Source organism: Humulus lupulus, chromosome 7 (genome assembly GCF_963169125.1).
Source record: "Humulus lupulus chromosome 7, drHumLupu1.1, whole genome shotgun sequence".
NCBI lineage: Eukaryota > Viridiplantae > Streptophyta > Magnoliopsida > Rosales > Cannabaceae > Humulus > Humulus lupulus.
The window spans coordinates 168,392,329-168,464,417 of record NC_084799.1 but is presented as its reverse complement, the minus strand read 5'-3'; the positions used below and the strand labels follow the sequence as shown (position 1 = coordinate 168,464,417).

General features: G+C 38.4%; 1 long non-coding RNA gene across 1 annotated transcript; it reads left to right on the top strand.

Moving 5' to 3' along the window:
- Nucleotides 1-39,086: 39,086 nt before the first annotated feature.
- LOC133789996 (uncharacterized) lies at nucleotides 39,087-63,722 on the top strand. The gene is made up of 3 exons (XR_009873837.1): nucleotides 39,087-39,293; nucleotides 63,203-63,256; nucleotides 63,443-63,722. It is a non-coding gene; the product is annotated as an uncharacterized LOC133789996 (long non-coding RNA).
- The last annotated feature ends 8,367 nt before the right edge of the window (nucleotides 63,723-72,089 follow it).

Sequence of the window (72,089 nt, the reverse complement as noted above, 5' to 3'; positions counted from 1 at the left end):
TTCAAAAGGATCATGCTAGTAAAATCTTGTACGGGGTACGACCTTTAAAACCCCGTATGCCTGATCCAAGCACTCATGCTAGACAAGTAGTGGAACACTAAGAGAGAGGACATGGCCTGCATACTCCCAACCAGATGTCAGAGTCGACACCACTACCACCTGCACCACTCCTCTGATATTCGTACGGTCAAGTAGTGGAGACATCCTCATGGTACCTAGCCATGTACTAGTATCAACACCACTACCTCTGAAACCACTCTCCTGACAGTGTACCTGTGTACCGCTTGGTCCCCTGGACCACCATGTATCCAGGGCCATTAGAGCCTACTATAAAATGAATCCCAATTCCACATGGAAGAGGGTTGGAAAAATTATTGTAGCATTGCACCATAATCAATACAAGCTAATTTCACCATTTTTCTTCTGCAATTGTTCTTGGAGTTTCTACTTAGATTTCTAGAGCTTTTCTTTTGATAATCTCTGCGTTGCAATTTTTCTAACTTAACTTAGTTGAAGAGTTCTCACCGTCAACAATAACATAACATATAATCACCAAAGTCATACAAACACAAACATCTAGATCATATCATATCTTAAGTCATAATTCTAAATCATAAATCTAAGTCATAGATCATAGGTCATACTGTAAGTCATAAGTCATAGGTCATAGGTCATAGATCGTAAATCATAGGTCATAAATCATAACTATAGGTCATATATCATAATCATAACTAAAAATTACAAATCAGATATAATAAAAAGATATGTGCTTATACAGGGGTGGCAACTAAGCCCCGGGCAAAAGTGCGTCATACACCAGACATAGGTCCGTCATAAAGTTTTGGCAACTGAGCCTACTAGACATAGTCTGTCATACATCATTGGACACCTTAGGTCCAGACACACTTACCCCTTTATTGTAACAGAAATGTTAGGCCATACAAACAAAATCTAGATCATACATTACATAAACTAGATCATAATACTAAACTATCTAATTTTCCTTACCAACACCGGGATAATTGAGAACAAATGCAGGACTTGGAACACTCCTAAAACCAGCAATGAAAATGGTGAGTATTTCTAAAGAAAAGAGATGAAAGGAATAGAACTAAACTACCAAGAGGAAACTTACCTAAAAGACACCTTAAGTTCAAAGAACTTAAAAACCTAACAACAAAACCATAACAAAAGTTAGAACCTAAATGAAAACTAAAGGAACTAAGGAATCAAACAGAATTGAACTTAAGAATAAGGGCACCTCAGTTGACCTTATGGATTGGTCTAACTCCAATACCGAAACACTCTAATCCTCACTTCCCAAGTGTTTGATAAAGCTTAAGAAGGGCAAAGCTTTTTCCAAACCCAAGTATTTAACACTCTTATGGTCTCACTAGCACCTTGGAGTCTGATCACAGCTGAAGAGTAAGTTGAAGGGTTAGGTTCTAAGTTCTATTTATAGAGTTCTAGGAATAAAATCTTCTTTTTGGCTTTGAATAAAAATAATGAATTTAATTGAAAATATTGAATATTCGTCAATCAGAGGCTGAAGACTCGGTCAAAACTATCCAGGGCAGGTCTAAGGAGTCAAAGTTGGTTTTTAAAAATAAAAAAAATGATTAATATAGGCAATATATCGCCCCTATGTGGCGATATATCGGCTGCCCTCTAATCCTGAGTCTCCGTTCGTACGATCGTGCAACGTCAACATGTTTTCCGTATTCATCGTCAAGTGATATATTGGCTCCTATCTGTGATATATCGGCATACGTGAATATTTTAAACACGTAATTACACTTTTTCAGCATAATTAAGGTTGGATAACTACTTTGACTGAGTCAAACTACGACCCTAACAGTTTCTGGTGACGACTAAGTCTTATATTTCCTTGTTTTATCATTAAAATAATAATTCCTTAATAATTATGCTTATGACAAGTGTCATATTCTTATTGGCTCCAGCTAAACCTTAGGTTATAATAAAAAATATATTTAGGACCAGCAATATTAATCAAACCTTATGTTATAATTAATATTCTTAAACTATAAGTTAAACTTATAAAATCCATAACTATTGCTAGGAGTTTCTAACTAAGTCTCGGTTTGAACCAAAATCCACGAAATCTAAAATGCTACAACTACTACTATCTAGCTAACTAAGTAAAATTCTGTGACGCTACAATTCTCTCCTACTTAAAATAATTTCTTCCTTGAAATTTACTTACCAAACATCTCGGGATACCTCTCCCTTATACATTCCTGCAATTCCCATGTGGCCTATCTTTCTATGCTATTTCTCCACAAGATTTTAACCATAGGAACACTTTTGGACCTTAACTCCTTAGTTCCCTGTTATAGAACGCGTACTGGCCGTTCTTGATAACTGAAATCTTGTTTTAACTCTAGAGCCTGGTAACGAGCACATGGGATGGATTTGATATGTATTTTCTCAACATCGATACATGAAAAACGTTATGCGTTTCAGCTAATGATGGTAGTAAAGCCAACCGATATGCTACATGCCCTACTTTTTCCAATATCTCAAAAGGACCTATAAACCCCGGGCTTAACTTTCCTTTCTTCCTGAAATGCATATTCCACTTCATCAGAGAAATTTTGAGAAAGACCTTGTCGCCTACTAAAAACTCAACATTTCGTGTCTTCGTGTCGGGATAGCTTTTCTGGCAACTTTGAGTGGCAACCATTCGTTGTCTTATATTTTCTACTGCCTCTGTTGCTTTTCTTACAGCCTCAGGTCCTAAGTATCATCTTTTACCAACCTCATCCCAATGAAGTGGTGATTGGCATTTCCGTCCATATAGCATCTCATAAGGCGCCATGCCTATTGTCGCTTGATAACTATTGTTGTAAGAGAATTCTATTAATGGAAGATACTTGCTCCATGATCCTGAGAAGTCTAAAGCACACGCTCTCAACATATCTTCTAATATTTGTATGGTGCATTCTGACTGATCATCAGTTTGAGGGTGAAATGTCGAACTTAGTTTTAACTTAGTGCCCATTGCACGATGTAAACCTTCCCAGAAATTTGATGTGAAAATCGATCCTAAATCAGAGACTATCGTCTTTGGAACCCCATGTAGTCTCACTATCTCCACCACGTAAAGCTCTACGTACTGCTCAGCATTATAAACTGTTGTTACTGGTAAGAAGTGAGCATATTTTGTGAGTCTATCTACTATCACCCAAACAGAGTCATGCTGCTTGGTGGTCCTTGGTAATCCTGTCACGAAGTCCATCGCTATATCTTCCCATTTCCATTCAGGAATCTCTAATGGTTGCAAAGTTCCAGTGGGTCTTTGATGTTCGGCTTTAACTTATTGACATGTAAGGCATTTCGCTACAAATTCGGCTATGTCTTTCTTCATCCCTGGCCACTAGTACATTGTCTTGACATCGTTGTACAGCTTGGTCGATCTCGGGTGAAGTGAATACGGAGTAGTGTGCGCTTCCTTCGTAATACTTTCTCTTAATCCTCCACTTTCTGGCACACATACTCGATTTCTATATCGTAGCATGCCTTCTTTTGTCAAGGATAAATCGACCTTCTCTGAACTTTGTAATGCTGCCTTCATCTTAAGAAGAAACTTGTCCTCTTGTTGTTTCTCCTTTATTTCCTCCATTAGAGTTGACTTGATTGTGAGGTCAGCTAGTTGTCTAGTTATTAGCTCAATTCCGAACCTCTTAATATCATCTTGTAAGTGTTGAGCTATCCCCTTAAGTGTGGACAAGCTTCCGTAACTCTGCCTAATAAGTGCGTTTGCCACGACGTTAGCTTTTCCCGGATGATACAAGATCTCACAATCATAGTCTTTTACTAACTCCAGCCACCTTCATTGCCTCATATTAAGCTCCTTCTGCGTAAAGAAGTACTTTAGACTTTTGTGATCCGTATAGATTTTGCACTTTTCTCAATACAGATAGTGCCTCCAAATATTTAGAGAAAAAACCACCACTGCCAATTCTAAGTCATGGGTCGGATACCGCTGTTCGTACTCCTTTAGCTGTCTCGAGACATGGGCGACCACTCTTTCTTCTTACATCAAAACGCATCCAAGTCCCTGCTTCGACGCATCGCAATACACTACAAACTTGCCCTTATCATTTGGAACGCACATAACTGGGGCTGATATAAGCTTGTCCTTTAACATTTGGAAGCTTTCTTCGCAGTTCTCCGTCCATTCAAATTTCGGTTGCTTACACGTCAAATTTGTTAATGGTGTAGCTATTCTGGAGAACCCTTCAACGAATCGTCTATAATATCCTACCAATCCTAGAAATCTTCTCACCTCTGTGGCAGTCTTGGGTTTGGGCCAGTCCTTAACTACTTCGATCTTGGCTGGATCTAGATCCACACCATCTTTAGACACAATGTGTCCTAGAAATGCCACCTTTTCTAACTAGAATTCACATTTCTTAAACTTAGCGTATAATTGATGACCTCTGAGTCGTTCCAACGTCAGTCGCAAGTGCTCTTCATGCTCGGCTTTCCTTTTTGAGTAGATCAATATGTCGTCTATAAACACCACAACAAACTTATCCAGGTAGTCCTTAAATACATGGTTCATAAGATCCATGACGCTACTGGTGCGTTTGTTAAGCCAAAAGACATTACCAGAAACTCGTAGTGTCCATATCTAGTCCGAAAAGTCGTCTTTGGGATATCTTCTTCTCGTACTCTTAGCTGATGATACCCCGACCTCAAATCTATCTTCGAGAATACTGTAGATCCTTGTAGTTGATCAAAAAGATCGTCTATTCGAGGTAAAGGGTATTTGTTCTTGATCGTCACTTTATTAAGTTCTCGATAGTTGATGCACATCCTCATACTCCTATACTTCTTTTTGACAAAAAGCATTGGTGCTCCCCAAGGCGAATAGCTCGGTCGGATGAAACCCTTGTCTAAAAGATCCTGCATTTGTATCTTTAACTCCTTTAACTCAGTAGGCGCCATTCTATAGGGAGCTTTCGAGATTGGTGTCGTCTCTGGTGCCAATTCTATTTCAAACTTGATTTCCCTACTCGGAGGTAATCCCGGTAGATCTTCTGGAAACACCTCGGGAAATTCGCATACAATAGGTACATCCTTTGGTTCGAGCTGCGTCTCTCGTGACTTGTCCACCACACTAGCTAGAAATTCCTGGCAACCACAATTGATTAATCGCTGAGCTTTGAGAGCTGAGACTATCGGTATGTGAGTTCGAGAAACTTCTCCTTTGAAAGTGAACTGCTCTCCGCCTTCTGGTTGAAAGTTGATTGTCTTACCCTTACAGTCTATTGTTGCCCTATGTTTTTCTAACCAATCCATGCCTAAAATTACATCATAATCCTTAAGGTCTAACTCGGTCAAATCTACTGGCAATTCTTTTCCTTCGATTATAACTACAACGTTACGGATCCCTCTACTAGATAGCATTCTTTCCCCCGAGGGTAACTCCGTGACAAACTTATCTCTAAAAAGTTCGCATGGTCTATCTAAACTATCAATCATATTTATAGAGACAAAAGAATGCGTGGCTCCTGAATCGAATAATACATTGCATAGTTTACCAGAGATAGTGACCTGACCTGTTACCACAGTATTACTAGTTTCTGCTTCACCTCTAGTAAGAGCAAAAACTCTAGCTGGCACGAGCTTGTCATATTTCTTTTGATCCTTCAACTTTGGGCAATACTTTTTAATGTGTCCTTCTTCTCCACAGTTGAAACAACCTTTTGTCTTAAATCTGCATTCTCCTGAATGCTTCCTCTTGCAGATAGGACACTGAGGATATTCCACGTATGGCTTCTTATTCCCATTACTTTCCAACGTAGTCTTATTCTTTTTATCGGCCTTTTGATTTTGACCACCGTCATGTTTTTGTTTGTGGTCGTTCTGGTCATTGTTATTCCTTTTGGCGTCCCTTCTGGTCGTACCTTCTTTCCAGATTCTTTCTTCAGCCTACTCAGCTTCCAAGGCTACCTCTAATGTTTCCACATAAGTGGCTATCCCCCGAATCAACTTCACGTCACGGGCTATCATAGGTGTCAGTCCCTTCACGAATCTTTGAATTCTTAGTGTCTCAGTGGGTACCATGTCTGCCGTGAACTTAGCCAGCCTATCGAACTTCCTGGCATACTCTGTCACAGTCGAATTCCCTTAAGTAAGCGCAATGAATTCGTCCACCCTTGTGGCTAGAATCATAGGACTGTAGTACTTCTTATTGAACGCTTGGATAAACTCATCCCAAGTCATAACGTTCACATCTCTAGTCTGCTTCACTATATCCCACCAGATGATGGCGTCCTTCTTTAGAAAGCTTGAACCACATGAGACTCGATCTTCGTTTCCCAGCCACATGTGTTCTAGAATGGACTCCACTGACCGAAGCCATTCTTCTGCTTCTATTGGGTCTGACCCGCCATCGAAGTTCGGTGGTTGCTGCTTCCTAAAGCGTTCATATACTGCTTCATAGAGAGGTTCTGCCAACTGTAGCAATTGCACTAGAGGAAGGAATTGCTACGCCACTTGTTGTTGTCGCCCTGAGTTTATTTGGAACTCTTCTTCCCTTCTCCTTAGCTCTGCCCTAAGACGGGCATTCTCCCTTTCCAAATTTTCTCGAGTAGCAGCAGCTACCGGATCTTCCACTACATTGGGTGCCTCTGGCACTCCTGGGGCTGCTGGAAATTCTTCATAGGTAGGGGTGGCGGCTACTCTTCTTCCTCGCCCCCTTCCTCGACCTCAGCCCTTGCCTTGGCCTTTACCTTGGCCATTTAGTCTTTCAGATCTTCTTGCTTCCTGCTCCACGTGTCTTCTCTGTTTCCCCAAAAAAGAAAAGAATTGAAAAACTAAGAAAAACAAAACAAAAGAGGGTACAACTTAGCCTATTGCACTACTGTCTATTAGGTCCATCTATCTATAAAAACTACCCTATTACAATTAAGTCCGACTCGGGTAAATGGGCCTTAACAATTGAATCTTCCATGGAGGATGGCTGGGTTCAGTTTATCATACCCACTACTAAGGCCCCCTAACTTCTACTTCGACCCAAAAGACAGGAATTTGAACCCTTGCTTTGTTAATTGTTATTTATTTGAAATTGGATCCAATCTAATAATTGTAAATGCCAAAAATTGACCAGAGCCATAGTCAACACTCAAGAGAAAAATTGAGGGTTACCCTCACTAGCCTCGGGCAAACAAAGCAGCCCAATATCTTGCCCCACACGAGTCCCATGTCTCATAGGAGGCCTTAGTGAAAATGCCCAGAGGGACACAAGGGCCTCGCTATGCGAGGCTGCCCTTCCCCCGCGCGCGCCTGCCAAGGCCACAAGGGCCACGCTATGCGAGGCTGTCCTTCCCCCGCGTGCGCCTGCCAAGGCCACAAGGGCCTCGATATGTGAGGCTACCCTTCCCCCGCGCGTGCCTGCCAGGCCACAAGGGCATCGCTATGCGAGGTTGTCCTTCCCACGCGTGCGCCTCCCAAGGCCACAAGGGCCTCGCTATGCGAGGCTGCCCTTCCCCCGCGCGCACCTACCAAGGCCACAAGGGCCTCGCTATGTGAGGCTGCCCTTCCCTCACGCTATGAAAGGCTTCCCTCACCCGCGCACCTCGCAACCTACATGCGCACCAACGCCCTGCACAGCGAGACAGACCTCACCACGCCCATGTGCGTCTCACGAGGTACGACCACGCTAAGGAGCCTCACGCCACCACCGTCTCGTGGCCCTCATGCAACCCCATCATGCCTTGTGAGACCCATCCCCGAACCTCGTGAATGCCCAGGTCATGCATGGGTACTCACTTGGGCACCAAGGGTCTCGCCTTATGAGACCCATCCCCGAGCCTCGTGAATGCCCAGGTCACACATGGGTACTCACTTAGGCACCAAGGGTCTCACCTTGTGTGACCCATCCCCAAGCCTCATGAATGCCCAAGTCAAGCCTGGATACTCGCTTAGGCACCAAGGGTCTCGCCTTGTGAGACCCATCCCCAAGCCTCGTACATGCTTATTTCCAGGCCTCGTACCTGGAGGTAAGGACGGGATAAAAGAAGTATGGATCGACACTTACTAAAATATAAAGAAACCTAGAGAAGATATTTAGGTAAGGGGGACCACTAGGCATGAAATAAATGTACAAGCACGGGATGTACAACCCTGAAAAAGGGCAAAGGCATGACTCTGACATCTGTGTCGTACAAGTAGTGGAGGTACGAATTTGTACAGAGAGTGCAAGCACTACATGCATACCTCTGACTATGTACCAGGCCGACACCATAACCTTCTGCTCCACCACGACCTGTGCCACTACCCTGACAATGTACCTATGTACAATCTTGTCCCCTGGGACCACAATGTATGGGGAGTCATTAGAGCTCCAGTATAAATAGATCATCACCCCTCTAGAAAAGGGGTTGGAAAATTCATTGTATGCTGAGGTTGTTAAGCAATATACGAATTTTACTCCATTGTAGTTCTGCATATTTACTCTTTCAAGTTCTCTCAATATTCTTCTAAGATATCTTTGGCAATACAATCTCAGTTTTCTAACCTTATATCGTTGACGAGATTTCACCATCAACAGTTTGGTGCCGTCTGTGGGAAGAACAAGCATCAAGCCAACGTTCCTTCATCACTTCCAGAAAAGAAAGATGCAAAGGCGTTCACAACGCTTGCGCCAACTACAAGACATTGAGGTTCACCTTAATGGAGAGCAAATGAGGGATTCCAGGAAAGACCCACCTCTACCTGGGCATGGAGATATGCCGGAGGAATGTCCTCCCCCAGGGGAGGAGAAGGAAGAATCATCCCTGGCTGTCCTGCCCGACAAAGGTCACTCAGAACCGCCAGTGTATCCATATCACCGGTCCCCGATGGCACCATGCTCAGGCTACCAAGACACGAGTCCCTCGACGCACAGGCTAGGCAAGAGTCCCCGAGTACACTCGGTAAGTCCCAGCTCAAGGACTCGCATCTACAAGGATGAGATTCGCGAGTTGCATAAAAAGACTCAAAGGTTGGAAACCACGATAGAGAACATGCAGGAAGTCTTAAATGACCTCCTGCAAGGAAATTCGAGCATCCCCCTTCCTAAGCGTAAAGAGAAGGAGCGTAAAAAAGGGAAAATACTGTCCCCGTAGACGATGGATGAATCCAACTTTCCACCAGTAAAACTCCCCAGACAAAGTACCATGGGGGACCTAGGCCGACAAAATGTCCCCAGGAGCAAAGGCGGAGGGAAGATGATGGTCGTAAGAATGAGGCAGAAGTCACCTCAAAAGAGGCGCCCCCTAGCCTAAGAAAAGAGCTCCATGGGAAGAGGTCAGAAGTAAGAAACGCACCCCCCGCAGCTCCCCCGAGGAACACAACCAAGGCAAGGGATCAGCCTAAGAACCCGCAAGACTCCTTATGCAAAAAGAGGAGGGGACTAGACATCAAAATGCAGCACCCTCACGACAAGATTATCACCGCACTTGGGGGGCATAGAGATGACGAAGAATTTGACCATGACTCGCCCTTCACAAGGGAGATCCAGGCTGAGCGAATCTCCACCAACCTCAGAGAGCCTCGTATGAATCCATACGAGGGTACTACGGACCCAAAGTATCACTTAGACTATTTCAACAACTTGATGAGGTTAAGAGGGGTCAACTGCAGAGCAAAATGTCATTTCTTTGTTGTTACACTTAAAGGTGTTGCATACAAGTGGTTCAAGAGGAAAATGTCAGGAACAATCAAATCATGACAGCAATTCTCTGGCGAATTTCTTCAGCAGCACCGTGCCGTCTGTGATTACATTATGCCAATTACTAGCTTCGCTAACATAAAGCAAGGCAAAAATGAAAGCCTGAAGAACTATATCCATAGGTTTAATACGGAGGCAGCAAAGGTGGGAAGTTTAACTAAAGCGGAGCTCAAGATGGCTATTCAGCCGGAGTTCGTCCAGGAAGCAAGTTATGAGGTAGCATGCTCAAAAGAGTAGTTTCGAATTTAGATGATTTCTTCGAAAGAGCACAGAAGTACATGCGTGTGGAAGAGGGTCATAAGAACTTGCATGTTGAAGAAAGCGAGCCTTCCTCCAGTCGCACTACTACCAATACGTCTAAAGATTCCATATAGAAGGGGACGTCGTGCTAGAGGGGTCACTGACCAAGGTTAAAATTGGACGAGGACCATCCAGCCATAAAAGTCCCGACCCGAGGGTGGATCACCTAAAAAAATCGTAAAAAGGTCTCAAGGTAGACACTTGCAAAAAGGGTCTCAAAGTAGACACTTGCAAAAAGGGTCTCAAAGAAGACGCTTGTGAAAAGGGTCTCAAAGAAGACACTTGCAAAAAGGGTCTCAAAGAAGATGCTTATGAAAAGGGTCTCACAGAAGACGCTTGCAAAAAGGGTCTCACAGAAGATGCTTGCAAAAAGAGTCTCGAAGAAGATGCTTGCAAAAATAGTACTATGCCTAATAACGAGAAGGACGCTTCTCGCAAGAAATAATAAGCGCGTGCAAAAATACATAAAAGGATAGCAAGAACCCAAGGGGTCAACATATCCTTACAAGTAATCAAAGTGCACCAACGGTCACGAATCACCCAGTAGTACCACCAGAGCATAGTGAGTGTAGCATTATTATGAGTCTACCAGGAAGCCTAAAGTCTTCCTAATAGACTAGGGGGCAAGTGTGAATGCCAAAAATTGACCAGAGCCATAGTCAACACTCAAGAGAAAAATTGAGGGTTACCCTCATTAGCCTCGGGCAAACAAAGCATCCCAATATCTTGCCCCACGTGAGACCCATGTCTCATAGGAGGCCTTACCAAAAATGCCCAGAATGACACAAGGGCCTCGCTATGCAAGGCTTCCCTTCCCCCGCACGCGCCTTCCAAGGCCATAAGGGCCTTGTTATTCGAGGCTGCCCTTCCCTCGTGCACGCCTGCCAAGGCCACAAGGGCCTCGCTATCCGAGGCTGCCCTTCCCTCGCGCGCGCCTGCCAGGCCACAAGGGCCTCGCTATGCGAGGCTTCCCTTACGCCGCATGTGCTTGCCAAGGCCACAAGGGCCTCGCTATGTGAGGCTTCCCTCGCCCGCGCGCCTTGCGACCCAGATGCGCGCCAATGCCTCGCCCAGCGAGAAAGACCTCACCACGCCCATGTGCGTCTCGCGAGGTATGACCATGCTAAGGAGCCTCGCGCCATTACCATCTCATGTCCCTCATGCAACCCCATCACGCCTTGTGAGACCCATCCCCGAGTCCCATGAATGCCTGAGTCACACATGGGTACTCACTTGGGCACCAATGGTCTCGCATTGTGAGACCCATCCCCGAGCCTCGTGAATGCCCGGGTCACACATGGGTACTCACTGAGGCACCAAGGGTCTCACCTTGTGTGACCCGTCCCTGAGCCTCGTGAATGCCCAAGTCACACCTGGATACTCGCTTGGGCACCAAGGGTCTCGCCTTGTGAGACTCATCCCCAAGCCTCATACATGCCTATTTCCAGGCCTCGTACCTGGAGGTAAGGACGGGATAAAAGAAGTATGGATCGACACTTACTAAAATATAAAGAAACCTAGAGAAGATATTTAGGTAAGGGGGACCACTAGGCATGAGATAAATGTACAAGCATGGGATGTACAACCCTGAAAAAGGGCAAAGGCATGACTCTAACATCTGTGTCGTACAAGTAGTGGAGGTACGGATTTGTACAGAGAGTGGAAGCACTACATGCATACCTCTGACTCTGTACCAGGCTGACACCATAACCTTCTGCTCCACCACGACCTGTGCCACTATCCTGACAATGTACCTATGTACAATCTTGTCCCCTGGGACCACAATGTATGAGGAGTCATTAGAGCTCCAGTATAAATAGATCATCACCCCTCCAGAAAAGGGGTTGGAAAATTCATTGTATGTTGGGGCTATTAAGAAATATACAAATTTTACTCCATTATAGTTCTGCATATTTACTCTTTCAAGTTCTCTCAATCTTCTTCTAAGATATCTTTGGCAATACAGTCTCAATTTTCTAACCTTATATCGTTGACGAGATTTCACCGTCAACAATAATTCATAGCAAATGGGCCTTCACAAATGGGCTAACCCATAAGAGAGGAATTTAAACTTTACACTTTTAATTGAATCTAAAAATTTCTTAACACCTACTAAACAATGAAACAATAATAAAAGCAAATAACAGGTTTCATAAAAAAAAAAATTATTACAAACTAGTGAAAAAAATTCTAAAACATCATAAAATTTAACGATGTGTTCTTATATGCGTCTAATCCTCCACATCAGATTCATTGTCATACTCAGGGTCTGGTATTATTCTTATAGTCCTAACCTTTTTGGGCTATTTTCTGCAAAAATCACAAGAAAACATTACAAATATATTTGGAAAACAATGTGTATACTTACTTTGTAACGAGTAGGTCCTTTGTAGCTATCGCGTGTATTTCATGGGAACGTTCAGGACCAATAAAGCCATGGGCTCTGTACCACCTATAATGTCCTAATTTCCCATAGATTACCGAGAACACAATGTTGGGTCATAATCGTAAATATTGCTCTTTTATTTGATAAAAACTTAAAAATAAATACATGGATTCATGGTTTTATAAAAATAAAATACTTGTCTTTAACGTAAAAATGAGCAACATATAAATAAAACTTTAAAATAAATTTTTAAAAATTAAATAAATAATTTGGCCCGCTTGATCATGCTCGACTATATGGTCCCCAACGAATACACCACGAAGCTCTTAGGTCCCACTCACCACCCGCCTTTCTATCCTTAATTTCCTAAAATAACAACATCATAAGGAGTGAGCTTCTAAGCCCAGTAAGGAAAATACAGACAAGGGTTAGTCATATAATCAAACATAACATATATTCACCAAAGTCATAGTAATAGGTCATATATCATAATCATAACTAAAAATAACAAGTCAGATATAATAAAAAGATAAGTGCTTATACAGGGGTGCCAATTAAGCCCCAAACAAAAGTCGTCATACACCGGACATAGGTCCGTCATAAAGTTTTGGCAACCGAGCCTACCGGATATAGTCCATCATACATCATTGGATACCTTAGGTCCAGACACACTAACCCCTTTATTGTACCTGAAATGTTAGGTCATACAAACATAAACTATATCATATATTACATAAACTATATAATTTTCTTTACCAACACCAGGATAATTGAGAACAAATGCGGGACATGGAACACTCCTAAAACCAGCAATAAAACTGGTGAGTATTTCTAAAGGAAAGAGATGAAAGGAGTAGAACTAAACCACCAAGAGGAAACTTACCAAAAAGGCACCTTAAGTTCAAAGAACTTAAAAACCTAACCACAAAACCATAACAAAAGTTTGAACCTGAATGAAAACTAAAGAAACTAAGGAATCAAACAGAATTGAACTTAAGAATAAGGGTACCTCAGTTGACCTTATGGATTGGTCTAACTCCAATACCGAAACAATCTCATCCTCACTTCCCAAGTGTTTGATAAAGCTTATGAATGGCAAAGCTTTTTCCCAACTCAAGTATTTAATACTCTTATGGTCTCACTAGCACCTTAGAGTCTGATCACAGTTGAAGAGTAACTGGAAGGGCTGGGTTCTAAGTCTTATTTATAGAGTTCTAGGAATAAAAATCTTCTTTTTGGCTTTGAATAAAAATAATGAATTTAATTGAAAATATTGAATATTCGTCAACCAAACGCTGAAGACTCGGTCAAAACTATCCAGGGTAGGTTTAAGGAGTCAAAGTTGGTTTTTAAAAAATAAAAAAAATGATTAATATAGGCGATATATCGCCCCTATGTGGCAATATATCGGCCGCCCTCTAATCCTGAGTCTTCGTTCGTACGATCGTGCAACGTCAACGTGTTTTCCATATTCATCGTTAGGCTATATATCGGCTCATATCTGCGATATATTAGCATACATGAATATTTTAAACATGTAATTGCACTTTTTCAGCATAATTAAGGTTGGATAACTACTTTGACTGAGTCAAACTATGACCCTAACAGTTTCTGGTGAAGACTAAGTCTTATATTTCCTTATTTTATCATTAAAATAATAATTCATTAATAATCATGCTTATGACAAGTGTCATATTTCTATTGGCTCCAACTAAACCTTAGGTTATAATAAGAAATATATTTAGGACCAACAATATTAATCAAACCTTATGTTATAATTAATATTCTTAAACTATAGGTTAAACTTATAAAATCCATAACTATTGCTAGGAGTTTACAACTAAGTCCCGGTTTGAACCAAAATCCACAAAATCTTAAATACTACAACTACTACTATCTCTAGCCACACAACTGAAACTGAATCTGTTCTCAGCTTCATGTACAGAAACATCAACATTGATCTTCACCATTCCAACGTTAGGTTTAGTCCAGCGCTCCTTGCACTCCGCTTCCCACCGAGCAATATGAGAAGGAGGCATGTGCTTCTGAGCAGCCAACCACTAATGAAGACAAGACTTGCTCATAGATAAAACTTGGTCAACCGAAGCTTTGTATGCTTCCAAATCAAGTCATTTCTAGCTTTCCAGATCGCCCAACAAGTCATAGTAATAGTGGCCACATCTGGATTAGATTTGTGAGTAAAAGCTGTACACAACCAGCTAGTAAAACTTATACTATGGGTTGATAGATTATCTAAATGCAGCCTTTTCCAGCAAGCTTTGGCAAAACAACAATCAATTAAAACATGAAATTTAGTTTCAGGAACCAACTTACACATAGGACACTTGATGTCCATAGCAACATGTTTCAAACGTAAATCAACACGCATGGGGAGACACCTAGCAACAGCTCGCCATATGAAATTTCGAACCTTAGGTGGTATTTTGAGCTGCCATAACTTACACCAGAACCCAGAATTATTATCAGTGTACCACTATCCATGCAAATATTTCAGAAGATTATAAGCACTCTTGACTGTAAACAACCCCAAAACTTCTTTGGACCAATGCCAGGTATCCTGCTTAGCGTGCACACTTAATGGGATATTAGTAATCAACTCTCTATCCCTATCATTAAACAAGTCAGTAAGGATATCCACATCCCAAGCCTTCACACCAAAAATCAGTAGACTAGAAACTGATTTACCTTCAAAAGCAAGGTGATGAGATGAAACAAATGGGTTATGATCTTCAGAGAGCCAAGGATCATGCATGATTGTCACTTGGGAACCCTACCTTTAACGCCTTACTTCCTTAGAGCCGTTACTAAGTGAGTATAGAATGTGCAAATAACTCGCTAATTGAGGTTTTAATACAAAAGTGTAGAAAAACCATAAACAAAAGTCACATACTTTGAAAATATATCCATTCATTGAAAATTATCAAGCGTTTAACATTTGGGATCCAAAAATACTGTTTATAAATATTTACAACTCAAAATATAATTAAAGTCGACTAAACGACAAAATTAGGTTTACTACAATCATCTTCCAAAAAAAGTACCCCTGGCCATGGCAGCCAGGCAGGCCAAACATGTACGTGTCGCTTCATGCTCTTCGTACTCATGGTTGATCAATTTTCCCCTTGCCCTTACTTGCACCATAGAGCACCCGTGAGCTAACGCCCAGCAAGAAAACTCCACACAAGCAAATAACATACGCATAACCATCAATCATCACAAAACAAAACCGCCAACAGGCTAAACACATACGGCCATGCTGTCCCAGGCGCTTTACTAGGCCATGGGTTCACGATCTACACCGTGAGGATATCCTAGGTATCCTATAGTGTTTCACCCTGGCAAGTCGCACTCCACATGCTTAACACTGCTCCCAGCCCCATGCCGTACTTGGCCTTTGCCATTCCCAGCCCTCGCCATTCTTAGCCTTCACCATTCTCGACTCTTGTCGTTCATTCACACATATATGCACACATATAATAATTAAACAAATACTTAAAGACGTATACACATAATCAATGGGGGCTATGCTCTGCAACATAATCATATAGGGTTGTGCCCTGCAACACAAACTATAGGGCCTCGCCCTGCTCTATGGGTACAACAGTTTTCTTACCTGTGTCCCGAGCTTTCTAAGCACCGATGTCCCGAGCACAATCCCCTAGTCTGAGCCTCGCTGAAAACCTAGTCACAACATATCAACAACATCCATCCATCAAGTTCTAATCCATTAAATAACTTTAGGTCATAATTCTAGTCTTCGGGACCTTGAATTCTATCAATCTGGGTGATAAAATCCTTCTCGGGCCTTAACTTTTGGATTCCCGAGCAAAAAACCTACTTGAAGCCCAAAAAACACACTAAGTGTCGCGACCCCATGAACCCATGTCACAGCCCACCTCAACCAGAAACCCCAACCCCCAAAACAGGGCATGCGCGCACAGCCCAAGCCAAGGTGTGTCGCGGTCCACCATTCTTCCTAGCCACCAAAATGTTCTAGAGGGCCTCGGCTCAACAAGAACAATGTTGTGCCCTGACCCTTCGAACCCAGAAAAATCCTCCATTTTCTCCACCAAAACCAAGCCAATTTACCCCAAAATAAACCCAACAATTCAAGCTAATCATCACAGAAGTTCTACTATTGCATTGGCAACAAAACCTAACAAGAATTAACCCCAAACCTCATCTAAAACTAAAGAATGATTCTTCACCTAGCTTACATGCATAACTCTGAAACACCAGCAGAAATTCAACATAATTCATCAAGTTTAAAAGCTTACCTTTGTGCTTAATTAAATCTCCGAATTAATCCCCTAAGTTCCAAGCTTCTAGCCCCCAAAGTTCTAGCTTGAATTCTTAGTCTCTGGTTAGTTTTTCACCAAAATTTCCAAGCTTCTAAGAGAGAAGAGAGATAGAGAGAGAGAGAGGGTCGGTTTCCTAGTTTCTGAATACTTCCTCAATTGTGTTTTATTTAACTTAAGTCTCTAAGGTTACCTCAAAGACTCGGGGTACCAAAAATGTCTCTGAGGGCAAAATGGTAAATTTCCCCAATATTCCCTCCTAAACATTCTAACTTCAAATATATCTCCAAATATTTATTTTTATAACCCGATAACCCAATAAAATATCTAATACCTAAAATACCCATCGACTCGCCCCGAGTCAGGTATACGACCACGCTGTGACTTTCTAGCTAAACCGCTCCATAGGACTTTCTCGGATCGTGCAACACAGATATATCCCAAATATATCATAATAATCACATTTATTCCCTCACTGGGCTAAAATTACAAACATGCCCCTAATAACCAAACGGGGCCCATATGCATATTTAATTCACCTAAACATGCATTTCTAATCACATACTCATTAAATTCACATATTAAAATAATAAATCACTTATTGCCCTCCAGACACGCTAATCAATGCCCTAAGCCTTATTAGAAAATTTGGGATGCTACACGACCCAACTCTCTTCCTAGCTCCCTTACGCACAAAATCCCGAGCCTCAAAAATGCTCCTCCAAACAAAACTAGGATTTCTACCCAGACCAGCCTCCAAAAAAGAGCTATTAGGAAAGTAACGGGCCTTAAAAATTCTACTCGCCAAACTGTCAGGATTATTTAGAAACCTCCAGCCTTGCTTACTAAGGAGGGTAGGATTGAAATCTCGGAGGCTACGAAAACCCATTCCTCCAACTGTTTTTGGCTGAGTAAGCCTATCCCAACACATCCAATGAATGCCTTTCCTCTTCTTAGAAGAGTTAGCCCACCAAAACCTATTCATCATGGCCTCAATGTCATTGCAAAGCTCTAAAGGCATAGGAAAACATTCATAGCATAGGAGGGAAAAGCTTGAGCCACTGGTTTTATAAGAATTTCCTTACCCGCCCAAGACAGTAATTTTCCTTCCCATCCTTCTATTATCTTCTGAATTTTCTCCTTTAAATAACCTAGCATCGTCATTTTGTTTTTGCTCAACAAACTAGGAAGACCCAAGTAAAAACTCACAGGACCCGTTTCCAAAATACCTAGCTTCTAGCAAACCTTCTTTCTTGTGTCAGCAAGAGTGTTTGAACTAAAAAAAAATAACTGAAGACTTTGAGAAATTAACTTGCTGACCCGAGCCCTTTTCAAACCACTTAAGAAGGAGGTTAACCTTGGTAGCTTCCTCCTCCAACGTACGACAGTACAAGTAGCTATCATCAACAAAAAATAAATGAGAAACCACATGAGCCCCCTAGCTACCCGACAACCATGAAGCAAACTGCGACAGCCAAAATGATTGATAATCTTTGAGAAACCTTCATCACATAGTATAAAGAGGTAAGGTGAGAGAGGGTCACCTTGCCGCAGTTCCAGAGATGGAATGATAGGACCTAAATCTTTGTCACCCGAAACCACCAAATAACGGACTGAAAATAAGCATTACATAATCAGATGAGTCCAATGAGCGCAAAAACCCAGTCGATCCATCATATCTCTAAGATAGAACCACTCCACTCTCTCATAAGCTTTGCTCATGTCCAACTTGATAGCCATGTAGCCATCCTTTCCTTGAGTTTTTTGCTTCAAGTAATGAAGAACCTCGAAAGAAATTAATATATTGTCAGTGATCAATCTATTAGGGATGAAAGCACTTTGATTAGTAGAAATCAAAGTAGATAATAATGGTTTAAGTCTGTTATCCATCACCTTAGAAATGACTTTGTAAAGGACATTACAAAGTGAAATGGGGTGTAAGTCTCCTATAACTTCAACCTGCTTCTTTTTCAGAATTAAAACAACATTGGTGTCATTCAAAGAGGTAGGCAGAACACCACTACGAAAGAAATCACGGACCACCTCAACCTCATCATTGCCTACTATACTCCAATATTGTTGATAAAAGGTCGGGTTAAAACCATCAAGACCAGGAGCCTTATCCGGATGCATTTGGAAGACTGCCAGTTTCACCTCCTCTTTGGAACCTCCTTAATAAACTCAATATTTTGGGAGGCAGTGATACTCGGAGGAATGAGCTCCAAAATCTCAGACCACTCTGAATCTAAAGCTTTGAATATGCTATCAAAATACTCAAGAATCAATCTGTCTAACCCAATTCCCAGTCCACCAAAACACCCTCCGCATTCTTCAAACTCAGCAGCTGATTGTGCCGACGCCTACTACTAGCCATTGCTTGGAAATACTTGTTGTTGTGGTCCCCAAATTGAAGACAATATTACTTGGCCCTCTGTTGCCAATAGACTTCCTAGTGATGGAGAGTATGAAATAAATTTTAATAGGCTACACTGTACCAGTTCAGACCAGCACTATCAGATTTGTGCTTGAATCCGGTGAGGTCCATTTTGTATTCTTCCTGCTTACTTTTAAACTTTCCATTAGTATCACGGCCCCATGAAGATAAAGCATAAGTACAAATCTGCAACTTGCAAAAAATATCCATCCTAGAGCCTTTCTTCCAGCTCTCCTGAACTATGTGACGACACATAACCTCCGAAAGCCAAGTATTTTCAAATCTGAATTTAAACTTAGGACATGACTTGTACCGTTTAATAGGCTCCAAAAAAGGAGGGCTATGATTAGAGGAGAAGCCTAAAAGAGGCCTACCGTTTAGTCAACCGAGCTTCCGAGAAGAGATCAATCCAATCTTGAGAAACCAAAGCCCTATCAAGTCGAACTTCCATCCAACCAATAGTTCCATGACCTCTCTCTCCCAAGTAAACGGGTGACCACAGAGATCCAAATCCAGTAAGCCATATTCATTAACCACCTGATGGAAGCCTTGAATCAACCAATCCGGATAATTATCTCCACCCTTCTTATCATTTTGGTTAAGAACATTGTTGAAGTCCCCAATGATGTACCAAGGCTCATTACGTGCCCCATGAAGCTTTTGAAGAAGATCCCAAGTAACTCTCCTCTTATTGCAATTAGGCTCTCCATAAAAACTAGTTAACAGAGAAGGCTGATACCCTGGCAAGCACACCAAGGAATCAATATGATGATGTGAGAAACTGAGAATAGCCAGATCATCCTTGTCTTTCCATAACATAGCTAACCCACCACTTCTACCTTGAGCCTCAACACAAAAATCACCTTCATAATCCAACAAGTGAGCAAGGCTATCAATTTTAGTCCTAGAACACAGTGTTTCACAAAGAAAGATGAAATTAGGCCGCTTTTGAGAAATAAACTCCTTAAAGAACCGAATGGCCCGTGGGTTCCCAAGCCCACGGTAGTTCCAACTTAAGGTAGTCATGGTTGATGGTGAGCCCCTAAGTCAAGGCCCACCCCAGATTGAATTATCACCCTCCCACCTTCACTGTGTTCACCCTCATCAATATAATTTGCCTTTGTATCACATCCCATGTCTTCTTTTCTTCTTCGTTTAGTCTCTGTCACACATAACTTATGAATTCTCAACTGATAATGTTGAAGTTCTTTACCTGGTCTATGAGAACTTTGGCATCCCTCCCTTAAATCTCGAGTTGAAGTCATGTCTATTCTTGCCTGGCATTCACTTCATAAGCCCTCATCCTCCTCCATGAGCGACTCAACCTCTTTTAGGTACCCATGGTTCTTGCCAATTGGCTGAAGTCGTTGTTCCTCCAATGGATTGCTGCTATCTTCATTGGATTGAAAGATATTGCTAGAGCATAACCACTTGGCCCCTATGAATTGATTATGACGTCGGGGAGGATCTCTCATCCAAGCCCCATAGGGTTTGTCTATCTTCTCCAGAGATTGATCAAACAAGTGGTCACAAAATCTTTCAGAATGCCCTATCAAACCGCAAATGAAACAAAAGGTTGGAACCTTTTCACACTTGAAAGTATCCCAGAATTCTAGAGAACCTGATTTGGTGATCTTCGTCTTCCATCTAAGAGGCTTCTCGATATCAATGGTGACTCTAATTCAGAAAAAATCCCTCCATACTCCTATAAAATTAGAAGCATCAGACTCCAAAAAAGTTCCAATAGCATTACCAATATCCTTGGCCACACGTTCAGACATGAACCCAGGCTGAAGATCATGAATTTGTACCCAAAGATCCAATTTGTTCAAGGTGAACTCTTTTGGGTTTTTCCCTCTGGTTGTAATCTTGAAAATACTAGCTGCATCCTATTAAACATCCAAGGACTGCCATCTATAACCCTTTGGATGTTGACTTCATGGTAGAACTGAAACAAGTAGAGATTGTGGTTTATTTCTTTAACATACATACCTTTTCCTGGCCTCCAGATAGATGCAAGAATATGCTGCATAATATCAAAATCAATTACCCTATCTGTCAAGAACCGTCCAACCAAGCACCACTGGGTATCGACCCCATCTTGCTCTGGAATCGTCTCATGCTCGAGCCCTTCTGCTGCTTCCTCCTTAAGCGTAAACTGGGCACATTTCTCTTCCAATTCCGTAATAGAACCAGAGCTAGTAGCCATAGCAACTCAACCAGATAGAAACCACTGAACAATACCGACAAATACCCTCAGACTTTCCAAGTTATGGAAACCATATTAATAGACAAGACAAAGGGAAGGAGGGTTTCTTGGAAAGACTAAGCTTCTTGGAGAGATATTGAAAAATCAGAACCACATACTTAGTTTTTTCTTTTTTTGTAAATTATCAATTAACAATTTAATTGGAAATAAAATAATTAACTAAAAAAATTTAATTAATATAGTTAAATTTTTTAAAATTGAATTTAATTAATAAGATAATTAATTAATTTAAATTTGAATTTGAATTTGAATTTGGTAAACATCACTAATTTTCCTATTTTTAAGGAGGAGAATATTCTCTTTCTGTTTAAAGAACAAAAAGATTAGTCATTAAACTAACAACTCAATTATTCCAATAAATATTTTAACATCAAATATTAATATATATATTTAAATTTTAAATTAAATACTAATCTTATTAATTAATTAAGATAAAACAAACAAACAAAAACTACTTTATGTGCACAAAAAATGCACCTGCGCAAGTATCACTTAATGACAAAAAAAAATGTCATTTAATTAGTTGCATTAAACATGCATCACGGCAGGACCAAATTTTTTTGAATAATTGATCAATATATGCCTTTTGGCATATATGAACCTTATCGCATAAAAAAAAACATGGTTATCTTCAATCCTATTGAATAACATCTCATTAAAGAACATAACTTAATTTCTAAAAACAATAAATTTAAAGAATTACATAGACACTATACCAACAAAACAATATGAGTGTGCATTAAATCTAATTTAAAAATTAAGAATAAACCAAAAACAAGAACCATATAGTTAACAATCAATTTCATTCATCACACCCATAAAACATATTAAAAATGTATAAGAAATAAGAACAACCCTTAAGCCCACTCATAAAACATGTATTCTACGTGTTCATACATTCAAAATAAACACATATCAGATTCATGACACATGATCTCAACTATGGCTCTGACATCAATTGTTGGTTTTTGATCATGTGATTGACATTGCAGCGGATGCATGAGATAATATTTCAATGCAATAATAATAATTATTAAAGCATAAGAACGAATCACTCTAGAAATTATAACTAGAATAAGATCTTTCTCCTGCAACGTGAATCTGAATAAAATGAAAATTACAAATAAATTTTCTAGATGTAGAACGCTTGTAGATCAAATAGCATGTTAGACTCTTAACCCACCATCTTTCATACTATGACTTGTATAAATAGGAGACATGTGGATGTCTATGCTATTTGCTAGGATATACAATAACACACTTTTGAAATTACATGTGATGTCTTTTTTCCACGATGTTATGTTTAATTAATATAACACTCAAAAGAAGACCTAGCCCTAATCTTATTGGGCCTATGCGTGGGCCACAATCAATTTGGATTGTGGTTGGCGCCAACTATAGGGCTTTGGGCCCTGTGGTATTTTATCTCTATAAAACGCTATTTATTTGGCTTTTATCATATTATTTTATGTAGTATACAATTATACAATAAAAGTTAATATATGATTAAATAAATTTTCAATAAAAAACATAATTTCACAAAATTATTAATATAATTTTATTTGCCATTAAATATTATTTCATAAATAATATATTAAATATTATTTCACAAATAATATTAATTTGTGAGATTAAAAATAATACTTTATTATTTTTAATTATTTCCTTTTAATAGCAAAATCATACCTCTATGTTATCGAGCTAGTATGGGGACAATATGGACCCGTAATTCTAAGCTCCAATAATTTAATTAATTTCACTAACTCTTAGTTTCATTAATTAATTTATTAACTATGAATTATTCTACTAGAAATTCAAAGTTGAACTCTCAAAACTATAGTCTTATTTTATTTGAAGTTATAACTATAAAGTCGCTTATTGATTTAGTCATTTGCATGAGTTATGACCATCTGCTAGTTATTCATAATTAGAGCTAGGTCTTAATGTACATTATCCTCTCTAATTATGTCTTTAACAATTAGTTCCATTGATCATCTAACGAGCATTATTCTATAAATTTTATTATAGAATGAAATTTCTGTTCTCTAACAGAAATTGAGTGCTCTATGTTGAAGCCCCAAATCAACACTAAAATGAACAACTAATCTGCTTTCATTTAAGTAAGGAGCAGATTCCATATCGGTTAAGTATGTTCCGAGCCACTTGTAGTTCTATGACTCCAAAATATGAGGAATTCGGTCGTAGGAATATTGAACCTTGCCCGATAAGTCAAAAGTTATAAAAGCACAAATAGGAGTTCATTACTCACTTCAAGATTGATGTCATGTCTCAAATGAACATCGATTGATGAATGTTGAACTTCTATATTTTAACAGAGATTATCAGAAGTTCTTTCTTTCATCGTGTCACAGTCTAATACAATCTATATTGTTTACGACACCTCTATCTTTTTGTGTCGCTACACTTAACAGTCTAGATAGTTTTTTTTGTCTTAAATAGAAGATAGACCATACTCATAATCTTTATTAAATAAAGCTCCCACTTTATTTAGCAATTACAGAAAAATTTTATATTATTATCTTGAATTAAATCATCTTGTATATACATCATTATACATATACTTAATTCAAGACCACGTCAATAATATTAAATATTCATGATAAATGGCATGTATAATTAAATACAAATATCAGTGCAAAATATTAACTTTATTTAATTAACAGTAATTGTTCATACAGAACTACACTTTAAGGGCACAAATCCCAACATATCCTTCCCAACATCATTTTACATATGCATTTTTTTACAATATATATGCATATAAATATACACATATCCAAACGAGCTACTAATAGCTGTATCTTTTTCTTCTTATGTGTGTAGGCGTGTGGTGTTTAGTATTATGGCAGCGGTGGCGCGTGTTGGTGCTTTGGTGCGAGGTAATTTGGTAGAGACACTAGTGAGTAGGTATTTTGGTGCAAGGTACTTAGGTAGCGACGGTCGTGAGCATCCCTAGTGATCACGAGCTTCTGACAGTGGTCCCTTATCTACTCGAGGTATTCCCTTATTATGTCCTTTAGCATTTTATGCTAAGTAGGCTTAAGGTAGTATTTTGGGGTGGTGTTGTTTTGGCCTTGGTACACCCTCATGTGGATCTTCGAGCTAGTTCTTATAGATACACATATAGGTATACACGCGCACACTATTGCACCTCATATTTGTTTCTCCTAGTATGTGTGTGTGTGTCTAGAGGTTTTAGCCCGTTCTTTTGTATCTTGTAGCACACCATATTTTACATACACATTTGTACCCGTGTTCTTTGCAAGAATCTTTTTCATGGCATTCGACAAGTCATCTAGTATACCTCTTGATGTCGAACCCATAGAGCTATCCTCATTAGATTCAAAGCCATCTGTAGATAACCCATATCTCATGTATGATACTTTAAGGAAGGCCCGTATGTTTCACCTCGAGCGATTAGTTGACCTTAGGCAAAAGCTACAGGTCGTTGAAATTGAGATAGACTCCATCTTGAGGGGTGAAGGGAATGCTTTCTCCTTTGACCCCGATGATTATGTAGCCAGTCTTAGAGTGAGCCTCCTTGATTTACAAATGGAGCTAGCGTTTATGGAGGAAAATCTTCCACTTGAGCCTTCACCCCCAGGTCCCCCTCCTAATGAGGAGGCATCACATAGCGGTTTTGATGAAAACCTTGGTTCTCCTCAACCATTGTCTATAGTGCACCCATACTTGATGCTTCCATCTTCAACATCTAGGCGGAAAAATCTCGTGGCCAGAAAGCAACATGGACACAAATGGAAGATAAAATATCTTATATTGATGTCACCCTTTTCTTTTGGTCTTGCAGATATGTCGAAGAGAGGTCGTCGAAATGTGGTGCCTGAGAAGCGGGATCCCAGTCCTTTGTTAGTAGCCTCCCTTGCTTCCCACGTGTTGGAGAATAAGTTGATTGAACTAATATAAAAATACAATATCGATAGCGAGTTCCATTGTTATGTTCCCACTAATAAGTTCCATGCTCATGAGCCACCCCCTGGCTCTATGACGTTCAGTGAGCACATCTTCAAGGCGGGAGGCATTATTCCTCTCCATCTATTTTTCATCCTAATAATCCAGTACTTTGGTCTCGCTCTGCTTCAGTTGGCACCAAATAGTTGGCTGACCCTCAGTTTCCTATACATGGCATTTATGAAATGTGTGGGTCATGCCCCCTTTGCAAAGGAAGTGCATTTCATGCACAACCTCATGTCGACTCCCAGGTCGAAGGGTTTTTATTTTCTGCAGAAGGCCAATGCTCAAGTCCCATTGATTGAGGGTCTCCAATTCTAGGTCATGGAAACACGGCTTCTTCTTCTTCAAAGACCTTCCTTCAGTTCGCGAGTGTTATCATACTTCCCTGAGTAAGCATCATCTTCTTTCTTCTCTCTTATTTTCTTTTTGCTATTATTATCATTGTTGTTGGGCTAATGATTGAATTGGTGGTTCAGGAGACCTTGACTCTCCCAAAATATATGCTAAGTAGCTTAGTTGTTTTGAGACCTTGGTTAATGTAGACGCTACGGAGAAGATGGCTGCCTACCTGTTATCTGCAGCAAATATCAATGCCTATGGTCTTTCTAACGTTTATGATCCCGATTTTTTTTGGCATATTATATAACAAAAGAAAAAATCATTTTGACGAGCCCAGATTCCTCTAATGAAGATGATGACTGGGTCTAGGACGAGCCCTCTCTTGAGTCAAAGTGACAGACTCAAGTGTCTCTTGCTTCTGCGGACCCATATATGGCCTCTCATTCACGAGCTCTACCTTCCAACCCAGAACACTTTGTCTTGCGCTCTTATGATGAGTTTTATGTCACTACCAGTAACCTCCCTAGTCATGGCACTTCTGGAGGCCCTCCACCTTGCACCTTAGCACCTCTGCCCCGTTTGGCCAGTGGTTCATCTATTCACACGTTTCCGGATATCCTAGGAACAAAAGATGTGTCATGGGTAAGTTATGGGGTAGCTACTTTTGTGGACGGATATGCTTGATCCACCGAGGACATTGCAAAGGCATAATGGAGGGCTCTTCAGAGCTTAAATATGATGGACCTTGGAGACACACTCTTGCACTTGAGTACCTAGCTAAGTTTCACGGGGGTTTGTCGCGCATGAGTCCTTACATTCTGACCTCTTATCCTTTTGTCCCTTCAGTGTTTTTGCATACTCCTCTTGTGGCCCAACACCTACCTCGACAAAAGAATTATCCTCGGCCAGGGCAGAGCAAGACCAACTCGCTGCTAGGATTCAGGAGCTTGAGAGCCATCTTGCTGAGACCACACTCAAGATGGAGGCGGCCTTAGCAAAGGTGTCCTCTTCATTCAATGGTACGAAGAAGTCGAAGGTGAAGGTTATGATGCTGCAAGAGAAGATTATTTTTCTTGAGTCGAAATTAGCAGTGGCTAAATACAAGTTGGTGGAGCTCACTCTGTACTGTGTGTGGAAGCAGAATCCAGGGTTCGACTTTTCCTCTTTTGGCAATCATGATGTTGCTAAGGGTACCGAGTGGAATGCTCAGGGAGGGAGACCGTGAAGTTCAAACCCTGTCTCATCCTTTGATCCCTTATATGGGAGGCTTCTATTTGCTACTTGATATTTCGATTTGGTTGTAATGCCACTTATTTTATTTTCCTTGAGAGGTTTCTTCAAGTCTTTTGCTTTTTGTGAGGAACTTTAGAAAGTCCTTCTATGTTTTATGCTCATTTTCTGAAGGAACATTCTTATGTCTTTTTATCTGTATGGACTTCTTTTAAGCACCCCTTTATTCCATATGGACTTTGTTTGGGTCCTCTTATTGTATGTGGTTTGTGGCTATTGGTGCATCTTGACTGCTTCTATAAGACATGTTAACACTTTGGGTTTGTCATCCTTTTATAATTTTTTTTTTGTGCACGCTTGTTATTTTTGTTCGAGAAGCGTCCTTCTCGTTTTTAGGCATAATACTATTTTTTCAAGCATGTCTTTTGAGAACCTCTTTGGCTAGGTAGCTTTGTAGCGTCCCAGATTTGCTAGTAAGGCTTAGGGCCTTGATTAGTATGCTAGGAGGGCAATAATTGATTTAATTACGCTAATATATGAATTTAATGATTATGTGATTAGAAAAGCATGTTTAGGTGAATTAAATATGCATGTGGGCCCCATTTGGCTATTAGGGACATATTTGTAATTTTAGCCCGTTGAGGGCATAAATGTGATATATGTGTATATTATGATTGATACCATGACTGAGTGGTGATATATCTTTGATGCAGGATCGGAGAGGGTCCCAAGGAGCAGTTTAGTTAAATAGTCACAACGGGGTCGAGTACCCGGCTTAGGAGGAGCCTATGGGTATTTTGGGAATGTACTATGTGTGTGGGAATTACTGGGTAATCGGTAGTCATTTATAAATTATTTGGTTATATCACGATTAAATGGGGATTTATAGGAATACTCGAGGATTTAGCGGGATGTGGCATATGACGAAATTGCCCTTGGTGGCACTAGAGGTTTAAGATAGGCTTAATGGGTATTTTGGACTTTTTGGTTGAGGGTAGGCTTAATTGATTAGGAAAAAAAGACACCCTTCTAGAATTAAAAAAAAAACAGCTCTCTCTCTCTCAATATCTCTCTCGATTCTCTCTCTCCCCCTCCTTGGAACTTAGAGGATGATGAAGCTTTGAGAGCTTTGGGCTAAGGAATTGATGAGTTATACTTGATGTGCTTGGGGGAAACAGTTCAAGGGAGGAGATATCACAAAGGTAAGGGATAAATTTGATTTGTTTTTATTGAATTCTGTTTTGGATTGAGAGTTACATGAGAGTTAAGCTATAAGTTTGATTTTGAGTGTTGGTGAGGATTAGAGAATTGTTTTCAAATGGTTATGATGCCTAGGCTACATGGATATGGAATCTAAGCTTACTTCTGGGTTTAATTGGTGTTTGGGGTGAGAATTTATGGTTTAGGCTAAAGGAAAAATGCAAAAAAGAGCATGAATTTATGGGTTTGGGGTCTTGGGCCGCAGCCCGTGTGCTCGAAAAGGTTGGAGAAGCCTCTGGTTTGCCCAAGTGTTGTGGCCCTAGGGGGGTATGCCGCGGCCCGCATCCCTCAGCAGAGAGAGCTCTGGTCTCTGACTTATAGGTGCGTCGTAGCTCTAGAGGGCATGCCGCAGCTCAAAATGGAAAGAACAGGGAAATTAAGGTTTTAAGCTCAGGAATTTGAATGTTAAGGCTCAGGAAGGATTGTACTACTCAGTTTAGTGGAATTGAAGGTCTGGGAGGCTAGATTAATATTTCGAAGTTATTTATTGGTTTAAGGCTTGATGGGTGGTTATTATGAATGTGTTGTGACTAGGTTTTCAACGAGGCTCGGATTAGGGGACTGTGCTCGGGATCACATTGGTTTATCAGCTTGGGACACGGGTAAGAAAACGGTTGTACCCGTAGAGCAGGGCACGAATCTATTGATTGTATTTCAGGGCATGACCCTATTGTTTATGCTTAATATATTTGTGGATATTTGTGATTGTTATGCTATGTTATGCATGTTTGTGAGTGAACGATGAAGGCCGAGAACGGCGAAGGCCAAGAACAGCAAGAAGTCGAGTACGACAAGGGGCTGGGATCAGTGTTGAGCATGCTGAATGCATGTCGTTAGGGAGAGACCCTCCTAGGGTGCTGTATCCACTCTCTCGGTGAGGACCCCGAACCCGGGGCCTAGTATAGCGCCTGGGACGGCATAGGCCTCTCTACGTTTTGCCTATTTGTTGTATACTGTGGATTGTTATATGTTATATGTTGAGTTTTCTGCTGGGCTTCGGCTCATGGGTGCTCTATGGTGCAGGTAAGGGCAAAGGGAAGGTCAGCCAACCATGAGTACGGAGAGTATGGAGCGATGGTACATGTTCAGCCTACCTAGCTACCACGACCAGGGATATTTTTGGAAAAGTACTTTAGTGAACCATGTTGTTGCTTAGGTCGACCTTAATTGTATTTTTGAGTTGTAATATATTTTCTAAACAGTATTTTGGGATCCCAACTGTACAACTTTTTAAGATTTCAATGAATGTCCAAATTTTTATAATTAATATTATTAAACGAGTTTTATTTCAACTTAGTCACACTTTTAATCTAAAACCTCAATTAGCGAGCTAATGGTACATTTTTAACTCACATGGTAACGGCTCTAAGGAAATGGGGCATTACAACTTGGTATAAGAGCGTGCCAAGGTTTATGGTTCCTGAAGATTGATCAAACATGTACGCTCGCTGCTAGTGACAAGCTCGACTCGAAGTTGGTTAGTAATTAATGAGTTATATGCTTAATTGTTTGTTTAAGTTTCCATATTTGCCTGAATATCTAGATAGAGCATGATGAATGTGTTACTATATGCATGTTATTAGGGCATGGCCCCTTGATTGTTTTATGTTGTGTGTGACTTGTGGACTTGCTTGGTGTGGTTGATTGATGAGTTTGGGAGGTGGTTCTTGATGTTGTTATCATGCCTGATATGCAGCGTCAATGATTGCAGGCATATTGCTATAATGCCTCGGCATTCAATCAAACTCTGTGACAATAGGGCCAAGGATGACAACCAGGTTCAGGACCCTCCACCTGCCCCACCGAATTGACAGCAGTTATTTGCCGGCATGGAAGCTAGACTTCATCGAACAGAAGAAGGGCTTTGACAGTTAAGGCAGCAGGCCCCTCCTCAGGGCATTAGGTTATAGGTTCCACAGGCTGTGGCACCAGTGCCAGCCCAGCCTGCTGTGGAAAATAGGTTGGAACCTTTGTATGAGAGGTTCAGGAAGCAACATCCTCCCACTTTCGAGGGTGGCCCAGACCCACTACGAGCAGAGCAGTGGATGAAAATGATTTCTTCCATCCTGGATTTCATGAGGGTGGAAGGGAATGAAAGAGTAGCTAGAGCCATCTACATGTTAAGAAAAGATGCCCACATCTTGTGGGATGTTGTGTCTTAGAGAAGGAATGTTGTCATCATGACTTGGGAAGAATTCATAAACATGTTCAATGAGAAGTATTACAATGTCGCAGTCCGAGCTGCGAAGGTTCATGAGTTTACTAATTTGACTCAGAACCAGATGATAGTCACGAAATATACCTTGAAGTTTAATCGGTTAGCAAAGTTTGCACCGAATTTGGTGCCCACTGACATGGCACAGAGAGATCGATTTGTGCGGGGATTGAATGTTATGATCGTCCGTGACATTAAGATAACCTTGGATCCGGGAACTACCACCTATGCACAGGTAGTGGAGAAGGCCCTTACAACTGAGGGGGTCGAGGATCAGATATGGAGAAAGGGCGCTGCTAGGCGTGATGCGGGGAGGACGGTGCCTCCTTTTATTGGATCTAGATGGGGTAATGGCCCCAGTGAGCATAAGAGAAAAACCCCAGACTCTTTTTGTAACGCCATGGATAGCCAAGACCGTTACACTGTGTGTTTATAAAGTGTTAGACTCGCTAATCAAGTCATTTAATTAAAAACGTGTTACTGAAACTATAAAAGTACTAGGGTTAAAATGTTTTGGTCTTAAAAGTCACATTCATCATAAAGAAACTTTTCTTGATTACACGGGATCCCAAAAAATGTTAAGATTGAACCGTTTACAAAAGATTCAAGAACTAAATACAATATAAAGCCATATTAAGGCAAAACAGACAGTTAGGCAATCCCTGTCCTGATCCACTCCTCGACCATGGCGATCGAACAGCTGGCTATGTACATTCAACCCCGCAGCTCTCCATCTCAGGGTTGGTCCAGCTTGCCTTTGCCTTTACCTGCACCACGTAGCACCCGTGAGCCAAGGCCCAGCAAGAAAACATAACAACAGAGCAATAGCAATCAACAGACAAATCAATATCTCATATTGCATCACATATTCTCAACCATATAACCATTCAGTATAATCAAGTATTCCACATACTAAACATATCAGTTTATAGCATACACCAATTCACATATGATAACTAGGGTTAGCGCCCTCAGCTTGCACCCTCCGTTATCCCACTTACTCTGACCCGCTTAAACCGAGCTCAGTGAATATTAAGCTGTCCTCGGCTACCAGTGGCCAAGCCGCACCCTGTGCGCAAATATTGTGTACGGCACCCTTAGGCCGCTATCACATGTCCCATGGAATAATACCATCATTGACATAATACAAATATCGGGAGCACTTAGTCCCATCACAAACATATAACCGGGTGCAGTTTTCTTACCTTTCGATTCGCTAGCTTTGATCACTTGACTCCTTGAGCACGATCCCTCTCGAGCCCTAGCGCTCACCTAAACACAACCATAGGTTAAAGTCATCACCAAACCTCAAGTCCAAAACCTAGCCTCGGGACCAATCTCGAGCCCCCAGGAAGTCCTAGTTCCACCAAATAAGGTGGTGAAATCGAGCCCTAAACCCTAGGTCAAAAACCCTTGCAAATAACCCTAAAATCCCTTTCTGGAAAGAGGGCAGCGCTACAGCGCTCTTAGGAGGGCGCTACAGCGCTATACCAAAATCCCCCAGAAAGCTTGGCCTAGCGCTACAGCGCCCAAAGGCTAGCGCTGTAGCGCTAGTCACAGACAGGCAACACCTCAGTTTTCCCTCCTGCGATTTCCTCGAGCCAAACTCAACCAAAACCTCTCCAAACCTTCACCAAACTCAAAAACAACCTTATTAACACACTCCACTCATCCAAAGCATCCCAAATACTCAAAACCCAATCACATGCATCCCTAATCCCAAAATTCACCATAGCTGACCCTAAACTCAAAACTCAGCAGAAACCAGTCAAAACATCAAAGTTAAAGCTCAGAACTTCATACCTTTAATGGGGATTCGATTTCAAGACAACCTCTACACTTCCTTAGCTTGCTCTTCCTCACCCTTTGGCCTGAATTCCCTAAAGTTCCCATCAAACTCAGCTTATACACATAGTTCAAAAACCAAAACCAGCAACTGAAGAAACTACAAAGCCTTACCTCAAGTGTTAGGGTGTTCTTGCTAAACCTCTGGCAATTCTCCAAGCCTAGCTTAGGATTCTTGATGCTCAGCCTAACTTAGCTCCTCCCTGAGCTTTGCCCCAGAAATACTCAAGAAACTGATGAAGAAAGCATAAACCGACCTTAGGAAACTCTCTGTTTTCTCCCTTTTCCTTCTTTTCTTTCTTTCCTCAGCCTTCTACCCTTTTCTACAATTCCCACTAAGTATAAAGCCTCAGAATACTTAACTCCTGCAAACCAAATGACCATTATGCCCTCCCTTTTAATTCTAACCCTTTAGTCCACTTAGGGGCATTTTAGTCATTTTACCCAATTCCCGCTAACTCCTCGAGTGTCTCTAATATTTTTCCCGCTTGCTTCCCAATACCTAGTTAATCACCAATAACATTCCTCGATGTCAAAATAGACCCCAATATGCTCACTAAATTCTCATTTATACCCCTAGGCTCACCCCGAGCCAGATATAAATCCCCGCCATGACTTTTTCGCTATTTTGCTTACTGGGATCATCTTGAGTCACAGATCACAGATATATCCACATAATAATGTGGTCTCAACAATTATCACATATATATATACAGTTATGCCCATAATGGCCAAAATTTACGATTATGCCCTTCTAACCTAGTCAGGGTCTACATGTATACTAATACACATAGTCATGCATCTCAAATATTCAAACAGTCATATAACATGCTTTAAATCATTAATCGTGCATTTTACTCATTAAAGTCACACATAATTCCCATTATGCCCTCCAGGCACACTAATCAAGGCCCTTAAGCCTTATTAGCGAATTTGGGTCGTTACACTTTTGTACCTCCTGGCCTGGATAGGAGGGCATGGGGTGCTTTCAATGGCTGTCAGGGCAGGGGAGACAACTGGAGGAGTTTCCCAGTGTGTCCTTGGTGCAGACGATGACATCAGGGAGAGTGCAGGATCAAGGCCTGCTTTACTTGTGGGAGTATTAGTCACCTAAGAAAGGACTGCCCATAAGCCAGGAAGAAAGAGCCAAAACAAAGTGACAGCCTCATTCCTGCCAAAGTATTTACCTTGACCTAGACTAAGCCTGAGGCTAGTCCCTCGGCCGTGACAGGTCAGATTTCTAGTGCTGGTTCATCTTTTACAGCATTGATTGACTTAGGGGCTACTCATTCTTTTGTATCTGCTGGAGGGATAGATCAGCTGTGTAGACCTAGTGATTTGTATGCTAGGGGATTTCAGACTTTGTTGTCAACTGGGGAACAAGTAGTCTCTAAGAGATGTGTTAGAGCATTGCCAGCAGAGATAGACAGTAGGGAGTTGTCTGTGGACCCGATTGAGTTAGAAATTGATGAATTTGATACAATCCTAGGGATGGATTGGTTATCAAAGTACGGGGCAACGATTGACTGCAAGAGCAGGATGGTGACCGTTGAACAGGAAGGGGAGATAGACTTTGTATGCGTGGGGACAACGAGTGGACCGCGAGTACCTATGATTTCGACAATGAAGGCTAGAGACCTAATGCAAGAAGTGCTGGTATTAAATGATCAAATCAAAGGTCCGCAGCGAAATATATGGACCCATTTTAGTAAATATTAATACCAGCCAAGATCATATACATATACAAATAGGTCAAGGATTATCACTTGTAGCCTATCAAGTATCCTTGAGTCTTTTTGTATAAATCAACAATCTTCCTATCTAGTGTTCTGAGATCTCACACCTCGATATTCCAGACCAATCCTCAAACACACAAGGACGTGTGTGGGCACATAGGATTCAACACATGAGATCTAGAGAATTTTGACAAAGAGAATGTTTTGAAAAGTTTTTCAGGTTTGGAGAAACCTATCACTTTAGAAAGAGAGTCTGATTATCCATACTTTTCTGACTATCACGTATATCAGATTTATGAAGATATTTAATCTAATTAAATAATCTTTTTTTAATTAAAATATAATTCAAATTAAAACTGATTAGATATTTTCATTTAATTATATATTTAAATCATGTTTAAAAATAATAATTAAATAATTGATTAAACAAATTTATTTGAAATTCAAAATTCAAATCCCGGGGATAAAATCCCTGATGTTAGGCGCCACATACTGTACTATACAGTGTGTGTCACCCAGCCTATTAGGGTTGCCCTAATTTCCTCATTTGTTTATTTAATGAACTTTAAAGACAAAATATTTATTCTAACATAAATATCAGTTAATTCAAAATTAACTTTATCTTAAAATATCAGCTTTAAATTAAATAAATAAATAAATATCATATTATAAATAAGATATTTATTATTTTCTCTCTTTATATTAATCCAAACAAGATTAATATTAGTTTTAACCTATAGTTTTTCAAAATAAAAATTATATAGTTAAATAATTAATTAATTCACAATTAATCAGCTACACATAATTATCAAATAATTATTTCTTTGTCTTGGAAAATTAATTCCTTGGCAATTTAGTCATTTCTCTTAACAAATATTTCTTTTGACATCCTTACCCTTGACAGTGTAGGAAAGAGGTAATCTGGGGACCATGGACCTATAATACAAAGCCCCAATAAACATGATTATTAATTAAACTTTTTAATCTAATAATTTAATTTATTAATTTCATGATTACTCCACTATAAATATGGAATTTCACTCTAAGTATTTATAGAATTATATTTACAGAGTTTTCTCAAGTAGTCCACTGATATAATCAATATATGTAGTTCTGTCCTCCATTATTGATTCGTTAATTAGAGCTGGTCAAAAGTACCATTTTACCCTTCTAATTACCTCTTGATCCTTAAGTACCATTAATTCACTAGCGAACAATTAATCTATAATCTGATTATAGATTTGAGCTCAATAACTATTCAGTTCCATAATCAACCCTTAAGGGAAACAATATTCGATCCGTTAGGAAAGCATGGAATCCAATATTGTAATTCATGTTCCCATCCATCTATGATATTGAATCTTCAAAACAAAAGTCATTAGACTCATTATTGTAAGAGACCTTAACGAGTGAATCAAAAGATCCAATAAACATAATCAGGAGTTCATGAATACTCAGGATTTAGACTGATCTACAAATGATCATCTATTATGACAAGAATTAAATCTTTACGTCAAATAACAAGTTTATAAAGATAATTAGTTCTCATCGGTCCTATCCTTTTGGTTTCTTAGAATAGAAGGAGAAGTCCGCGGTCAGTCCGCTTTGGCTTTCATATATAATCTCTATTATATACAACACATTTAATAAGATGTCTATCCACATCAGTAATCTGAATCTAGATTACTTGCATCTCGTATGCTTAGCAAACCATACTAGTAACTATTCATTAAAGATTCATTACTTTAATATGTTACTGACTATTTTATACATTATATATGATCTTAATTCTCTCGTACTAATACAAGATCATATTCTCATGAATGAATAGGTAATTTTCTTGATATTATTATATAATTAATTCAAACAATAATTATAACATTCAAATATAATAAAATTGTACTTTTATTTAAAACAAATAAAATGTCTTTACATTATTTTAGGGGATTAATCCTAACAATCTCCCACTTTCCCTCAAAGCAAGCGAGGCATTTTCCTTAATCCCATATTGCGCATGTGACTCATGAATGACTTTGCAGGAAGTGTCTTGGTTAACGGGTCAGCCAAGTTCTGTTCCAACACTATTTTCAAAACAGTCACATCACCTCAGTGTACAATTTATCTTACCAGATGGTATTTCCTTTCTATATGCCTCCCTCTCTTGTGGCTTCTATGTACTTTGGAATTAGCTACTGCTCCACTGTTGCCATAGTACAGGATTAGTGGCTTTTCCATATCTGGAACAACTTCCAGATCAATGTAGAACTTCCTCAACCAAACTTCCTCCTTAGCTACTTCACAAGTCGCTATGTATTCGACTTCCATGGTTGAATTAGCTATGTTGGATTACTTAATGCTTCTCCAGACCACATCTCCTCCACCAAGAGGGAACACTGACCTAGATGTCAATTTTTTAATGTCTTTGTCTGATTGGAAATTAGAATCAGTGTATCTAGTAGCGTTTAGCTCACCCCCTAAATATACCAGCATATAGTCTATCGCTCTACTAAGATACTTGAGAATGTGCTTTACTACAATCCTATGCTCCAAACCAGGATTTGATTGATAACGACTTACAATCCCAACTACATAACATATGATTGTCCTAGTACACAACATAACATACATCAGACTCCCAACTGTTGAAGCATAGGGATACGTTCTCATATCCTCTTCCTCCTGAGGTGTCGTGGGACATTGTTCCTTGGAGAGAAAAATTCCATGTCTTGTCGGTAATTGACCTTTCTTAGAATTCTCCATAGAGAATCTTTCAAGCACCTTATCTTTATAATTAGCCTAAGAAAGTGCTAAGAGCTTGTTCTTCTTATCCCTTAGGATTTGGATTCCCAGAACATAGGTTTCATCGCCCAAATTTTTCATTTTGAACTTTTCAGCTAACCATTTCTTTACGTTTGACAATGCCTCTACATTGTTACCAATGAGCAAAATGCCATCAATGTAAAGAACTAAGAAAACCACCACTTTTCCTTTGATGTATTTATACACACATGCTTTATCGACATTTTGTTCGAAGCCATATGTTTTAATTGTTTCATCAAAAGTGATATTCCAAGATCTAGATGCTTGGTTTAACCAATAAATGGATTTCAGCAACTTGCACACCTTTTGTTCTTCCCCTTTCTTTATGAACCCTTCTGGTTGTACCATATAGATAATTTCATCAAGATAGCCATTCAGAAATGATGTCTTGACATCCATTTTCCATATCTCATAATCATTGGCAGCCGCTATGGATAAAAGGATACGAATGGATTTGACCATGGCCATAAGGGAAAATGTTTCTTCATAATCAATACCTTCTCTCTAAGTGTAACCTTTGGCTACAAGCCTCGCTTTGAAAGTCTCTACTTTCCCATTTACACCTCTTTTCTTCTTGTATATCCACTTACACCCTATGGGCCTGACATCTTCAGGTGGATCCTTAAGTTCCCAGATAGAATTGGAATATATCGATTACATTTCTTGGTTCATGGCTTCTTGCCATTTCTTCTTTTTAAGATCATCCATTGCCTCTTTAAAGTTTGATAAATCGTCCTTGTCTATATGAGAAATAAGGACATATGTCTCATGTTCGTAGCGAACAAGTTGTCTCACAATCCTCCCACTACGACGTTGCACCAGGGTTTCTTTTCCAGGAATCATAGTTTCCTCGGTTTGTCGTTTATCATTTAATGATGAAGATGATTGTGATAGAATCTTATCAGCTGTGAGTTCCTCCAAAACTACCTTGCTCCTTGGTTTATAGTTATTCATATAGTCATGTTCAAGGAAGGTCGCATTTGTTAAAACAAATACATTTTGATCTTTGGGACTCTACAAATAACAACCTATTTATTCTGGAGCGTAGCCAACAAAAATGCACACTTCCAACCTTGATTCAAGTTTCCCTGATTTAGGTCTAAGAACATGATAAGGACAACTCCAAATGCGGAAATGGTACAAACTAGGTTTTTTTCCATTCCACAGTTCCAGTGGTGTTTTGCTAATGGTCTTAGATGGGACTACATTCAAAATGTACGTTTTTGTTTGAAGTGCATATCCCCAGAATGAGAGAGGAAGTGAAGAGTAGCTTAACATAGATCTAACCATGTCTAACAAGGTCTTGTTTCTTCTTTCAGAAACACCATTTTGCTGTGGCATTCCTAGTGTTGTGAGTTGAGATAGAATACCATGCTCCAACAAGAAATATTTGAATTCTAAATCCAAATATTCTCCACCTTGATCAGATCGAGTGTCTTTAGAGTCTTACCTAACTACTTCTCAGCCTCGACTTTGAATTCATGAAACTTACCAAAGGTTTCAGATTTCCTAAGCGTTAGGTAAGTATGACCATATCTTGAGTAATCGTCAATAAAAGTGACAAAATACTCATACCCACCTCCTTCTTGTACATTGATTGGACCACATACATCAATGTGTACAAGCTCCAAAGGTTCTTTGGCTCTATTGCCTTTTGCTGAGAAATGACGTTTGGTCATTTTACCTTCTAGACAAGATTCATAAACCGGAAGAGTTCCAACTCTTAGTTCTCTCAAAAGTTCATCTTTTGTTAACCAGCTTATCCTATCCAGACCTATATGACTAAGTATAAGATGTCAAAGATATGTGTCATCATCGTTTGAAACTTTTTGTCTTTTGTTCCCTTGTGGTTTTGTTACTTTAAATCATTCTGAATTATTGAGCGTTCGTTCATTTGGTTTGAGCATATACAGTCCGTTATTATGTTCTGCTTGACATATTTTGAAACCATTCTTTGAAATAACAATCGCATTATTACTAAAAGAAATATCAAAAAAATATTTATGCAACATAGATAAAGAAACTAAGGGCTTCGGTAATTGTTTTTTAAATAATTAAAAATATAAAAATAAAAGAGAAAAATCTGTTCGATAATCTAATTTCATTTTATTTTTAAAAAAGTTTTAATTAAAATTTATTAAATTTTGAAAACAATATTTTTTAACTTTCAAATATTTTTTAAAAAGTTTTCATTTTATTTTTCTTCTTCACGCAATCACAACTAGGGTTCTCTCCGAGGATGGCTTCCTTTGTTCCTCATGTGTTGAGCCTCTCTTCTTCTCCTTCGCTATTTCTCTTTCTCTAACTCTTTTTCTCTATCAATATCGATGGGCTTCGACTTCGACTGTGACGGGGTTGGGTTTATGGGCTTCGACATCTATGGTGACAAGCTTGTAGCAATGGTGAGGTCAGATTTGTCTTTCATATTTGTGATTATATGTTTGTGTGTTATCTAATTTTTTATTTTTAATTCATTAAATTTTATTTGTTATTTTTTATTTTGTGTTTCTGATTTTTGATTTATTAAGCCCTGTTGCGGTCCAGATTGTGGAGTTTGACTCTAGGAGATATATGGTGCTAGAGGGATCTCTAATACTATAGAAACGTTTCTAAAAACTTTACATGCTAGAAGGATATGTGTTTTCTTAAAATATCCTTATTATTTTGAAATGTAAGGAATTAGATTGTACTCATTTTATATGACACTTATTTCCAAACTATTAAATTTCTTTTGGAGGTTAAAGAAAACATTCATATCTTTGTTAGGTATTTTATAATGTATTAATCAGTTCTTTAATATGCATGGTGATTTTGTGGTCCTATGGTGCAATGTTATTTTTTGCAGTCCTGGTCGTTTTAAACAGTTGAATATGCATGTATTATTTGGAATGATGAACTTAGACTAATTGAGGAGAAAAACTCAGAGCATCCACACTAGAATGTATACAAGTAGGCTTATATAAAGCAAGCTGCAATGGCATATCAAACTTGAAGAACTGCAACTTTCTTTCTTTATCTTTATCTTTATTTATTTGGCTGGATTTAGAAACAGGCACAATTATGAGATCATTTGCTGATGTTTCTGCCATTTTCTTATACTTTAGATATCTCAGACAACCCTCTTGATGGATTCATCATCAGCTCCATTAAGTATATTATCCAAACAGTTCTTCAATATCGGGGCAATATGTTTAAAATTTGTTTCTTTTTTGTGTTGTACCATCTTTTTTTGTCTTTATTTTCTTTAGATGTCATGTGCTGCTGGTGCTAGTGTTATCTTGTTTTGTGTAAATTCTTGAACAATTCATAATTTGCGCCCTGATGTTTTACTTAAAAATATATCGATATATATTTATATATAAATATGCAAATGCTTGTTATATTATTAGATAAATTATGATTTATGAATAATTTGTGGATTGTTTTTTAGTTGAAGATGTATGTACTGCTTGTGAATAATTAGTGTACTTCATGGATTGACTAAATTGAATACACTAATGGAGTTCATAAAGCTTTGACAATCTAGTATAATCTGCCTTGAAAAGATGTTGGTTTCAATGTCAATAAGAGAATATGTGCTAGTAAGATTGAAGTGGTTGCAGACGTACATCAGATTTTTTCAAAAGGAAACTCTAAACATGAGTAATTTGTTGTTTGGAATCCCTATATCCAAAGTAAAATAGGAGCTTGATAATTATATGTGTAACATGTATAATAGTTCGCTTTGAAAAAATTTATTATATATATACATGAATGGTCTTAGTATAGCCACTCAGAAGTTGAATTGATAAATTTATCACATATTTGAGTTCAATATTTTTCTTATAAATTTAATATAGATTTGGTTTTGCATAAGTTTATATTTTGTTTACATTTTTGCTGGCTTTATTCTTCGTTTCATGCTTAATTATTATGGTAAATGTGGCTGAAGTTTTTTTGACTTTTGATGTATTGATGGCATATTTTTTTGTTGCAAGCTTGCAATGATATCTCTTTTTTGCCCGTTTATTACTTTCCGTATATGCTTAACTTGGTAGTGATTGATCTAGAAAAGATAAACCATGTATTCATATTGGTTATGTCTGTATAGGGTGATTGGTAAGGAAATCTAAGTTATTGACTCTAGCAATCAATACATATGATATAGGTTGAACTCTATATCTACTTGAGTGAGAGAGATCTATTATGAATTTTTTATATATCAAGAAATTGGTGTATTTATTCTATTATGTCTTTCTCATTCTCTTATAAACTATATTAAGTGTATATAGGCTTGTTGCACTCTATAGATCAAGTTGTGCACTAACCATGGTTATGTCTAACTTTATTCTACTTAGGCTACTTTGAAAAGTTTGGAGATAAGAAAATGGGAAAAAAATAGTTCTTGTATGGCGTAGTCTTGTATTCGAACTACTTTTTTTTTCTTTTTCAGGACTTCTTTTATGAACTACTTTTTTTTTTTAGCAAAGTCAAATTTTGGAAGAAGACACATTGAAGCAATTTGTGTTTTATGAACAAGGCATGAATCAGCTACTTATAGGCGGTGAAGGCTAGGTGGTTGTGGTGTTTAGGGCTGAGCATAAAATCCGAAAAACCGAAAAAACCGTGTACACCGACCTACCGAACACTGAAAAAATTGAAACCGTTTAAACCGAAAACCGAAAAAACCGCCGACGGTGCAAACCGCCACTGTTCGGTCGGTTTGGAAATTTTGGGTAAACCGACCAAAAAAACCGAAACCGACCGAACACAATAAAATAATAATATAATATTATATAATTTCTAATTATTAAAAATTTTAATAAAAATAAAAAAAAACTTAGGGTACTTGTAAATGTAATTATGTTCTATATATTTATGTTTTAAAAACACACAAAAATGGATTATAACAATCCAAAATTTTTAATTTTTTCACTAAAACTTTCAAAAAAAAATTAAAAAAAAAAAAAAAAATCAATTCGGTTTGGTCGGTTTAACCGACCAAACCGTGGTCCAAAACGGTCGGTTTTTTTTTAAACTGGTTTGGTTCGGTCGGTTTTTGGATTGCACCAATCCGAACCGAAAACCGAATTCTGGATTTTTTTTTGTGAAAAAACCGCCTAAACCGACCGATGCTCACCCCTAGTGGTGTTGGCATCAATTTTTTTTTTTTCATTTAATATGTGATTAGTGTATTTTATAGGTTTCAGTATACATAAACATGATTATTGAAATTTTTGAATATGATTTTGACTCTTTGATGTATTACATTCAGTTAAAATTTATGAGATTTTGTTTCAACTTTTTATTTTCAAATTTTTTTTTATGACATTTGAAATGGAGCAATGCATGTTGCTAAATGAACATACGGAAACTGAGATTCCCTGTTTTTCTATCATGGAGCTATGGAATGCTTGTTTCCGTAGAGTTTAGAAAATAAAAAATAAAAATATGTGTACCAAATATATTTTTTATTTTTTAAACAAAAAATAAAAATAAAAATTACCAAACACATTTTTAATTTTATTTTTTAAAAACAAAAAACAAAATTTGTTACCAAACACATTTTTATTTTATAAAAATAAAAAACCATAAAACCAAAATATATTTTTATTTTTGAGTTTAAAACATTTTAAAACAAAAAAATTTACCAAACGCAACCTAAGTTTCTAGAAAATCCAGGAATAAAATAAACATTGGTCAAAACTAAATAATTGTTCCCAAAAATTAAATAGATTGTTCCCTTTGCTCTTGCTGAAACGAGCACTCCACTTCCAACTTGCATGGTCACCTCACCATCTGTCAGCTCCCTTGATGACTCAAGTAACTGCATGGAAGAATAAACATGGTTAGTGGCTCCTGAATCTAAAACCCAGGATGACATATCGTCTTCCACTACACAAGATTCAAGTACAAGTAAATCATATTTACATTTCTTTTTTCAGCTCAGAGAGATACTTCTTGCAGTTTCTCTTCCAGTGACCTTCAACTCTACAGTGGAAACATTTTCCTTTTGGTTCTTTCTTCTCGGAGTTGTTGTCAATTTAGTTATCATTGGCTTTTGGTGCCTTCTTTCCTTTATTGGACTTTTTGCCATTTCCATTGTCCTTATTATTGTTCTTCTTTCTCTTCTTGGATTTCTCCTCAGAGTTTGAAGATTTCTCCTCTACCACATTTGCTTCAATCTCTTTAGTAGTGGATTTGTTAAGAGACTCAAATGTCTGTAGTTCATTGAACAGCTGGGTCATGTTGAATTCCAACTTATTCATAATATAGTTGGTGATGAATGCAGAAAAGGTAGGAGTGAGTGATTCCAGTATAATGCTTACTTGTGTACGCTCATCAATGATGGCCCCATGTATTTCGACTTTATGCATCACATTAATCATGTGCAAAACATGTTCACGTACAGAAACACCTTTCTTCATCTTAGTAGTCATGTAGGTTGTAATAGCCTCATGTCTACTTTGATCAGATTGCTACCCAAACATGGTTTGCAGAGAATCCATTATCTCAAATGCAGTTTTCATAGTTTCATGCTTTGTTCTTAGAACATCATTCATGCTCACAAGCATGTAACACTTTGCCTTATTATTGGATTGAATCCAGACATCATACTCGTCCCAAACATTCTTTGGGGCAGTGGCAGCGGGCTCTTTAGGAAATTCTTCAGTCATGACAAATTTATGTTTCTAACAGATTAACATAAGATTTAGTTTGATTTCCATCTTATAAAATTATAACCATTAAGTTTTTCAAGTGATAGTAAAGCGGTTATTGGATTGCCACTGTTCGACATTATTGAAATTTATAAAACAATAATATTATCATTTGAAAAAAAATATATCAATGTTTTGAAAAGTAAACACAATGCATAAATGCAACAATTAAAACACATAAATTAACATTTACTTTTCTATGATAAAACTACCCAACAAATAAATTGTCGCCTTAGGGTCGGTCAAGTTAAATTCAGATAGCTTATAAAACAATCTTATCTTTATAATTTAAAACTTAAAATAACTTTTTATTTTCTCTTTCAAATATAAAGTACCACTGGTTTGGTCAAGATGCAATTATTTACCACAAAAGCTTAATTACATCTTTGTAAGTGTAACCCATTATTTCAGATTTCATGACTTAACTTAGAGAGTGTCGCCTTAGGGTAGGTCAAGCTTAAAATACATCACTTCCTCCTATCTTCATAAGAAGTCAACCTTGGTATTGATATATCTAGAAACCTTCCTTAGGGGGATGGAAACAAAGCCGCCTCGAGGCTCTCTTCACATCTCACGGTGTTGTACTAATAATGGAGACCATAGGTCACATTGAGATGTTCACCTTCTCCCACTTAATATTTTAGATTAAATGTGTTTTATTAAACTAATTAATTAAGTCCAAATTAATTACTAGTTTATTAATAATCCTATGAATGTAATTAATTACGAAAAACATAATTATAAAAGAGCCAGTTTCTATAATAAATATGATCTAAATAATTACTCATTACATTCATCTAACTTTACTAAAACACTTTTTTTTCTTCATAAAGTTGGTTATCTTAAAGTCCTATAAAAAACTATTGCCTTTATGATGGTGTGATGTACTAAGTTTTAACTAATTTAATACTTAGTTGTTTACATACAATTGATTACACCAAAAAAAATTCATATAAACAAATAGGACAATCCTAGATAATCATGTTTCTAAAAAATGTATGATTAATGAGAAAATGTGTGGGGTTTCATGAATGACATTGTTATCCAAAAAACTGGCATGGATGACGTGGCAAGTGATTCCCGGACACGTGGCTGACACTTGGAGGAACTCTGCTAGGATATTGACCAGAAGACAAATTATAAGCAGTAGGTAGCCGAACTTTACCTGCGACCAGTATGGTCGCAGGTTCCGCATGCTTCATGATGTTTCTATAAAGATCTTTGTAAATCCCGAAATTGACTCCCACAATCTCTTGAGTATCCGATTATTTATGAAAGAATATCTGTAACAAATTCATGTAATCCCCCTTGAGCCTATAAATAGAGAAAGATAGTCAAGGAAGGGACTTTTGGCTTTGGAATTATTTGAGACTAGAGGGATTCTATTTGAGATATTGTCTTGTTCTTCAGAGGTTGGTGAAACTCATTGAACCCTAGTTCTTTGATCACTCATTTTGATCTTATATCAATAACAATCTAAGTGGACGTAGGTTATTACCAGATCCTGGGGCCGAACCACTCTAAAATCTTGTGTTCTTATTAGTTTTGTCATTACATTTATTTCAACGTATCCTTCCACGTCAAGCGTATTTTGACTCCGTGTCAGTTGGCCAAAATCTGGGTCAACATTCTGGTGCTTTCATTGAGAGCTTGATATATCACAGTTGAGAAAACCAATGGCGAAAACTACCAGGAAAACTGGACAGGCGGCCGGCGCTGCACCATCTAACCCGCCTCCTCCTCCCAACGTGGCTGAGGATGAGCCACATTTGGAATTTGATGAGGAGGAAATGGATGACGCAATGCTGAAGAGCACTCTAGGGGCGCTGCACGAAGAGCTGGTCAGTCTGAGGGCCAGTCAGGAAAGTGCTGCCGAAATCATGGCGCGGCAGCAACAAGAAATTGAACGGCAGCGCGTGGAGCTGAGTGAAAGGCAGGCGGAGATGGACCGTCGCCAGAGCGAGGCCATGGCAGCCCTCGAGGCAGCCTTGCAATTGGCTAGGAATTAGGTTGCACCTGCCTCGCAGCCTAATCAACCTACAAATGGACCAACACAAAGGGGTCCTAATCCTAGCCCACCTATCCAACCCTCAAGTCCGCAAAGGCCCGAACAGCCTCAAGTTCCCCATGACGATGTCCCACTGGACCCTGAGGCACAACCTCCATTCCGCATCAGAGGTAGAATAGGACCGAGCATCAGCCTTGCAGTCCTAGACGCCATAGGGGCGACGAGCTGAACCTTCCGAACAGAGGACAGCATCCTCCTGGTAACAGGAGGAACTCAAAGTTAGGCTCTGCGGTCCGAGGTCCCCCACGGCATGATAATGCACGGGGACCTAAAGACCAACGCAGGCCACCCTCTAACGCTCGGGATGTTTCAGCCCAGGAAGGAAATCGAGGGAACAGTCGATCCTGTCAGAGCCAATCACGATTCAGAGATGGCAATGGTTATGATGAAGCCGATTCAGGCAGAGGAAATGCCGGTCGGAGGAATGACGAAAGAGGTGGAAACAGGAATCAGCCACCTCAAGATGACCAACCCGGAAGACGGGACGCTGGGGGGCAACCCAGGCAAAATAACGTCTTCAACCGGCTCGGAGCTAGCGAGTAGCAGAGAAGAGACGAAGATTTGAGAGATGTGCTCAATGATCGCCATGAGCAACATGGCGAGAACATCGCCCCAGCAACAGAGGCCACATCGATTCCTATCGTTGTGTAGGCCCAGATAGATGCCCTCAGCCAGGCGGTGCAACAACTGGTCGGGGGAAGAACATCTTACATCGACCACGATAGGAGGAAAGGTACTCCTTTCGTCCAGAGGATAGATATGGCAGAGACTCCTAGCAAGTTTAAAATGCCTACGCTTCCGAACTTTGATGGGTACGGTGACCCGGTATCTCACGTCAATGAGTTTGAGATACAAATGGACATTCAGAAAGTGTCCGAAGATGCTCGGTGCAGGATCTTCCCTGCAACACTTTCTGATGCCGCACAGTTCAAATTCCCTCCTACAAGCATAGTTTCCTGGGAGATGTTCGTAAAGGATTTTTACGGACAGTTCTATGCAGGTCGAGTGCATCCGACCGAGGCAAACCAGCTGGTTGAAATACGATAGCAGGATGGAGAACCACTGAAGGATTACATCCAGCGCTTTATGCGAGCAGCAGCTGGAGCAAAAACAGTGGGGGACAAAGGCAAAATGATGGCCATAACCGCAGGGGTTAGGCGTCGCACCCCTCTCTGGAAAAGCCTCCGAAAAGAGGGGGTTAGAACTACCCAGGAATTCTTGGACCGGGCTGATTGTTACATCAAGCTCGAAGATGCCATTGCCGATGATGCAAATCCTCCAGGCAAGGATAAGAAGGCTGACGAGCCCGCCAAAGCCGCCAATGGGTTTAAGCCTAACGGCAACGGCAACGGTAACGGCAACAGTAATGGCAAGAATGGTGGAAAACGGCCACACAATGAGCCTTCCACCTCTGACAACAAACGAGCAAAGGGTAACCGTTATGAACCTCGGTTCACTAACTATACTGCCCTAGTTGAGTCTCGGGGAGAGGTTTATTAGGCCACGAGTTCCAGTGTGCCTTATAAGAAGCCTGCCCCCATTCGGAAGGATATTTCAAGAAGAGACACTACCAAGTTCTGTCGTTATCATAACGACTACGGACATGACACAAATGAATGCAACCAGTTGAAGGATGAGATCGAGTTCCTTATCAGACAAGGACACCTGAGAAGATATGTACGGGCCTCGGGAAATTCCCAACGAGAAGCTCCGGGTGGCAACGAGCAAGCGCCCACACGCCAACGCTCGCCACCTTTGCAGCCTGCCCCCGTGACTGACACATTGTTAACCATCTGTGTAGGCCCGCACCTCGCGGGAAACGGCGGAAAGTCCAGGGAATGATATGCTCGAACTCTGCGCCACGACTAGGACATCGAGATGATAACTGTGGATGACCGCGCGCCGAAGAAGGCTCGGTCAGAGGAAGGCGAGATAACCTTCTCTGATAGCGATGCCCATCATGTCCGATTCCCACATTCCGATCCGCTGGTCGTGGATATCCAAATGGCCAACATGATGGTGAAGAGAGTGCTGGTCGATACAGGAAGTTTGGTGAATATCCTGTCTAAGTCTTCGCTGGAACGCAAGAATTTGTCCATTAAGGACCTGGAGCCCTGCAACCAAACAATATACGACTTCTCTGGCGAGGGACTCGCCCCTGCAAGGTCAATCAGACTACCGGTGACAGCAGGTACAGCGCCTACTACCAGGACATTACTTGCTACTTTTATAGTAGTTGATTGTCCTTCGGCGTACAATGCCGTCATTGGAAGGCCTATACTGGTTGATCTACGGGCCGTCACCTCTATGTGGCACTTAGCCATGAAATTCCTGACAGACGCAGGGGTAGGACGCGTGTTGGGAAACCAGAGGGAAGCCAGAGAGTGCTACAACGCCTTCGCCACAAAGGCGAAAAAGGGAACGTCAAAGAGCACTCCCCCAGATAGGTTGCAGATGGAAATTGATGCACAAGCCCAATCCGGTGATGAAGTCACCAAATAGGGTGTTGCCCAAAGTGAGGATAGAGATTTAGATCCTCGCTTTGGGGATTTTGAAGAAAACGTAGGACTCGTCGAGGACCTGGAAGAGGTCCAACTTGACGAAAAAGACCCGACCAGAGTCGTGAAGGTCGGGAAAAACCTGGAACAAACAACGAAGCATGTACTGGTGGAGTTTCTGAAGAAGAACCAGGAAGTCTTTGCCTAGTCGCACAAAGACATGACTGGGATAGACCCTACTGTAATCAGCCATGTCCTGAACATAAACAAGACTTATCCGCCCGTGCAACAAAAAAGAAGGCTGCTCGATAAAGATCGATCGAGAGCCTTAAAAGAAGAAGTTGAGAGGTTAAAGGAGAATAGGTTCATCAGGATGGCGTTTTATCCATCGTGGGTCTCCAATCCAGTGCTGGTTCCCAAGCCTAATGGAAAATGGCGAACCTGTGTAGACTTTACAAACCTCAATAAAGCCTGCCCAAAGGACTACTTCCCACTCCCAAGAATCGACCAGTTGGTCGATGCTACTGTAGGACACGAAATCCTCTCCTTCATGGATGCATATTCAGGCTACAATCAGATTAGCATGCATCCCCCTGACGATGATCACACCAGCTTTCGGACCGATACGGGCTTGTACTGTTATAAAGTAATGCCCTTCGGACTGAAAAACACAGGTGCGACTTACCAGCGGTTAGTTAACATGTTTAAAGAATTGATCGGGATAAACATGGAGGTATACGTGGACGACATGCTGGTAAAGTCTAACAAGGCAGAATGACATGTAAGGGATTTACAAGAATGTTTTGATGTATTGAACAAGTACCAGAAGAAACTAAATCCTCTCAAATGTTCCTTCGGAGTTGGATCAGGGAAGTTTTTGGGGTTCATTGTAAATTCAAGAGGAATCGAGGCCAACCCCGACAAGATAAAAGCCCTGATCGACATGAAATCGCCAGAAAAGATCAAAGATGTACAAAGTTTAACCGAGAGGATTGCAGCCCTAAGTAGATTTATTTCAAAATCAACAGACAAATGCGTCCCTTTTTTCAATCTACTTAGGGGAAATAAGAAATTCGAATGGACAGGAGACTGCGAGCAAGCTTTTCAGGCCTTGAAGGCCCGTATGGCACAGCCTCCCATTTTATCAAAGCCAATCGAAGGGGAAACTTTGTTCATTTACCTGGCGATCACTGAAGTTGCTGCTAGTGCGGTACTAGTACGAGTGGAAGAAGGCGTACAAAAAGCGGTTTACTATGTAAGCAAGAGGCTGATCGGGGCAGAACTGAGATATCCACCCATCGAAAGGTTAGCATACTGTTTAATCTTGACCTCAAGGAAGCTACGTCCTTACTTTCAAGCCCACTCCATCACGGTTTTAACTGACCAACCCCTTCGGAAAGTCCTCCAAAAACCAGAAGCGGCTGGGCGCCTATTAAAATGGGCAGTCGAACTAGGGCAGTTCGATGTCACGTATTCACCGCGAGCAGCAGTAAAGGGACAAGTCTTGGCTGATCTTGTTGCAGATTTCACCGAACTCCCAGACAGCGAACAGTGCGAACAGCCTAGTGCGCCTGAGCCTCAAGATTAAGCTCCTTCGTGGAAGTTATTCACAGATGGGTCATCCAACGAATCTCACGCAAGAGCGGGTGTGATATTGATAACGCTAGAGGGGCATCGATTTCACTGCGCCATTAGGTTCGACTTCACCGCGTCAGATAATGAAGCTGAATATGAAGCACTCCTCGCTGGGTGGAGAATGGCGAAAGACATGAGCATAAAGACGCTTGATATTTACAGTGATTCACAGCTGGTAGTGAATCAAGTTCTTGGGGAATATCAAGCACGAGGCCTAAAGATGGTGGCCTACTTGAATAAAACCAAAGACCTGCTAGCCCAGTTCACGAAGTATACCCTCCAACAAATACCGCGGGATCAGAATTCGAATGCAGATGCCTTAGCCAAACTCGCGAGCGCGAAAGATGCTGACACTTTGAACATTGTGCCAGTAGAAAGATTGAGTGAGCCAAGCATACAAGCAATTGGAACCAGTATGGAAATCCAGGTAGAAGACACATGGATGATGCCTTACTTGGAGTATCTAACAAATGGTGCACTACCAACAGATAGAAACAAGGCCAGAACCCTACAAAGGAAGGCTGCTAGGTACATACTGGTCGATGGTGTTCTGTACCAAAGATGATACTCCATGCCACTACTCAGGTGCATTACACCAGAAAAAGCTAAGGAGCTCATGAAAGAGGTACATGAAGGCCTCTACGGGGATCACGCTGGGGGGCAAAGTTTGGCAAAAAAGATTCTAAGGCAAGGTTATTTCTGGCCGACCATGAACGAAGATTCGATGGAGTTTGTACGAAAATGTGATAAATGTCAAAGGTTTTCAAAAATTCCACGAGCAGCCCTAAACGAGTTGAAACAGATGCAGAGTCCGTGGCCTTTTGCAGTATGTGGGATAGACTTGATTGGATCCCTGCCAACAGGAAAGGGCGGAGTGAAGTACGCAGTTGTGGCAGTCGACTACTTCACCAAATGGGTCGAAGTTGAACCACTCGCTACCATAACGACCAAGAAAGTTCTTGACTTTGTCATCAAGAACATTGTTTGTCGCTATGGTTTGCTGTGAAAGATTGTTTCAGACAACGGAACCCAATTTGACAGTGACTTATTCACCGACTTCTGCGAAAGGCACGAGATTATCAAAAGCTTTTCTTCAGTTGTGCATCCACAAGCAAACGGACAGGTCGAAGTAGTAAATAAAACGCTTAAGGACACCCTGAAGAAAAGGCTTGAAGACGCCAAGGGAGCATGGCCATAACAGCTGCCTGAAGTCCTCTAGTCATATAGAACTTCTCACCGAACAGCGACAGGTCATACCCCGTTTCCTTAGCCTATGGATATGAAGCCATGTTACCTGTCGAGTTAGATCCCCCCTCACATCGACGTATCACATACGACCAGGGCCAGAATAGCCAACTAATGATGGAGTCCCTAGACTCAATTGACGAAATACGAGAGAAAGCCCAGCTCCGAGTTGCTGCGTACCAGCAAAAGGTCGCCCGGTACTTTAACTCGAAAATAAAAGAAAGGAAATTCAACGTCGGTGACTTGGTGCTACGACGAGTTTTCTTGAACACCCGCGACCCCACTGCTTGAGTACTTGGACCCAATTGGGAAGGACCTTACCAGATTGAAGAAGTCCTTCTCCCGGGCACCTACAAACTTGCACGCCTAAACGGAGATCTCGTTCCACGCTATTGGAATGGAAAACACCTGTGCAAGTATTATTAGTAAATAGTCATTTTTAAAGGACTGGCTTGTATAAAATTTTACTTTTTACAAGTTTTGAGAAAAGGGTTAGCCAAGTTGTATGGCTAATCGCTTATAAATGTAAGATCCTTTTTTAGGATCACTCGTAAAGACATGTTTAGTCCATTTTTAATATGAGATTATAAGGGACTGTGCGCAGCTAGTCATTCTTGCCAACCTTTGTGAATTTATATTTACAAATATTTGTTCATTACGTGTGTTGTTTTGCTGTATTATAAGTGTTACGTTTCCTACCGAGCAGAAATGTTTGAACAGGTCGTGGTCAATGCAAGTGACCAAGGACCTAAAGCTCCTCGATCACTTGGGGGGCATATAAGGTACATCGATAGCAAAGCATACCAAAAGGTATGTAAACACATGAACAAAATAAGTGAAAGCATACTAAGGTACTTAGAGTATTTTTCAAAATTTATATTTTGTTAAATCAAACCAAAGTACTATGTTAAGTTCGGTCATACGGACAAATGTTATAGTAAATGAAAATATTATGACATTATAATGCAGTCTTTTACACCACAAGCATCACCGCTTGGATGTAATTGTTCAAATAAAAGGAAAGTTTGCTGCCCATGCAGCAAATTTAAAAAATATAGTCTTTACATCACGACCCGTGGGTCGTGTAATTAAAGAAAGAAAAAATAAAAAAGTTTAAGAAGCATTAGGAGCAGGAGGGTCTTTATCAACATTTTGATTGGTCGTATCCTCAACAGCTCCTCCTTCCTCTGCGCCAGCGATGCTTGGGGAAGCAGGGATCCTTGCTCTTTCCTCTTCTTCAACCAATCGAGTAGTGCAGCGGGCCAGCTCATCATTCCTGGCATCTTCTGGAAGGTAGTCAAAGTTGGCACCCCGGTTGTGTTTCCAGAAATCGTAAAAACACCGAAGCGTCGCATTCTTGTACCTTTCCAGATCTTTGGAATTGGTAAGCTTCAGCTGCTCTATTTGGCTCTCAAGAACAGCTATGGCCTTGTCCTTGGCAAGAAGCTCCTCTTTGAGTCTCTTGCATTCACGATATTGGACTCGGCTGGAATTCTGGTACTCATCCCTCTGCTTCCTCAAGGCTGCCTTGGAAGCTTCAGCCTCCGCCAGCTTTGCCACCGCAGCATCCTTCTGCTGGGTGACCACCTCCAACTCCCCAACATGCCTGGCTTCTGCAGCCTGAAGCTCCTCAGCAGCTTTCACCTGGTACCTCTCAATGGACTTTGCCCGAGCCTGGTCGATGGTAGCTTGGGCACGGGTACGAGCAGCAGTTGCAGTCAGCAAGGCCTGTGGACAAAGGATAAAGTTAGAGTCTGTTGCAAGGAAGAAAAGACGAAAGCCAAAGAGATAAGAAATGCTTACACTGGCAATTTCGTTTAGGGCCCTATTCAGAATTTGGTCGACCCCCATATTCTCTGCCTTAGCCATCGCATCCTTGCAGCGGTCATACCTCATGATGTGTGCAAGGCGGTCCTTGGCTGCTCGCAAGGTGCGGTTTGAAAGTTTGGCCCCAGGAGCTTCGGTCGGTTGGGATTGTTCTTTAGCGGCTGCAGGTGGAGGATTCGTCATAACAGGCGGGGTTTCCTTCTCAACAGGAACCGAAGGCTGGGCAGAAGCTTGCCCAGTTGGCACGTCCTTGGAAGGATCTTCTGTTCGACCCTTCTTGGCAGGAGGTCCTTGGCTTGATTCGCCGTTGTGCCTCCTGGACGTCTTTTGCCGAACCAGAGGGACTTCTACCTCCTCCTCAGTCTACTACAAATTGAAGACGTTGGGAGCGGCCATATCTGCGTACAAATAAACATATGCAAATGATAAGATAAAGGCGGATAAAAACTCTTGATAAAACAGAAAAGAGGTCGCAAAGTTTAATACCCGAGCTACAACTACTGGTCGCTATACTATTGACTCTATTAGTCACACACTCACTATCTGGCACGAAGAAGTCTGGCCCTAGATTTGGAGTATACGTAAAGTAGCCCTCCCCGTCAAACAAGTGACAGGGAATTGACAAACTATTTAAAAGCGAAATAACAACACCGTTTTCATCGGAGGATTCACCCAAGTCCACAACAAACTCTGTTGCCTTTTGTTTCCCCTTGCCTTAGGGTGTAGAAGGCCTTTCTGCGGAAGGATTTCCCGTGGGTTCCCTGATTGTAACCCCCGTCGGCCTCCTTCGAGGAGGGGATGCTGGGGGTTGCTGCTCGGGATCCCCCTTGGCCGTGGCATCTGCTACCACAGGTCCTTTTGTTTCATGGCGAGGAGCCAGGAGGCCGGATAGCCTCAGATTTTCATCAGTGACAAGGGACTTAATGCTTTTTTCTGCGTCTATCATCCTGGCCAATGCGGTGGACCTCAACACCATGTCTGGTGTTGGGGTCGGACGTGGTCATGGTCCTGAAAGGCAAAGTGTACTTTAAGAAAAATGAAGGAAAATTCGCTGATAAAAAGTATCGACCAGTAAAAGCAGCACTTACCTCCTCGAGCGAAGGCCAGATTGTTGGTGGTCATGTCCGGCGTGAGGAAGTACTCCTTACTGTACTGCCCCACGTTGGATATGTGCGTGGTCTCACTCAGGAACGTCTGGCTCGTCTCCTGGTGACAAAGATGGAAGAAGCCCATCCCATACTGTTGAGGGTTGGACTTGAGGTCGAAAAGGAAATTGACCTCATGAGGGGTAGGTTCTGGCCATTTTTTAAGTTTTTACAGGATATAGAGTGCGGCCAGCATTCTATATCCGTTCGGAGTAATTTGAAAAGGGGAGACACCAAAATAGTTGGCCACCCCCTAATAAAAAGGATGTAGATAGAGGATAGCCCCCGCCTCTATATGATATCTAGACCAAGCACTGTATACACCTCCGGGAAGGTTAGCCCTTTGGTCTGCAGCTGGAATTTTGAGATTAACCCCTGTAAGAGGATACTTCCTACAGTAGTTGGCAAGCATCCGAGGAGTCACTTGGCTGGTCGGGGAGAGATACCACTCGACATTAGGAAGGTTTTGATGACGAGGGTGGGCCCTGACTTGGATACTAGGGTCTGGGGTGGCATTTTCTCGACCACTGATCGAGGGAACCCTAGCCTGAGAATCAGGCTGGGCAGGAGAGTTTGGGCTATCTTCGGAGTCAGGTCTTTTCTTGCCTAAAGATTTAGAACAAGCCATTTCAGGAGGTGATGGACGAGGTCTAGAAGAACATCGTGAAAATGGGATTTCGTGAACTCTGTCGATCGGTTGTTCTTCGCCTTCGAGCAGCTGGGCAAGAAGATCGTCGTCGATGGGTCGTTCACCTCCCCACAAATCTGGCATTAAAGTCTGCAAACAGAAGAATGGGGAGGTGAGGATAAAGAATTTTTGAAAATTTTTAGAATAACGTTGGTCGAGTATAAAAGTTAAGCTTTTATACAGCAGCATTCTAACAAAAGGCTAAAATTTTCCACGCGAACAGTTTGAGAAACAGATCAAAAGGTGAAAGCAAATAGTTTTTTGTAAAAGCTTTTTCAACTCCTCTTAGGGCGGGAAAAAACCTATTTTTTCGACTGGCATAAAAATCGAACTTTTACTTCGGTTTTACATCCTAAAAAGTATGATCTCGACTATCAAACTAACTCGTAACTTTTTTCACCCACAAGACATTCTACCGACAAGCATCTCAACCCAGAAATAGATGAACTCAACAGTCAACATACAGAAACATGCACTACAAAAATATGAAACATAAAGGTTTCGAGACTTACCAGGAAGAAGATCGTGGAGGTTGGTAAGAGTTTTCAGAGATTAGGGAACTCTCGGGCTGAGTCTTGAAAATGCAGAAGGACGGTCTCCAGAAGAAAATGGAATCTCTGGTTTTAGGGTTTCTTGAAAGAGTAATGTCGTGCGTAAAAAGAAAAGGAGAACTTCGGAGATGCTATATATATATATTTTTGTCTATGGCATTAAAAGGGAGTAATCATCAGCTTCCCTTTTTCAAAGTATGGGGAAACGAGATAGCCGTCGAAATATTACTAGGGAAGCGAAAAGCTGTGATTAGACAAGAGTAGGTTGCTTCTTCCAAGAACGCACGAAGGGTTCTGACAGGTACGGCAGGGTCACCGAAGGGTTGCTTCCTCAAAAGTTTATTTATTTCTCGTAATAAATAAACTTGGGGGGCAAATGTTATCCAAAAAACTGGCATGGATGACGTGGCAAGTGATTCCCGGACACGTGGCTGACACTTGGAGGAACTCTGCTAGGATATCAACCAGAAGAAAAATTATAAGCAGTAGGCAGCCGAACTTTACCTGCGACCAGTATGGTCGCAGGTTCCGCATGCTTCATGATGTTTCTATAAAGATCTTTGTAAATCCCAAAATTGACTCCCACAATCTCCTGAGTATCCGATTATTTAGGAAAGAATATCTGTAACAAATTAATGTAATCCCCCTTGAGCTTATAAATAGAGAAAGATTGCTCAAGGAAGAGACTTTTGGCTTTGGAATTATTTGAGACTAGAGGGATTCTATTTGAGATATTGTCTTGTTCTTTAGAGGTTGGTGAAACTCATTGAACCCTAGTTCTTTGATCACTCCTTTTGATCTTATATCAATAACAATCTAAGTGGACGTAGGTTATTACCAGATCCTGGGGCCGAACCACTCTAAAATCTTGTGTTCTTATTATTTTCGTCATTACATTTATTTCAACGTATCCTTCCACGTCAAGCGTATTTTGACTCCGTGTCAGTTGGCCAAAATCTGGGTCAACAGACATGTAATTGACTAATGCATGATCATGTTATCAATCAAACATCAATGAACATTTATTTAAATAAATACAATAAATAAACAATAAATGATGAACCGAGTACTAATGGGTATTTCTAAGATTTACAACCCTTTGAAAAAATTAGAAATAAAATTACAATCTAAGCCTATGTAGCTTTCAAGACTCTCCAGGAATGCTCCTCCTCTCCTTTAGGCTTTCTTGCTAATCTTTAGGAACTTTGGCCAACTTATTAATTAGAAACAAATTTTCTAATTAATTTATTTAATTAAAACCAACTTTTAATTAAATAACTATTTTTGTCATCTTTTTAATTTAGTTGAATTTAAATAATTAAAGAATCAAATTCAAATAATTATTTAAAATTAAGATATTAAAATATCTTAACCAACTAAAATATATTTTATTTTTCTAATAAAGTAAAATAAGACAATTAAACATTTAAATTCAAATAATTTAAAAATTAATTAAATAAAAGATTTTTTATAACAACTCTAGGATTTAAGGTTTTGGGCACCAATATGGTGCCCTAGGGCCGGCAACACAAAGAGCCAAGGGCTCGGGATGGGCGGCGGGGTGTGTGGGCGCGGGAACAGGGGCTGGGGAGCGTGGGTGATGTGTGTGAGAGCTGGGAGCTCGAGGCCTGGGTCCGCGCGTGAGTGAGGCAACCATGGGGTTGGTGCGTGCGACTACAGGAGGCTCGGGCCATGCGCCATGGTTTGTGGCTTGGGTCCTCTTGTTTTTCTTTGTGTACAAATTTTTCAATTTAAATTTCAAGAAATAAAATGACAAAAAATCCTATGCCCTTTATGACTTACACAAGATCTAGAAAAATAATAAAATTCCTAACCCAATAGCACTATATAATTAACAATCCATCATTTAACCATACATTCAGAGAACATATCCGCCCATTCAATATACATATATATCAACATACATATAACAAATGCAAGAAACCCACATAGTATTTAATATATATATAGACTGCATTGGTACCAATTGTTGGTAATAAATGATCAAATCAAAGGTACGAAGCGGAATATATGGACCCATTTTAATAAATATTAATACTAGCCCGGATCATATACATATATAAATATCAAATCACATACAAATGGATTAGGGATTACCTCTTGTAGCCTATCAAGTGTCCTTGCTTCTTATTGTATAAATCAACAATTTTCCTATCTAGTGTTATGAGATATCACACCCCGATCTTCCAGACCAATCCTCAAACACACAAGGACGTGTGTGGGCACGTACGATTCAAAATGTTGATTTATGTGACTCCCTAGATGTACTCAACACATGAGATCTATAGAGTTTTGATAGAGAAAAGGTTTTGAATAGTTTTCGGGTTTAAAGAAAACTATCACTTTAGAGAGAGTCTGATTATACATACTTTTCTAAATATCATGTATATCAGATTTATAAAGATATTTAATCTAATTAAATAATCTTTATTTAATTAAAATATAATTCAAATTGAAACTTATTAGATATTTTCATTTAATTATCTATTAAAATTATATTTAAAAAGAATAATTAAATAACTGATTAAACAAATTTATTTGAAATGCAAAATTCAAATCTCAGGGATAAAGCCCCTGATACTAGGCACCACACACTGTAATGTACAATGTATGTCGCCCAACCCTATTAGGGTTGCCCTAATTTTCTCATTTGTTTATTTAATCAACTTTTAGGACAAGATATTTATTCCAACATAAATATCAGTTAATTCAAAATTAGCTTTATCTTAAAATATTAGCTTTATATTAAATAAATAAATATCATATTATAAATAAGATAATTATTATTTTCTCTCTTTATATTAATCAAAACAAGATTAATATTTATTTTATCCTATAGTTTTTCAAAATAAAAACTATATACTTAAATAATTAATTCATTCAAAATTAATAAATTACCCATAATTATCAAATAATTATTTCTTTGCCCTCGAAAATTAATTCCTTTGCAATTTAATTTAGTTCATTCTCTTAACAAATCTTTCTTTTGACATCCTTACCCTTGACAGTGTAGGACAGAGGTGATCTGGGGACCATAGACCTATAATACAAAGCTCCAATAAACCAGATTATTAATTAAACTCTTTAATCTAATAATATTATTCATTAATTTCATGATTACTCCACTATAAATATGGAATTGCACTTTAAGTATTTATAGAAGTATATTTACAGAGTTTTCTCTAGTAGTCCATTTATATAATCAATATATGTAGTTATGTCCTCCATTATTGGTTCATTAATTAGAGCTTATCAAAATTGTAATTCCCTGGATAACCAAAGCCGTTACACTGTGTGTTTAAAATAGTGCAGGACTCGTTAATCAAGTCTTTCAAATGAAAATGTGATCCTAGTCATAAATAGATAATTTTTATTAAAATAATTGTTTAGTACATGGGATCCTAAAATAGGGTTTAAAGGACATATTTACAAAAATTCCAGAAGTTAAAAATAAACAAGGCCACTCTAATGGCAAAATATGCAATTTAGGTTTCCGTCCCTGTACAAACCCTCGACCATGATGGTCGAGCAGATGACAATGTACACCTCGCCTCCAGAGCTCTCCAACTCATGGTTGAACCATCAAACCCTTGCCTTTACATGAACTAAGTAGCACCCGTGAGCCGAGGCCCAGCAAGAAAACTATAATGCATAGCATAATCAATCAGATAATTCACAGATCATTAATAAAACACTCAATAGACCACATCGTTCACATAATCAGTGATATCAGTCAAAAAACCAATAATTAACCATCCAGGTAATACACATGCCATAATCATCAGATTAACATCAATAAACATATCATATAATATCCAGGGTCGACACCCTTAGGTCGCACCTTCTATTTAACCCACTAACTCTGGCTCACTTAGGCCGAGCTCAGTGATTATATTATTAACCTCAGCTACCAGTGGACGAGCCGTGTCCTTGTGCGCCAATATTAATTCCGGCACTCTTAGGCCGTTTATTTCATGTTCACATGGCATAATACCACCATACAACATTTCATACAAATATAGGGAAATCTTAGTCCCAACATAATCACACAACTGGGTACAGTTTCCTTACCTTTAATTATGAGTGCTTTAGTTATTACGAACGGTCCTTGAGCACGATCCCACTCCGAGCCTTGGCATACACCTAGTCACAATCTATAAATGATACCTCAATGAGTTTGAATTCCAAAGGACAATCCTAGGACCAAACTCGTGCTCTCGGCACCCCTAGTTCCACCAAACGAGGTGGTGAACCCGTCCCTCAAGCCCCCAAGCAAAAACCCTAAGAAAATACCCAAAAACAAATTTCAGGAGGCTGAGGAGCGCTACACCGCTACAAGGTGGGTGCTACAGTGCTATAAACAGAAACCCAAAACCCCCAAAAAATACAACCTAGTGCTGTAGCGCTCCCCACCTAACGCTACAGTGCTGCAACCCGGCTTGCAAATTTCTGGGTTTGCTCTTCGAATTTTCCCGAGCCAAAGCTCCAAAAATCCATCCCTCAAGACCTCCAAACCCAAAATTAACCACATAAATAACTATAGCTCATCCAAAACAACACAATAACATCAAAACTTAGCTAAAAACCGCACTAAACACAAAAATCAAAATTTGAGCTTTGAAGCTCAAGAACCTTGACTAAAAACTAGAAAACTTTTCAGAACATTAAAGAAATCCTTACCTTAGAGAGGAATTCGACCCTAGGTTTCCTCCAATACTATTCCAAGCTTTAACTCCTCAGATTCCCAAGCTTAAGTCCTTAAAACTCCATCCCAAAACCCAAATTCAGAAATCGAACTCAACTAAAACTCAGCAAACTCAAAGGCCTGAAACCTTACCTCCATGGCAGCTAATCCTTAGCTTCAATCCTCCAATTCTTGAATTTAGACTCCCAGAATTCCCAGCTGAAGTTCCCTCTGGTTTCCCTTCCAAGACCCCAACTTCCTTCAGCAATTCCAGCCTTCCCTTTCCTTCAATTTCCCTTCAACCTAAGCTTTGTTTATGCATATTTTAGACCCTTAGCTTCACAATTCATCAAGGAGAGAGTGAGAGGGAGAAAACACTACAAGAAAAAATGCTTTTAAACATACCACAACACTTTTTGATGTGGTAAGACCGACTATGTTATCGTAGGTCAGGGTACTTTACATAACACTTTATCATTGTTATACAAATGTGTTATTATACTGTCAACGATAACACACTTTCTGTGTTATTTTAATAAATAGATAAGTGTTTAATTATATTATTTATAGTCAATTATATAACACATTTCAATACTTATAAATTTGTGTTATACTACACTTTAGTATAACACATTTTTTGTGTTATACTACACTTTAGTATAACACATTATTTGTGTTATATAATGAAGTTTGCATAACAAAATTCTTTACTTATAAAAAGTGTTATTGTAATAGATATTACAACACATTTTTCGTATTATTTTAATATTTAGATAAGTTTAAATTCTCATTATATATTCATTTATACAACACTAATTTATTTTAATATATTTTAATTTTTTTATATAATTAAAAGTAGCTTTCTAATATATACTAGCATCATCAAATGAACTTGATTTTCAAATAACAAATAGTAAAAGCATTCAACATTATATTAACAGTTCACAAATTAGTTTAAAACATTCAATACTGTCATCAACAACAAAATGTTCTTAAAGTATTCAAGTAGTCTTAAATATTCAACATATTGAAAAGTTACTACTTTCAGCACAAAATATTCTACAACTGCCCAACACAAAGCCTTCAAAATTAAGTATCATTTTCTATTTCGCTTGTCACATCTGCAATATAAACAAAGAAATATTTTATTGCTATTATCTAGCATCACAAATTACTTCAAGAAAAATGCTATGGAAATTATATCCAAGAGAAAACACCACATACAAAATAATGAATTCACAACTACACCAAAGCAAACAAAGAAACCAAACACTAAATTATAAGACATTGGTTCTTTTTTAGTATGAAAATGTACCTCTTTTGGAATAACTTTTTTAGAAGGCCATGCAACTGTGGAACCAACTGCTTCTTGTATTGTAAGCATCGTATTATTAGGATGAAATAACTTGTGTTTGTCGTGATGCTTTGAACTAGATCTTCCCCATGATGAAACCATGTTTTGTAAGATTGGTCCATGCCCCACAAAACTAAGTGTTCGACAACTTCGTCAGAAAGTTGATGTCTTAGATTGTGACATTTGTTGCATGGACAAAGAATCTTGGCTGGAAATCCGATATTCGTCATGACTATCTTCACAAACTCCCTAGCTTTTTGCTCATATTCCACTGTTGCTCTACAATTTTAGAGCATACTTCAATAATCAAGCACTGAAACTTAAACTTATACCCAAAATAAACTATATGTTTTTGTTTACTAACCTGTTAAGATGGATCCAACTTTTATCCATTGAATTTGAATTTGATGTTGTTCTCTTAATAAAATCTTGTTTTTTGTCCGAGTTTAACAATGGTTAGACAAGACAATCACATTATTTGCAGTTGTAATTTCAGGGTCATCACAAGGTTATTAACACACAAGCTTTTAAAGGGAATCTCAGGTCTCCACTGCTCGCTTGGAACTCTTTCATTTTTATGGAGTTTCTTATATGCTTTGGATGCAACGATTTTTATGGTTCTAAGTTTCTATTACAGACGTAATACATACATGCACGCACGTGTATACACACACACATATATATATATATAAATGTATATGTGCATATATTTGGACATGCAAAAGTTCTGATTTTTTTTTCTTTTGTTCTCTTAAAAACTTTAAGCCTTCTTGACCTGAAACTATCAACCTTTTTCCTATTATGCTAACCTTATTGATAGCTCAGCAGTCTTTCAAACTAATATATATATATATATGAACTGTTTAAAGTCCTTTAAGGCTGAAACCGTTTTATGTGCATGGATGGCTTTTGTTGTAAAATCATATTCAAAGGTGAGAAAAAAGGCCAAGCTTTTTAAGCATGTTCAAAAGAACTTATGACAGAAGACAAACATGGTTTGGCCATTGATTAGCCAAAACAAGACAAAAAAAAATTAAGTTTTCCCATTAAAGTATGATTGAAGTTGCTGAAAGTCATAGATATATATTAACACATATTACTTTACTAACATCACAATGATGCCAATATGCTTTTACTTTGCAGTATTCCTTTTTATGTTTGTTCTTTTTTTACTATTAAGTTACCATATCTCAGGAGAGAAAAATGAGAATTGAATTCCATGGATGGGAGAGGTATATGGTATAATATACCCTTTGGCCAATCAATTCAAACAAAGTCATTAAAGATGAAAATAAAGCAGGTGCCAAGAGATACCAACCAGCAAGATTTAACAATTAAATTTATTTTTTCTTTCTTTCTAATGATTAGTCATTTTTTCTTAGCCACAGTGGATTCTTCAATGTTAAGCTTCTTTTAAAATTCGCATACTTGATTAGGCTTTTCAATTTGTTCCCCTGAAATACTATAAGACTAATTGATATATTTATAGTGTGATGAATGAGTCCAGTTATCTCTATTTCTGCTTGAGTAAACATATATTTATATATTATTAATTGTATTTTTGCTTGTTTATTTCTGTTATTGGTAATATAATGAATCAAGTGCATATATATATATTTATAGTGTGATGAATGAGTCCAGCATTCACTATTTCTGTTTGGGTACAGGGCTTATGGATTGGTTTGATATGTGGTCTATCATGCCAAGCAATCACACTCATGTATTAGGGCCTTTAAACATATTAAGTATACTATAATAACTTTAAAAAGATACATAAATTGATTTATATCTTAAAATAAGAAAAATGCCGAGTTACATTTGCTTTGGTTTCAATACATTCTGAATATTTATATATATAAATATGTGTGCTCTTTCTAATTTTTTGTGGGTTTTGTAGGTATTGATTTATGATTTGAAGACATAAGTGCTTCTAAAATCCTTATTGTTATAGGTATGTTTACTCTCAATATATATATATCTTTATATATGGATGTGTTTTCTCTGGCTTTGTTTGTTTTTCATAGACCAGGTCTTCGTTGACCAATCATGTTTTAATATATGAGTTTTAATATAGTTTTCTAATTTATAGAGATTACAAATACTGATTAGATTATATGGTTTTGTTGTTTTTAATAAGGTTGTTATACTAATGAGCGAAGTGGAGTCCATATTCATAAATTACTTTTCCAACAATGATAGAGAAAGACAATGAAGTTTTTGAGGTCACATTTGTACAGAGATTCTCACATGGTCACTTTTTTGTTGGTAAATAATTTGACTAATTTCTAGCTTCTCTCTATATATATCTTCTTTATTAATAAAGACAATAATTCTATATATTTATATATATGTATCTTCCTTATTAATAAAGACAACAACAATGGAAAATCAAACATTTTGAGCTTTTAATCATTCTATTTTATGTTCATTATAGTTTATTGAAAAAAATTATGAAACCAACAAAACCACATATTTTGACACAAAATCACTTCACATTCTTAATGTAATAATCATGAAACCAACAAAACCAGGTGACAAGTGACTACCACTAGTTTTCACTTGCTTAATTTGTTTCAATAATTTCGAACATGACATTTATATACATGTATGTATATATATAGAGAGAAAGAGAGTTTTGCTCAATTTGAAAAAAAGAATGGAAATGAAAAGTTAAATTAAAAAACAGAATGATGATATTTCAAGGTAGAGGAATGATATAATAAGTTGGATAATATCAATTTTTTCTTTTTAATTATTGTCCTATTTTTCTGTATTTGTTTCTGATCTTAAAGAATTGATTGATAAAAATATAGTTACAATGGTTCCCATGAAACAAAGCTTATTGTTCATGTTTATAAATTAACATTTTTTCGGTTTCTCCAATATACATGGTTTGACGATCTTTTACATATATAGGCTTTCAATTATTGAATTGCTAATGTAAATTATTTTATATTAAGTGTAGAAAAAATATGCATCAGTCCAAGTACACCAAGTGTAATGCCACATCATGATATTAGATTTATTATGATATATTTGGGCTTTTATGCTACTTCTTTATCATCGATGTGAATATTCATTATGAGTAGTATTATAGAAACATTTTAATATTTTGACTGTATTATATAAAAAAACATTCTTATTTTCAATGGAATCATATTATTTTTTGACCCCAAGGCCCTACAAAGCATGGATAAAACGCTTATAAATTTGTTAAAGTAATCATTTTTATGGGAATAGTCTACTAGTACTTTTAGCTTTATAATTGTCAACAATTGATTATTAACAAAAATAAAATTAATATGCAAACCACTAAGTGAAGCTTAAGAAGAGTGTAGCTACACCTACATCCACTAAGTTAATACAAATTGGACTAACTCAAATTACCAAACATATCGCAAGTGTAGTGCTAAAGCATCTCAGTGTTTTTTACAGCAAAAAGTTTCAACACAATTTGAAAATTAGGTTAGATAGAAAGCACGTATGTTTCTCTAAAACTCATAAGAAAGGTTTTCAATAATAGTAAATTTTCTTATAAGCTTATAACGGTAAGAAGATGTTAGCTTATAATTCTACATAAAATCTGACATCATTTCCCATATAAAAGCTTACCTTACCATCTATCAATACCAAGTAAAAAAATTCAAACAACACACAATAAGTTTTCATCCTTATATCACCGCAACACACAAACAAATTTTCCAGAACCTACTTCTCTAAGACACACAAGTTTTCAACCTGCCGTTATCAACACAGCACACAATTTTAATCTCAGAACCTACTTTTCTATGAATGAATATTTAAGATATTCAAACTCCTCTAACATTTGTATGATATTAATAAAAGAGTTAAGAGAACATACTTTCGTACCTCTTGCTATTAATAATCAAGTTAATTAACTTTGCTCCTTGCCAATTCGATCCACAACCAAAGGAATATAATCAATACCTAAAAGATTAATACAAAATTAAAATTAAATGATAAAATAAAACCATAAAATTCATGAAATTACTTGTTACGAGTCTTAAAGTCATAAACTATATTCATTAATGGTACAAACTTAACATAAAGAAACATATTCCAACTCAAATGTCCAAAAAAAAATCATCATTTTCATAATCACCATCATTTTCGCTCATTCTATCTTAAATTCAGCTACTAAAATACTAAAATAAACATTATTTTAGCAACTTAATACTAATAACAATCCTGCTCTACTATCTTATGGTAGCCAAATAATTTAGTTGCATAAACCTTCAAAGATACTGATTATAAATAGTTCTCTAGCATATGAAATTGGTTGAAAACTCTACACCTAAAGATGCTGACTTCTAGTACTCATTTAGAAAGCCAAATTGTATTATTCAAACTCATTGGTAGAAGAAAGAATATCATAGCAAATAATATTTAACCTTAAATAGATAATTATCAACTGTATTAAGATGAAAGCATTAGAACTCAGCCCTGCTTTATCAAGATGAGCATTACATAGCTATCATTATCAGCTTTCTTTGTTTAATATAAAACTGCATTTTTAATTTTTTTTGCTCATTCTACTCTCATGGCTTGCTAAACTTCTATGGTGTATAATTTCGATAAACTTCTTCATGAACAGAAGTTTAATGAAATTATACACCATAGAATAATTCTACTATCATTTCAACTGGTTCCTAAATAATCTAAATTAGAAATTTAGTACTATAGTTTTGAGAGATGGATATTAAGAGCTAGAGAGACTAAAACCAAAATTCAGGAACAGGTTAAAACTGAGCAAAACTGGGGAATGCAATCTTCAATATGAGAATCAAGTACACCTTGCTAATTTTTATTTTCTCACCATAAAATGTTATGATTCAATTTTTGAATTATATCCATTTCAACTTTTGAAGTGGCATTAAATCACTAAAAACTAGAAAATAGCCTTAAAACCCCACTAATGTCTAAGACACCCAAAGGACTAAATCTAAACTTTTCTAACCACATGTAAGTGGGACAAAAGGAATGTTTCTAAGCCAATGCATCAGCAATGTCTCAAAATGGGCCATTTCACATCTCTTAAATGTCTAATGATTTGTATTCTGGGTAGCTCAAACAAGCTATAAAGAGCATGATCATGACCATGTATTTAGACTAAGTTCTATTTAGTTGGAAATTTAAACAAAGCTAAGCGAAAGTTTTATTGTGCTACTATATATAAACATGCTTGTATCCACTAGAAACACATATTTCTATGTCACAATATAATAACAACGATAATAATATATAGATATAACCATTTGAGCTTAATCTTGTTATTTAATTTTTTTTTCGTTTGTTGCAAATTTATGGCAAAAGAAAAAACACTTATTAAAGTACAACATCCCTTTGAAACATGAGACTTTTATATGTTCTTGATAGTTCTCTCCCGCATAACAAGATATTATTATTATTATTATATATGCCAACTTATAACGAAACAACAACTGTACTTGGAGGGCTTCAATTTTAACCCCAACAAGCCATAAGAAACTCATAAAAGAGAAACAAAAACAGAACACCACAATAAACTAAGCTACTAAAACCAACATCAGGTGTTCTTTATGTTCAAAGCCACTGCCAAAAAAAAGAGAGAGAGAAAACACAAAAAAGTATAGTTTAAGCATAACTAGTAATCCATATACATATATGTATATATTATATATATATCACTATGCATCTCCCTATTATTTAAAAAGCAATTCTTAGCATCTTTCTAAGAGTGCTTATTAAGCATCACAAGCAAATTAAACTTTCAATTAGTAAAGATTTATTATGTAAAATTTCATTCAACTTCTGTGATATAACTTTGTAAGTCTCTACAATTAACCATGGATTAGCATGATAATGGTTTGTAACCATGTTAACTTAATGTGTCTTAGTCAACTCTGCACCTATTCTTGCACTCACATTCTTTTAATTACTATATCAGAAGGTAACTATTAATAATAATGATAAGATACCTCTCTTTAATATAGTTAGAGTTGGAGAAGTAAATAGCAGAGTCAACTCTGATGATCAAAACTCCAGGAATCTGCCTTGCCTCTGGGTATTGCAGGGTATTCCTATACACACTAGTCCTTAGTAGCTTTCCAAGTACTATAGTTCGTGGCCTCGTCACTTGCAAAAGAATTTTAGCAAGCGATAGAGAAACCTATAATATATATGCGCATATGGCACAAATAATTAATATTCATCATATATATACTTACTGTTAGCGCTACAATACCAGCCACAACACCTATCCTAATATCTAGCATTTACTTACTGTTAGAGGAATAGTTCATTAGCTGAGGGTGGATTTATGCCCTTATCAATATGGCTCACCTGAATAGCACAGACCAGATGCATATTAAATTATTATTAGGCTTATTATTAAGACAGTAAACAGTAAACACATTGGTAGCACTTGCACAAGATCGAATGCAAACATGATAATTTATATAATCAAATTATGAGAAATATATCCTAACAACCGAACAGGCAAGCTTACTATTTGAACACCATCTTTATTAGCACGAGTTATATAGACACAAAAAGTGGACACCACAACAGTAATCATTGGAGCAATTTCCGGAACCCAAAAATACTTAATTGTTTCTTTTCCCCTGTTTATCCAATCCAAACAAGGTAGAGAAAAATTAATTAAGATTGAAAATATAATGTCTAAGTGGAAGAACATTTTAATTTATAAACAATAAAAGTTGAAGAGCCATATGGGATTGTTCTTACTATGTGTTTGGCGACAAGAAGAAAAGCCAAGAAAGCGACCCCTATAACTATAGTCTGCCAGTTCCACTGTAAAACAATGATCAATTGATTGAAAAATGTTAATTTATGACCACAGCTAAAAGCGTACCAGTAAAAATAGAATGGTAAAATTAAATTTTTTATTTTTACCCCATGGTGGGCTGAATTAAACACTAAGTGCAAAACAGAGACAATATCAATCTTTTTTGTGAAGAAATTTTTTTTTATATCTCAGATTTTGCATTATGCATAATGTGTACCGGTAGGCTTGCAAGTTTTTAAAGTGTGTATGCATATGTATCGATAATTTTTATAAGATATGAAAGTTCCTGAAGTAAATTGACAGGGAAATTTACACATAATCACACCAAGCCAACACACTTTTATCTTAACTATTTTAACAGACTTCAAATGTAACATTAAAAAAAAAAACAGCAAGTGCATCAGATGAGGTCTGGACTTAACAGAGCAACAATGTGTACTACTGAAATTAATTTTCTTAAAGAAAGGTGCTGCTGTAGAAAGTAGGCAGTTAGCAATTCATCATTTGGAATAGCATCCTTCAGAAGACGAGGATCATCAAGTACATCATGACTACTCTTGATTTTTTTCTTTACAACTGCTAATTCCTTCTCCTCTTCTTCGGCTTCTTCTCCAAATGAAAGTAAATTCAACTTTCTGAATTGTACACATACAGACCACAGTTAGCCAAATATTTTGCACCAAACACAAACAGACAGGCAGTTTGCAACTTAAAGATTTGTAGACACAAACAGACAGGCAGCTAATTCTTATAAGATCATATATATGTTCATCAAATATTACTAGACACAAACAGACAGGCAGCTAATTCTTATAAAACTTATTGCATTCTCAACTTCCTTAGAAAATACCTAATCAAAAATCAATCAACAGAAACAAAAACAAAAAAAAATCGATAACCCAAATTAAAAAAACATGTCTAGAATCCCCTAAATCCAATAACAAATCTAAAAGCTTTAAAAATCACAATCAAAACCTTGGCTTACCAGAATTTGGACTTGGCACCGACCTCATTGGTGGCCCAAAGCTTCATCAGACTCAGTAGGGAGAGCCCTTCCCACAACCTGGTACTGGTGGAACTGTAACAAAGAACCATTAATAAAAAAAAAAAAACACACACACACACACAGAAAGTTATCACTTTTCTCTAAAATGAATTATATCTTACCTGTTATATTAATGCCTATGTAATAGGATTTCGTTTGTTTTAACGGTATTTCGTATGTTTATTACAGTGATTGGAAATAAATAAGTTAAGTTTATCAGAACTGTTAACATAAATCCAATAATTATTCATTCATCAGTTGCATCCTTTTACAAAAGAAAGTACTCAGCAATTACACCTTCTCATAAAAAGTAAAAACAAAAACTTCCAATAGTTACAAATTTTCACACAATTCTAATCCAAAACAACACAACTATATTCTCTTTAGTACAATTATTTAAACTCCATAATCATCCTCATCAGTTCTCCATTGTTTTTAACGGTTCATCCTACTCTGAAACAAAAAAAAAAAATTAGAAACTGAGATTTATTTAGAAACACTTCATAATTTTATTAATATAAGAATCATCTTCATCAATTAAGAAAACTTATTCCTTTCAAAATATTTTTCTTAGGTTTTTGAACCAATACAGTGTGATACAATATCTGAAGCTTCCAAGGAACAATCCTAAGGTTAGTTTAGTTAACTATTGTTGTAGCATCTAAAATTTAGTCAAGCACATAGGCCTAATTAAATTCGGTAATTTGCAAAGAATTTTTCACTTGTAATTTGAATGCACATCATCACCACAATCATGAGATCAGAAAAGAAATTTGAAAGAAAAAAAATTGAGAAAAATAGAGTTCTTTCCTTCTATGTGTATTGTTTCTGCAGTGTAATTTTCAAGAAAACAAATACCCTGTAGAGACTGTAATATTATTGTACCCATACGATTTAGCAACATGCAAACTTATTAAAATTATATCAGAAAAAAATCAATATACCTCTATGCTAACCCCATTACATCCCTACATGAGAACTCCTCCACCAAACTCAAAACACAACCCAAAAATAGAAACACTAAAGAGAAGAAAGGGAAATTCCAGATACTAGCTGAAGCAAAGATGAAGGGAGAAATAAAGCATTGATTATTTTCCTTTTCTCATACGAATTTAAAATTTATTATTAAATGTATTTAAATCATGATAAAAATGAATGAATATTACACATGCAGTGAAGTTTCTATTATAGAGAAGAGCTTATCTATACAGTTCATATCTGAACACAATTCAAAGAATGAATCTCAAAGAACTGCAAAAGTTGAGCTAGTACATATATATATATCTCACAATAAACATTAAACACGATCAGCTGTTATCCAACTCAATCAAATTTCATACTAACCACATAATTTTGGACAACTACAAACCACATTTCTCAAAGCTGAGTAACACATTAGAGCATAGAAAACTCACTCGGATATGAATTTGGCAGCAAATAAACCTGGGCTTCCAGACCCAAACCATTCGAGCAACAGGAAGACAACGAACAACAGGAATGGATTGTAGAGACAGCAGATAGCTGGTACAAGACCATGGTAGACCCACGAGTCGAGCCACGTCGTAGACCCACGAGCGAGCCACACCGTAGACCCACGAGTCAAGCCTCCCTGTCACACGACCTAAGCCGCAGGCCCCCATAACCTGTCTTCCTGGTCCTTTGCTTGAACGGCGGCGACAATCAGTGTTTGGCAGAGAGCAAACGAAAGAGAAAGGGAGAAATGGAGAAGATCGGTTATGGAGGGAGAGAGAAAGAGATTTAGGGATTTTTTTTTTATTTACTTATTTTATAAATAAAATTTGATTATATTCAAATAAAACAAATTTTTATATATTTAATGGGACCGTGTGAAATTTTTTGGGGGGTGGGGAAAAATTAGGCGCCAAAAATTAAGTCCCACCTACACTTATATACTTATTTACCTATTATAATACTTTTTTAAAAGTATTAAATTTTTGTGTTATGGAAATGGGTTTTTGTTGTAGTGAAAACGTGAAAGAGAAGAGGCAGGGAGGTTCTACTCCTTTCTGTTTTATTCCTACTAAATTTAAGTATAACTCCTTTTAGAAAGGACCAAATTGCCCTCCCACATAACACTTTCCTTTAGTCAACTAAGGGTATATTAGTCATTTGCTCCCAATTCCCGCTAATTTCTCGAGCGTTTCTATCATTTACCAATTAACCCTGTCATCAAATTAACTCCCAATTATTTACCCACATGTCTAATAATCCCTGATATATTTTCCAAATTCCCAAAATACCCCCCAGGCTCCCCCGAGCCGGGTATAAATCCCCGATGTGACTATTTCGCCAAACTGCTCACTAGGACTGTCTCGAGCCATATGCTGCAAATACATCCACATAATAATGTGGTCTCAACAATTTATCACACATAATTACATTTATGCCATCAACAGGCCAAAATTACAAATATGCCCTTATAGGCTAAACAGGGCCCACATGCATATTTAATACTCATAAACATGTATTCAATCATTTTCACATAATCATGAAATCAAGCATGCCACATAATCATGCATTTTATCATTAATTCACATAAATACCAATTATGCCCTCTCGGCACACTAATCAAGGCCCTTAAGCTTTATTAGTAATTTTGGGTCATAACAACTATCCCCTCCTTATAACAATTTCATCCTCGAAATTTATTTGTAGAGGAATAACCCTTAGACCAGGATCCAGTGAGACTTACTGGGTAATTCGTACTAGAAATCCTTGACTGTACAAAAGGAAAATTAATTTGGAAGCTGATCTCTTACTTGGGATGGTCTATGTCAGTTGGATAGGACGCCATGGATTACAACAAGGTCAGATAAAGTAATAGTTGGGATTGATATGGCGCCGGTGATGGGTTGTGGATAGGTATATGTCTCGATGGGCAATGAAATTCAGGAAGAGTATCTTGTGAGA